This window comes from Carassius gibelio, chromosome B7 (assembly GCF_023724105.1).
Source record: "Carassius gibelio isolate Cgi1373 ecotype wild population from Czech Republic chromosome B7, carGib1.2-hapl.c, whole genome shotgun sequence".
NCBI lineage: Eukaryota > Metazoa > Chordata > Actinopteri > Cypriniformes > Cyprinidae > Carassius > Carassius gibelio.
The window spans coordinates 12,915,903-12,987,991 of NC_068402.1; the positions used below are offsets into that span (position 1 = coordinate 12,915,903).

The window sequence follows — 72,089 nt, forward strand, 5'->3', positions numbered from 1 at the left end:
TTCATGTTTGTTCTTTTTTAATTACCTTTCTTTTAAGTCTGAAGTTTTCAAAGCACTCTGGGAAACGGAGAGAAGTTTTCTGTATGAATAGCATGAAAGGCTCCATTTAGCAAAACTATACCAGAGAGTCTGCTTTAAGTATTGGACATCTGTAAATGAAATTTCAATAAGACCCCAACTGATACCCTTCCCATTTCTTACACACAATGAATGAAACTAATTGCTTTAAATGGCAGATCCTCCGTGAAGCTCTCCCGTGGTTCAGAGCTCATAGAAACAAGAATTACCACCAACAGATGAAAATCAAAAGTAATGGGACAGAAGATTGTGTCACCTCAGTCGCAATCCTTTAATTGCACTTCTTTTGTTCATGAAAGCCATTCGGAAATGCAACTCTTTTGAGCGAGCAGTTTAACTCTCACAATGCCTGTGCCACAAAAAGACTGAAAACCCCAAGGTGGCACGACAAATTGCTCTGTATGTTTTTTGAACAAATACCATGCTGTTATTTTTCTCCAGACAATGGTTCATTGTGAGGCCTCGTGATATTTTGAGTTGTAGCGTGTCCGACATGATCTCAAGACTTGAATCACCAAAAGTAAGGATAAGAATTCATTAATAAGTGAGCGTTTGAATACACTGGAAAATTGGAGCAGAACTCACAGATCTGTTGTGGTACTCACTATGACAACAACAACTTTGAGTTTTTTAATTCGTGTGCTTTATTCGAAATAAGACCGTACTTAATTCATCTGGAAACAACTCATCTTAGTCCATCAGCAATTAAAATATGCTGTTTCATTATGTCATTCTGTATATAAAATTGTCATCATTTATTATTTCTTTGTAGTTGTCTGATAAATGTTTTTGAAGCTTTATCTATTTTAAGGGAGTTCAAAAATTACATTTATTGGTACACGGGCCAGCCTCTTCAAACTTTTGGCTTTGGGAATCAGAAAACAAACTCAATTATGAACATTTAAGAATTTTTTTAATTCACACTGGTAATAAAATTGCATTACAGTTTCATAAAATAAATGTTCCAGTTTATATATACAGAAAACAGACTGTACATACCCTCAGAGAAGCATTAGAAGAACAAGAGAAAGAGAAAGAGTGTGTGTGTGAGAGAGAAAGAGAAAGAAAGAAAGTGTTAGAGAACAAAACAGAAAAACATCACAAAAACCATACAGGCAATACAGTGCTCAGCTAAGCAGGCACAACTGTACATCAAAACGTGTAACTGCTCAGTGTTGGGGACAGGAAGGGCCAAAAAGTAGTACATTTACAATAGAGTCCTCAGGGACCAATAGGGCTTTTACTGTAAAAAGTATTGCAGGCAAGCAGACAGATGCTCTTCTCTCTTAGTGCAGCAGAACATCCATTGCACAGAAGCGTGTTTGAGTGTGTGAACCGAGAGCTGCCGCTGCCGTCGTTTGTTTGGCTATTGAACTTGTGTCTCAAAACTCCCGTTGAGCTGCCCCTCCTCATAGTCCATCTGACACAGAATCATGTTGTTTTTTAGGAAAAATTTGTCGCCCACACAAAACCTACAGAAAAAACAACAACAAACATAGGTTAACATACACATTTATTTGGCCCATTCACAAAATGGACATTTTGACAATTTGACATCAGATTCAATAGTTTAGATGAATATTTGTATTCCGTCAGGCTTTAACAGACTTTTTTTTAAAAGACAAAATTCAGAATTGAAGAATTGTTTGAATTGATTTTGAATTGGCTGCGCATCAAAATTGCAGGAAGAGTAATTTATGGACTTGTCATTTAATTTTTTTTTTTTTTTTTTTTTTTTTATAAATTGAAGGTGTTTTATAAAAAAAAAATATATATAAAAAAAATATATATATATATACACATATTAAATGTGCTTTTTTATGCTTTAGAATATGGAAATTAAAACTTTTCAGTTCAATGCAGGATGGCCTACAACCCTGATATACACTAAATTAAATGCAAACAAATCAATTCAATTATTTTGGTTTAGGAAACATCATTGCATCAGTGTAAATGAACATGCAGGGTACAGTTTTAGTCATCACAGGCATCAGGAATGCTACTATTTCTATAACAGTCTCAAAGTCTCTTGTGATGTGGCAATAAGGTACAGCTTTAACTAAATGTTTTCAAAACCAACAGCATTTTTCAAAGCAGGACAGGATTGGCACCTAATGAAAGCATGCCACAATTTCTTTTCATTGGCAAAAAAAAAAAAAAAAAACAACAACTCTGCACCAGTTTCCAAGGAAACCCCACCACTGAGTTTTTCCCCCTATGTTGGGGCTCCTTGCCAAAGTATAAATTGTTAGTCTCTAAAAACTTCCCATGAAATTTCATGCCAATTAAAGAGAAAAACATTCCATGTGTGCACTGCTTTTTACATTGACAAGTTTGCATATGAAAACTTGTTTGCATATGACAATAGTGCATCCATGATGAAAGCATTGCCGATGGTGTTTTCTCTTATCAATCACTGCCACGCCAATCCAACACCTGCTGCTGAGACGCAGGACAAGACTCGAAAGGCGAGGGCTGGTGCAGGCGCGTAAACATTTGTGTATGTGTGTGGGATGCGGGAGAATAAAATCATTCACTGGATCCCACAAATTAGAAATATCGTAACATGAAATATCTAAAACAAATACATTGTTATTAATCTATTGCTCAAAAGGAACATGAACTAATATAAAATATAAACGATAAACAGCTGCAAGCAGAGTTTCTATTAAGGCTATAACAAGTGTTTACAGCGTTGAGCAATGCAGTGCTGAAATATGCATGCTCACGAATCCTCTCATTAGAACACGAATTGTGGACATTATGAAAGATTCATTATGCATATATTTATTGCGTTAAGAGATTTGTGAGATTGTGATTAACGGAGATGTCTTTGAGAGATTAGAAATGCAGCGCTTTTTGCTGGCATTCTGCCATCCAAACCATACACAGAGCAGTCGCTTGCTTTAGTTAAAAATAACAGTGTTCTGTGAATATTGATGCTTTAATAACAAATATTAAATGAAGAGCGTGTATGGTGGGATTTCCTAAATTTTATGGAGAAAAAAAAAGTAATGTAACTAGTAATGTAACTAATTACTTTTGAAATAAAGTAATCAGAACAGTAACATGATTACTTTGAAAATATAATCAAATTACTGATTACTCATTTTAAGAGTAACTTGCCCAACACTGGTGCTCACCATATATGCTACTTGATTATTTATTCCCGTTTCCTAACAAATGCTTTTATTTAGTTGTATTTAGATTCTTTAAAAGGAAGCCGTAGTTTTTTTGCAGCATCAGTTATAAATGTGAGTTTGAACTTGTTTGTATTTACTGTAGTAGAGTTTAGCGCGTGTATGCGGCAGCTTTCGAGAATGACACAAAAGTCTTTTTTAAAAGTGGGTTACACACTAAAGCATTTAGGACACTGTCAGACTCCTTTGCTCCCCAGGAATGTTTGGAAGGATGATCCTTGAAAAAAAGTTCATTCGTCCGGCCGCTTAATTCCCTCGGCGAGACATAGAGGTGATGTGCTTGGCTTGGTTGTTTATGGAGTAGGAACTTTCTAGCTGACTGTGTTCAATGAGGCATTCACATTTTGATCAGGCTTGGTATTGGTCTGCCAACGGTATAGTCACTGAAGCACTGGTTAATTTCACTCAACTCAAGTTTATAATCCCACTTCTGGTCAAAAATACAAACAAGGACAAAACTCATAGGTTTGAGATGAAAACGCAGAGTAGAATGTAGGGATGCACTAAACATTCTACAGCTGAAATAAATTGGCCAAAAATTCTGTGTTTGGGAATAAGCGAAATGACTGGTGATGCGATCACACACAAATTGCTTGTATAACAGCATATCATGAGCTCACGGAGCTATATGCTTGTTAGCCATTGTACAAAGTTGAAAGCGGATCAGTCATTTAAAATTTTTTTTTGAAAAATGTCTCTTCTACTCAGCAGGTTTGCATTTATTTGTACAGTGAAAATACAAAAATGGTAATACTGTGGAATATTATTACAATTTTAATTAACCGTTTTGTATGTGAATATATAGTAAAATTGTATTTGTTCTTGTGATCAAAGCTGTATTTTCAGCAGCATTACTCCAGTCTTCAGTGTCACAGACCTTTCAGAAATCATTCTAATATGCTCATTTGCTGTTCGGTTTTACTTCTTTTTTGTCTTCAGCCGATCACATGACTGATTTAAAGAAGGGGGGGTCTCAAAAATGGCCAAAATATTGTTATTTTACTAACTTATTAATTTCAAGTTAAATTGTGTTTTGTTGGTATAATGTCTGCTAGAATGTTAGAAAATGGTGTAATTATTTTTTTTCTTTGAAAATATGTAAGTATATATAAATGTATGTCATGGTGAAACAAATTAGCAAAATACATGGGGGGGGGGGGTACATAAAAAAACTTTGTTATTCAACCTTCGGCAAAGTGTGCCATTTTGTTTCACTTCGGCCAAGAATTTTTATTTCGGTGCATCCCTAGGAGAAAAGGCTATGGGCTAATGGAGTGTGTAAAGTCACAATGCTAGAAGTCATTGAGTGATTTGTGTCTGAGCTAATAGGTTCTTCTCCATTTCTATATAGAAAGACAATTTTGCTGGCTTGTTGTGATCTCTTTCTCTCCCTTACCTCTGGTTACAAAGCTGACAGGCAAAACAGTCCAAATGGTAAACATTATCTCTGGCCCTCATCACCATTTCAAAGGCTGGGATCAGTTTACTGCAGGCTGCACAGTTCCCCGTTGTACCAAAGAGCCTGTGAGAGAAAACACAAAAAGCAGATTTACTCACTTATACCTTTCTTAGCCTTTATGAAATCACTGAAAAACTGAAAAATGGAAAGAAAACAACCAAAGAAGTGGGAAGGGGAAAAAAACACATTGGACAACTAATGCGATACGTGAATCCAGCTTGGCACACATTAGGTATTTTTTGTAATGAGGGTACAAACCTAGATGTTAATTCTTAGCTAATGATCTAATTAAAATGATCACATGGTTCTAATCCCCTTCTTCAAAGAGTTTTTGCCTAGCACATTGCAAAAGCAATGAAAACAGGTCTGAGGCGAGCAATTGAACAGCTCAAAGTTTTTTTTTTTTTTTCCTCTCTCTTTTAAATCCGGAGTAACTAATGAGACTTTGCACAGACCAAAGCCAGCTGGATTTTACACAAGAGGCTAAATACTATAATGTAGTCAAAAGTTCAAAAGATTCCCCTTGCAAGGATACTGCCTCTATCCTCCGTACCTCTCCTCTCATTCTGCTTATCTCTCGGTGACCTGCTAAAAGCAGAGTGAGATGTAGAGGGAGCGTTGTGAGGTACGTAACCTTGGAGTGGAAAGTAGATGTTCGCTGGAGCATGGAAACGGATACACAACTCGCATTGCTGCACTGTTTGTTTAAGCTTATTAGATGGGACGCAAACCATCAAGGTCACAAACAGAACAAGGCATCGAGGCAGATCGCTTTCCTCCACTACATCCGCCGTCGGATTTACATTTTCATTTTCAAAGCCCTTGCTCCAATGTTTAATTTGGAGATTCAGAGTTGGAGATAGATATATACGTTTGGCAGAACAGGAATGCTATGCACACAGGAAGAGCAAATGGAGAAGAACAGGGGGAGGGAAAAGGGAGAAATAAGGCAGGATCAGGATGCGGCGGTATGCTAAACAACCCTCTAAAGTTGAGGACTTGGTTGGAGAGAGAGAGAGAGAAACGGAACAAAGTTTGGGCGAGTCCATATTAGTCTCTCTCGACTGCTCGCCCTGCGTCACCACCAGCATCTATCCAGCAGACCCTGCTGTTAATTAGAGCAACAGACCCGAGCGGAGAGGAGTCTTATGGTGGGAGAGGGCATGTTGTTATATCAGATAGGCGAGGTGTTAAAAAGAGCCATTGTTAGATCGGGTTACTGCTCCAGTAAAATGTGTTTATGTGGAACTCTGACACTCTGAGGAGGCCGTGCAACCCCAGCGAGGTGTTGCCTCACAAAAGAGTTCAGCTTATTAAAATAATGGTTCAAGTGCAGCTTTGTTCCAAGGTCAGCACAGAATCTGTGAGAAACCAACTCATAATTGCACATACAATTTATACTTCACATTTTGCAGTTAAATTTTAAATTAGCGGTGGAGAAATTCTCACATGGCTAATGTTGCAAATTATTCAGGTGTGTTATAAATTGAGCATTATTCCAACAAAATTATTCAAACAGCTAACTTGACTTTTTGAACGGTTCATTTAAAGAACCAACTTTTAAGAGATTTGATCCAGTAAAATGAACTGAATCAAGAGTCATTTGTTCATGATTCAGACTACACTAATCATGCTGTATTTTTAGTAATCAGTAAAAGAACTGGCTCATAAGAGTCATTTGTTTGTGAGTCAGACTAGACTAATTATGCTGTATGCTTTTTATTCAGTTAAAGAACTGGCTAATAGGAGTCATTTGTTTCAGAAACCAGGTTAGACTGGTTGGTGTGCTGTATGGTTTTGATTCACTAAAAAGAACAGACCCGAAATCATGAATAATACTACAATGATTGAATAGAATTCAATAGAAAGACTTTCTTTTTGCTTGATTTATTGCATCACATTCAATTCAGACTGTGAATAATTTTTATTTTACTGTGGTGCAGAAGAATCATTAAAATGTATCGGATTTATCTTGATTTGATTAATTAAAAACTATATTTTATGCCCTATCTATTGGTATTTCATGCTTAGTAAAATCACCATTTTAACAAAGATAGATCAGTGCAAAAAAATGGTTTTTTTTTCAAGAGGGACTTTGGCAGCATATTGAAGAGACAACGCCAAATCATCTGCCACAGCATTTGACAGGACAACCATTAACAGCAACAATGCCAGTTTACAGTAGTTGGCTGAGATGCATCTACCAGTCATTCTTCGATCTTGGAAAGTTCTCAGATGGCGGGCCACATAATCCTAACGTTCGCAGACACACATACACGGTCAGAGGCAGAAGGAAGGATTAAGGTGTCTGTCTGAAGGAGCATGTTTTCTAAAAGGGAATCGCACACAGATTGTGGTTGAACACATTTCAAATGTCATGCCTTAATGCTGGAGCAAGCAACTGGAGTTGGGAGTTCAATGTTGTGTTATCCTGGCTCGCTCCTGAAAAGGTGGTCGCAGTCCCTGGGGATCCTGAACAATTTCTTATGGCTCATGTCCATCATATTGCACAGTAGAGGGTGTTACAGATCACATCACAAGACCCATTTTCCCTTCTTTTCTAAATCAGGTCACAGAAAGCACAGGGATGTCATTTTGAGAGGAATGTTACTGACTTGTGAAAATTCAGGGACCTCTTGATGGTTTAAGAGCAGAGGAGTCTTCTTAAAAGAGAAGGGACTCCTCATTCTCACACACACATACACTCAGAGTGACCGATAACTGGGCTTCTGCAAAGAAATCTGCGGTGGTTTAATTCTAGGTTTTTGCAGCACTATGATGGCCCGGCTCAAATTGGAGACTTTACTGGTGGTTAATTTAAGTGGATTAGGAGGTTACAGAAACTCATTTGGAAGGTCACCAGCAAACTTTGAAATACAATGGCTTGGATTTTCAGGCAATATAATTCAAGATAAAGTGAAACCAACCATTTTATCAGCAAGCCCATTTAAATGTGTTATTCCATGCAAAATGTGCTCAGGAACATCCAGCCCCTAAAACGTCTATTGTGCATCATATTTGCTATACGAGTTGTCATTACAAGCTTAACTTTTTAATTGTTTTCTTGAAAACTAAAAATCTCAAAGTCCCCAGCACGCCGATTCCACCGAACAGGAGGGGAAAAATTTACAAGACAATAAAGGAAAAGAGAACAGAGCTTTTGCCTTCATAATCTTGTTTGTGTTTAACTAAACTTTAGTATTAAAGCAGAAATCCTTTGCTCATTGTTCTCTATGATTCCCTGTGGCTCGGTGTAGACAGGTGTTTCTCTTCTGGTGTTTCTTCATAACTCCTCTGAAGCCGGCATCAACTTCCTTCCCTTTAATGTCTCTCTATGATTAGACTTCATCTGTTCTAGTTTTTTTTACTTGTGTTCAAAGAGACTGTGGTTCAATACTGTACGTGTGAATTTGCAAAGTTGTAAATACAGTGGGGTTCAAAAGTGTGAGACCACAATGAAGAGCTGGGATACCCCCAATAATTTAAACAAATATGTATATAGTAAAAATAAACAGGATACATACAGTAAATATATCAGACTTTCTTGGTTTTACAGACATGGGTCACTGTATTGTGTGTTCAGGCATAGTCGTTAATTTTGAGTGAGATAGGGCTGACATTGGGATTGTGTTTCCACTTAAATTATATGATTGATGTCTTTTTTTCCTCATAGGGATAGCCGAGCTTGCTCAGTAGACTATTTTAACATCAAACTGCACCAAATGATTGCGGAGACTTATCTATGCCCTTTAATCATACTCGCATGTTAGTAATGGATGTGCCATTATTAGGAGGAGGTGTAATCTACTTTATATTTCATTTAAAAGCACCCTTCTTTGATTAGTAAATGACTGATGTGTCCCCCTGTAATATAATGCAATGGTTCTGATATAAAAACCATTTCAGGTCAGGGGTGAATGCAGTCAAAAACAGAGGCACTCTCACTCTCTGGTCAAGAGGTCAAAGGATTCTTGACCCCCGCAAAACAGATTAATATATTTTTGTGTGCAGTAATAGAGTATGACCTGAAAGCTTATAAATCCTGCTATACTTCTCTATTAAGGAAACTGTAATAGATCAAGCTAGTTTGTGCAGTGGTGGGCTACGTGTGTTTTCATGGGGTGGGGGTTCATTATGGCTCTACGGTACTCCTGAAGGACAAACCGCAGAAGGAGCGCAGCTCATAATTAATGTTCGCATGGCAGGGCTCCAAAAACCCAGCCGAAAATAAAAGAAATGTGTTTGATCCGCCCGCCTGTCTTTAATGAAATGCCTCCCTGTATGGGAGGCTAATTCTGGGTGAGATTTCAGCTTCATTACTGAAGGAAAGTGGACGGATTCTCCAGCTGTGTGCTGGAGGTGAAGTTTAGGTGGGACGCCCTGCGTGAAGTCTCAATCACTCGCATTTAAAGCAAACGCACCAATGCTTCCTCGCTCCGTCTGAACGGAGAGGGATACTTCTTAATTTGTTCCTTAATAGAATTCATATCCAGCATCTCCAGGCAAGTAGCACATATTTGTCACAGGCTGAAGAGCAGATGAGTGGGCTAGATTTCATTAGGACATCAGAGCCAGTACAGCAGCAGCAGGAAGCTCGTTTTTAAGCAGTTTCTCCCTCCACCATTCTCTGCTTTCTTTCTCTAGTTCAAAAAAAAAGGTAATTGTCATGCATTTGTGGCTTATTTAGATTTTTATTTTTTTTTCCCAATCATTTTATCATTACCACAAATGCCTCTGTGTACCTATAAGGGACCTTATACTCTTGTGGTTACTCTTACAGTAATGTAACCATGGATGTGCATATAGTTTATAGTATATAGTTTTTGTCTTGACTAAAATATCAGATAAATTTAATCAGTATTTTGTCTTGTTCAATACATGACAAAAAAAAAAAAAAAAAAACAATACATATTTCTATTTATATTGTAGTTGACTACAGTGCAATATGAATCCAATTATTCAAACATTTTATAGTTTATATCAACATTTAAAACAAACTCTAAAATCTGTAATTTATGTGAAAATCTGAGTTCCTGAAATAACATTATATTGTCTACAATGTTCCTCATGCTTTAGAATCACAATACGAGTTGTGCAAGCCAGAGTTTCTTAGTTCAAGTACATTTTTGTATTTGTGCCATTTTGTGCATATATAGTTAATCTCATATGTATATTATGTAATAGTTAATTAACTTAAAACAAAGTGCGTCGGTTTGCTTTAGCAAAGTGCATTCACTGTTCAGCTTCAGCTCACGCTGCTCAAGTGGGTCAATCCCCAACATCATATCTAAATATTTGTTTAAGAAAATATATTGTGAGTGAATTTTTTTTGTGTAAATATTTAGGGTAAAAAGAAAAAACCTTAACTCATTGTCAAGTCGTTCCAAACCTATATGACTTCCATATATACATTGTCGATACAGTGAAAGTCAATGTGGTCAAATGTTGTTTTGATCCTGTTGACCTTCTTCAAATGGCTTTTTTTGGTCTTCCACAAAAGGAAAGTCTATTTGGAACAACAAAAGGCGAGTAATGATGCCAGAGTTTTACTTTTGGTTGAACTGTCCCTTTAACACTGTAAATGACGACAGTTCTGAACTGCATGTCTTACTGGGAAGGGCCCTACCAGCGGGGGCTCTTTGGGGAGAGCAGCTTGGGGATAAATAACTGGATCTGGTTGGGAGACCCCAGGGACTAGGATTTAACGCCCAGGAAATAATCAGGTTTAATTTAGCAAGCAGATGGCTCAGAGATAGGAGGCAAAATGGATCCTTAGACCCGCAGTTCTGCCACTCAGCTGCCTGGGGTGAGCTGAAAGTCCATTGATGCTCTCTTACGCAGCGGTTTCTCTCTCCACTTAGAAAATGGGCGACACGTCACATTCATGCAAACATGCAAAACCTTACCCGGCTAAACATAAACAATCACTACAAGATGCCACTCCAAGCTGTTTGCTCACAACTGGGACTTAATTGGAATGCACAGAGTCTGGGTCGCTACACTGCGATGAGGAAAGAACAAGCACTTAATCTTCTGTAACAACCTCAAAGAAAACATTTACAAGCTAAAAAAAATAAAATACTTATAACCCCACAAGTTAGCAGATAAATGCAACAGGAGAGAGAGGACAGGGCCAGAAATGAGACAGGCAGGGTGGCAATCATCAGCTGTTAGATGAGGGTGTACTTTTCTGAATGTCATGCAGCCTGAGGTGTAACAAGCCCTTTCTGCTTTGGCAGCACTTTGACTGCAGTGTGTTCCTACCTCAGGTAGTCCCTGCGACAGAGGATGAGATTGGCTTTGGTGTAGAGGGTGGAGCCCACCTCCCCCAGGCGGCAGTCGCAGCATGCACATTTCAGGCAGTCTTCGTGCCAGTATTTGTCCAGGGCCTTGAGCAGGTAGCGGTCTTTAATCTTACGGTTGCAGCCGGCACATCCCTTCTGTTTTCCTTTGGGCTGGACGGAGAGCATCGGCACACCTGAGGTAACAGGGAGACAAACACAGAGCGTTGGGATTCACTGCCTGGCTAAACCGGTGACTTTTCATGTTTCGTGGCCTTTGATAAGGATGGCGACGCCGCTGTTTCATATGCATTAGCCACAGATATGCGTGCGGGTCATTTTGGACTCTGCTTGCTGGCTCATTCGTAGCTGCCCCCGCTCAAAAGAACAGATGTTATTTTTGGCGACTGACACACCCGCTTAATGGGGGCTTGAATGCATCTCTATGTTGGGATGCCCCAGGACCATCTCTATTTAGATAGCTGACAGAGGTATTTATGTTGTTTGAAAGATTAGCCATGGCCCAATTTCATCAGTATGAGAACTGTTGGCCATGCTAAAAGCCTCCCGTGGGCTTTGTTTTGTATAGATCAACATTAACCTTTTAGAACACTGTTGACCGCAAGAAGGCTGCTCTCAGCTTCCAGTGAGATACGGTATGGCCTAAGTGCCTTCCAAACACACGCACACAAACACACACACTAAAGCCCGATCTCCTTTTACACTCGCTGCATCATGACCAGAGAAGAGTAACCAAACTGGCTAAATCGCTGCGTTGTCATGTAGCCTCCCCCCTTTAAGCATGCCTTTTAGTCTTCTAAAGGACAAATAAAGTCCATTTAATAACTGCACTAAACACTAATAGTCTATCTGCGGGCTGACATTTGTGTGTGGACTAAAAGCCGCCCCCAGGCCAGAGCTGGTAACTCTGGCACTCGGCACCCCTCTGCCAGCACTAACGGGTCTGCCACAGCTGAAAGTGCAGGACAACAGCTCTTAAGACACTCTCTCCCACACTGAGCTATTGATCCGTCTAATAGAACGCACAGCTAAACCGGCACTCTCCCTCTCTCCATACCTCTCTTTTGCTCTCTGCTTTCAAAACACATTTCTCTCAGAAAGCCTTGTGTGATGCCTCCTTTGACACCTCCCCCCCCATCCACACCACTTCCCCCGCCAATCGGCAGCGTTTCGGGCCATGGACGGTCAAACCATTAAAAGCCCCCCAGTCCTGGATGAAGACAGACCCATCTGGACAGAGGGCTTTTTATTTAAGCATTAGCCTTTTTACAGTTTTACAGTATGGAAAAAGTGTGAAAACATTCTCTGTAGATTGCAAAGAATTGGTGTCATTCAAAACAAGTCGCTGATTTTTTTTTTTTAAGTATTTGTGAGGAATTAAAATGTTAGTCAGCACATTTACTGGCTTTCATGTCATTCCAAGCCTTTATGATTTTGTTATTGATTTGATTACTGATCTTTGTTCTGAATAAACAAGAACAGTGATTTGGTTTCTTCCGCACTTAAAAAAATAAAAAGAATAGCACTAAATAAATAAATCCATTTACTTCAATTGGGCCCATTGCTGTTTGGACCCTATTGATTTTCATTGTATGGACAGTACAAGAAAAAAGAAAATCATGCAGGTTTGGAAGGACATGAGCGTAAATGAGAACTATAGGTGCACTATACCTTAAAATTGTCATGTTTATGTAATGCTTATGCTTAGCTGATTGTTAGTGCATTTGTGTATGAGACGAGATGTCCGTTAAGAGTCTCCTGAATCCTGATGGCAGAGGTCACAGGCAGCAGCTCTTGTTCAGCTCCGGCCTTAATGTTCGGTAATGGTAGTACTGTACATGATCAACAAATGTACGCCAGTGGGCATGAACTCCATTATCCGGTACCCCGCATGCAACTATCAGCATATTAATGTTTTTTTTGTGTGTGTGTGTGTGTCCTCCTCGAACTGGACTAACCTCACATTGTATTTTCCAAGAGAGGTTTAGTACATGCTAGGGTTTGAAAAAATTCTGAATTAAAACTTTCAAACATTTAAATTGTATTTTGTATTTTATAACTCTACTACCTTCCATTACAATTTGAATTGCAATTCTGCATCTTGTTTACTACCTTGATTCAAATCTGGCAACTTCAATTCTGAAAGGTGCGCAAACCTGGTGGTATGTGCTCACTCTCATGCTTTCCCTCTGTGACGCACATATTCATTTATTGGATTCAGATTTGTTCAGTGATCCTGGAATGTCCACACATCAGCTGTGCTATGAATATAACATAATTAACATTACCTCGGTTATAAAATGAGGTACAATGTGAAAGCACTCAGGAAAGACTGAAAGAGAGAGAGAGGGGGCAAGAGAGCAAGGGCTTGTTAGTTAAATTTATGACTTGGATGTGAATAAGAGCTCTGGTGGTATTCAACCATCTTATTTCTTTATCAGAACTGGAAAAAGAGGGAAGCTAATTGGTCTAGCACCACTGATGGGAGCCATCAATTAGCGGTGTGCTTTCCTCTCCAGCTTCCTCCCCCCTCCAGCCCCAATATGGGCCCCTTGAAGCCGCCGCATTAGGATCACAAAACTTGCTATAAATACCAATGTTCAGTATAAATGAAGGTAAAAAGCCTTTAAATTGAAGCCACACTAGCTGAGGGCGGTCGTTTTCTACCTGCATTTCATGGCTTGTTAGAGGTGCACTCTGCAGGTATGCCAACAGTGCTCTCCTGTCAGCCTTCTACAGAACTAGAAACAGTCTTAATGAGGAGAGAGAGCACTCGTCTGCGAGGAAAAAGTGTGTCTGTGTTTGTACGAGAGTGTGCGTACGAGACTGAAACGAGCTTGGGAATCAGGCTCCTTCAGTTCCCCAAGGGATGGCACAAAAATCTTTAATTTGCCTTTTATGACAGCTAATTAGTTATTCTATTCAAAATCTTTGCTTTAAATAAGAGAACTAATTATACACAAAGGTCGTTTCCCCCACCTCAGGAGAACCACACATAATTGGTTTAGGCCACCCTCCACACTTTCCTCCCACCTTTTAACAACAAGCATGTTGGCTGAAGAAAAAAAAAAAAAAGTTAACCATGGAGAGCTTAACCCTTTCTGTTGTAAACCACTCCAGGCTCATAAACAAGAAACCTTTGAGCGGTCTCATTTTGTAATTACCTGGATGAATTCAGGTTTGTAGGTAACTGAATGACACCATCACACCGTGACCGGTTTCCTAGCCCAGATTTAAGGTGGCGCTTCCTGTCTCACCAGGCTAGAGCAACCTCTAGGATGAGTTAGCTGATGTGAGGAGCGCTGTATTCTGTCTGAGCTAATCATCTTGTTTCTGCCATCTCTGAGAAACCTCTTGTTGTTTTCTAAAAAAGAGCCAGCTGAGATATGCTTTTAGAAGCCCTATATAGCCTCAGCACATTTTAAACCTGAAACGACAGAGTAAATGACTGAATAAAAGTGCATAATGTTGACTCTGACATCAGCAAACTGCTATTTTGGGGTTTATACAGAAGAGTGCACCTGTCATCATTTTTTGCACAGCCTGGACTCTCTATAGTAGACCCTTCCCCCATTTCTGTCCTGCAGAACAAAAAAGGGGGAAATTGTAAACGGAGACCCAAACTGAGGCAGCTCCCACTTAATCCAATCCATTTAACAGATACAAGTGCTGCTGACCTTCCTATGTCATTCCATGTCACAAAAAAAGAATATCCTGCTATCCGCCACTTGATTCATTTACGAACAGTAGATGCGTTTTTTTCCCTTCAAGAGGCAGCCTTGTCAAAAATTTCTCCCAAACAAATAAAAGGGTGGGAAGAAAATCATTCGCGAATAGTAATTGGTGTGCACCCTGTCATCCGCCTCTTTTCCACCCATCTACCCTTTAAAGACCTTATCTCAGTTGAATATGTACAGATGCGTTTTTGAATTTGAAACTGTCAGACCATGTACTTTCAATTATAAAGATAGGATCCGGTTTTTATGTAGGCCTTCGTTTCAAGTTCCATTTTTGTGGATATCAAAAAAAATCAAATCAATGTGGTACCCTTTTGATGTATTTAAGGTTTAGAGCAAGGGGGGGGGGGGGGGGGGAAGTAAGGAATCGTTTAAGCATTACAGCACAATTCATATCATATCTTTGGGGGGGAAATGTGAGAAAAAAGGATTTGTTTGTCTTTGTAGTCTGATTCTTTTTCCTTGGTTCCATTCTCTAGTAGGCACACAATGGAAGCTAATGATGATGCAGATTTTACTGTATACAGGGTTACTGTTATTAGATCTATCAATTAGCTGGACACCTCAGTGTGAGGCCTCTCCATGGGGCCAGGTGAAGGGGACCGCTGGGGTATTAGGCTTAAATGTGAGATCAGGAAGAGAGCAGCTGATTTTCTCCATTCTAAAAAGGCTTGCTCTAATATGCTCTTAAAAAGACAGTTGACCCAAAAATGAATTGTCATCATTTAAATCAACCTAACCTGGATGATGTTTTTCTTTTGCAGAATACGATAGACACTGTTTTTACATGCAATTACAGTAGATGGCGACTGAAGCTTTGGCGCTCCAAAAAGGACACACATAGCCATACAGTCAGTATCAAAAGTGGTCCATGATTTATGAAGCCATGCTTTATATTTTAATCTGTTCCTGGGATTAAGTTTTAAAATGTTAACATTTAAGTCACTTTTTAAATCAGATTTTAGAGATTCTGATTCTGCCTGTCTGGTATGTGAATGAATCGTTCTTTTGTGTCAGGTATTTTCAATGAATTTCCAGTTGATTCGGATCACAAAATAGGTTTGAATGATTTGTTCAGAACCAGATTTGAAACTGACGGATCCTCAGGCTCACTCAATAATCTGGTGAAGGCAGATAACAGCCCACTGGAGGATATCATTGAATATTACACTGAATTATTTCAAATTAAAAAAAAAGAAGAAGAAAAAAAATTACAAAAAAAGATTTGAATTTAATCACCTAAAATTTCTTACTTATAATTGCATGTGTACAATGGAAAAAAAAAACTATTCATACATATTTGGAATAACATTAGTAAATCATTTCTTCCATTTATTTTTGGGGAGTTGTTCTTGGTCAAATCATCAAAATATATATGAATTTTAGACAATTAACTAACTAAAGTATAAATGTGGCTTTGTGTTTTTATGAGGGTATGCATATGAATCCCACAATGCCCTTAAATGAACCTCAAGGGCATAAACCATATGCATTACCTCAAAACATCTAAGAAAGAGACCAATTTAAAAGGGACAAAGTGCTGGAGACTTGAACTACAGATGTATGAGGGATTACAGGCAGTCATCTGTCGCAAAGCTGTTGGCATGATTTTTCATGTATGACAGCCTTTGGTTATGACAGCAGCAATGCATGCATGGAGCAGAAGCGTTCTCCAAAATCTTAAACTCCAGCAGTGAATGAAAAGTGTCTGAACTGTTTTCAATGGCAGGCAAGTTTACGTGCATAGTACAAAAAACTGTAGTTAAAAGATGCAACAAATCCTTTAGTTTAAATATAAGTCTGATTCCAAAAGCAATGTAAGATTAGAGACACTCATCGGTTTAAGGTAGCACTCTGAAAAGAGGCAGGAGTGTGTGTTGGAGATGAGTGTATGGTGGTTGAGACAGATTGGACCAGAAGGCCACAGTGTGACAAATGAAAGCTGATCAAGCCATGGGAGGTTGTAGTCTTTGATTGAGCTGAACCATTTGCCAGAAGGGAGTCTTGGTGGTAACAGGGATGGCAGAGGTCTGTGATGATATTAACTGCATGTCTCCAGGGCTTGTGATGAAAATGATCACTGTGGACTCGATAAGCGCTTGCAGCTTACCCCGACCATGGCAGATGCAGTCCTTGAATCACACATTTACCTGTTGAATGGAAGGAGTTGTAATCTAAGTGTTAAGAATTAAAGGCAGAGAGAATGTAGATTTAAATAGTCTTTAAGCCCAATATAATTAAGATTTACAGTTTACCTGACCCTGGCTCAGAAGTTTTTTGCATTCTAATGCATTCTTTAGTGCATTCACATATGAAACTCTTGTGTTCAAATTCAGCTATAGTAAAAGTACAACATGCATCCAATTCGGTATGCATTTGTTTTCCAATGGAACACAGAAGTTTTGTTTTTGTTAATACAATAAAAGTCAATTGGGGGGTTGGGGAGGGGGGGTTATCCCATTAATGTTTTTTTTAAAAGCTGGTTAATTATATTGTAAATATTAACTATTTATTTTAAGTGGGAATCATTTTAAAGTGCCACTTTTCTGAGAAGGTTATGTCAAAAGCTAAAGCACACAGCATGATAAGGATGTAAATAAATCAAGAGCCAGATAATTATACCAAATACGTATGACAACTACTTCAAATTAAGACTACCAGGTTGAACTTCATCTTAAACTAAAGCTTTATGTTAGCTCCAGCTGTGCATAGGAGCCCGTTATGAGCGTACAAGCTGCGACCATGGCAATCTGGACTAGAATTTGTCAGCCAGCCACCGTGGAGGTTAATGGGGAACTAAGGCAGATGTCCTGCTATTGTCTATGTGAATCAGTTCCTTTCAATCAGTCCACATCATTACTGTAATTGAGCCTGTAGACACTCATTCTGCTTTACTGCCAAGACAAAACACATCTGGTAATAATGTCAAGTAGAATATGCCAGCTGAAACACAGACAAATGAATAAAGAGCTTGATCCTAGTTGATAAGCCCAAAGCAGAACAGTCTGAAACATATTGATTCATGTGTTTGGTGGACATCATGCAGCACATAATGGGAGAATAGAATACGTTCAGCTGGAGGCTTGTGGGTAAATCAAAAGGTAAAACAGTTGTGGATGCAATTACATATTTTTAAGACTGCTTTGCATATGAAATCAGGCCTGACATTGCTTGCTGTGATATAATTAATACCCCAGAAATGTTTGCACAAGGACTTGACTGGAAAAGAGATGAAGAATGAATAAGAAATAAAAATGGTGCGAGATCAGCGCTGGCATGGCATGCCCAGTGCGGATGGAACGAGGGTGCGGTTCATTAATATGATGCACTTTCGCAAACTTTAGCAGCCTGCTGCTGCTAATAAGGCCCGGTGAAATGGAGCAGTGCTGCTCCCTTGCAGTGACCCGGGCACTGCCCGGGATATGGGAGGGTTTTGTCTCCGGGAATAATTGCTCTTTTCACATGTTACAAGTGTCCTGACCCCAGCGGTCGACAACCACTTTCCCAGAGCATAATTACTACTGATCCGGCCCAAATGAGGCAGCAGCATTAGGCCTGCAATAACACTGGCCCGTTCTCAAGCACAGCAGCTTGGGGAGTCTGGGTAGAGCAGGGCCTGGAAACAGGGGGTTTCTTTTCTCCAAGGCGGTCATTTCCATCACGTCAGAGGTGCATTTCTTACACTCCCAGTCACTTCTAGAACCCAAGGCCTTTTCTCTCGCTCTTTTTCCAGGATGAGGAGATTGAGAGGCATACTAAACACATTGTTAGCTCCCGGTGCCCTGCTAAAGCTTTGGCTAACAGATACGATTCCAATTAACGGATAACTTCATTAGCTTGTGTGTGCGCGCATGAGTGTTATTTTTTGCTCTACACTTTTTTTTTTTTTCTCCTATTAATTTTAATTTATTCACATGGGGTTAATTAAAAGAAATGTATCAGAGAGATATGCAACAGCCATCTAATTAAATTCATTACTGCTTATTTTGGAGACGTGCGAAGACTGGCAGCATTATTGCAAGAGGCAAGTTGTTCCAACACTTTGGCACTCGCTTGCGAGCATGGTGAGAAAACAGCTCTGCAAGGGGAGCTGTCGACAGACCAGAATCAGAAAAGCTTGTGCGAACAGAGAGGGAGAACACACCCGACTCAGGGGTTAGAAGAGTTTCAGAAGAACAATCAGTCCCTCAATAGAGAAAGAATAGGGAGGTGTGTGACCTTACATCAAGCCAGTCAAGCGTCACCCATCTGGAAGTTGTTCTATACAGTAGGCCTGGAGTGGGCGTTTGTTTTAGGTCTTCATTTAGACGGAGTTCGGAGACTGCAGCCTCCCATTTACTTCACCAGAAGGCATAAACTGTCAATATCCCCCGCTGATGAATGACTCTTCATATATATATGAACTCAATTCATTTTTTCCCACAGATTACATTTGCATCTAAATAAAGGAATAAATCCATCTATTCTCCCTCCAGATCTTTTCAGACTTTGGAGGGAAAAAAAATAAAAAAGGAGGACGACAATCTTATCTGCCACTTCGTGACTCCTGGCAAGAATGTAACCATTAGCACCGTCAGAGCCTCTTTCCGCCATGCGTCGCACAATGATGCCCCAACACCTTTTAGCCAACATTAAAAATGCATTTGGCTAGTCATAAATGTAGACTATCTAAAGTTTGTGTCACTCCCAAGGTTAGGGAGTGATGTATGAAATTCCCCTCTCCCCAGCAATTACTACACATTTAGCGTTTCAAAAGATATGCCAGGAGACAGGTGTGCCATTCAGAACCATGCTTCAAGATTGAAAAATGGAGGAAACGCCATGCAGCTAAACTCCATTTGGACTCAGTTTAGAGCTGAATAATGCAAATCCACCACGGGGGGTATTTGTTTGGCGTGTGGGGCCTCTGTAACACTCAACCACTTTCTCAGATGCCCATCTCCTTATGAGGTAAATAATGAAGCAGGGGTTGGGTTGCAACGGACAGTTACCTTTCATTTTGGTTTACGGAATTAGGCTTAATCAGGTTAACATTCTGTACAGTCACCATTAAGGGAAGTACGTTAGCAGTCATTTGACAACCTTTGATTGTTACAGCTTCCCAGACATTGGAGAATTAAGAGAACTTCAGAGCTCGTTTCAAGCATCAATCTATCTTCAGATGGCACAAATTTTTTATTCTTAGGCACAGTTTACACCAGTGTATTTGCATTTTAAAACTTTCATGCAAGTACAACCATATATGTATAGGTAGATGCCCTGATGAGTTTACGTGCTTTGAGTGGCCGAATGGGGAATCTACCTATACATATCTATGGTTATAAAAATGAGCATGAGGTTTTTGTTTACACGGTCAAAGATATACAGACTGAATGAGACAGCCATGCCATCAAGTACTATTTTTTTTGTTATTAAGAATATTAATAAATTTTCTTCTATACATTATAAATTAATAGTGTTACATTCCCGTGTTTTTGTTTTAATTCCCTTTTTTTTTTCCTCAAATGTATATTAGCCATTTATAAGTTATTGGCCATAAGATGAACATAATTATTAGATGGCGGTTATGGACCAGAATATTCCTCTCTGAATAAGGTTAGTTTCTTGTCATTGTAATTAGCTATAAACAATATCAATGTCCTCATTTAAAATGACAAATAAACTGGAGTCTATTCTAGCCTTCTCCGTAGCAGCATTGAGAGCGCGATGACTGAATGACCACACCATCCAAGGTTATTGACGTTACTGGAGAATTCAGGAGTTAAATCGAATGGCCGCTCCATTATAAGTTTAGCTCCAACCATACAAGGGAGACGGTCACATTTAAACGTGTCAAGAAAGAGTAAAATCATCGGCAGGCAGATAGGGGGCCGGACAGCATTATTCACCCTGTGCTCAGTTTCCAATTTCAATTAAAGCAGAGCAGAGTGGCCAAGCACTTGGACCACAGCTGCCACTCTAATGGATCAGAAACCTCACGTTGAGCATTGATTAAATCAGCCTCACCAATACAGTGTCCTTCCCCTTTAAGGAACAATACAAACTAACCGGCAATCACTGCCTTTAATTAGGTATTCAAGATTTGATTTATCGAAGGCCGACCAATGAGTTGTGGAAGTTGGTATCTCATTAAGTGGACTGAGTTTCCATTTGCCTGTCCCCCCTCCAGTGCTTTCTCTAACTGCATCCTCTCTTATATGTTGTGGCTTTATTAAAAAAAAAGGAATAGATTTTAATATCCATGTGATATTTGGATGGAATGTGTTTACACAGGCTATATTGGATTTCTCTCTTCCAACTATTTTCTTAAGTACTTTACATGAGGTTTGTTATTATCGGATTGTGGTGTATATATATATATGGAAAGTTTATTGAGCTGGTGGGAGTTTTCATTATGTTGTCCCAACAGAAAAGAAAAAACCTCTGCCCTACATATTTCCTATATTTATAACCATTACCTAGTCAGCATTACAGATTGATGAATAGAATCTCTAGATAAAAAAAAAAGGTATTATAATAATAATAATAATAATAATAATAATAATAATAATAATAAAAATAGAAATTAACAATTTACTTGGCTACCTAAACTGCATATTGTACACTACCTTCCTAAAGTTTCGGGGCAGTATGATTTAAAAAATAAAATAATTCAGATTGTTTACAACCTTGATTAAAATAAAAATTAAACACTACATCGGTGTAATAGAATGATTTAATGTGACACTGAAAACTGGAGTGATAGCTTCTTTATATTCAACTTTGCCATAACAGGAATAGCACTATAGTATATACGCAGTAGTTTTCAAAATATTATTATATTAGCCTGAAAGTACAATACTATAATGTCATATCCATACGTGTGTGTTGTGAGGCGAGTCAAGAGGCTACAACCTCCAAAAACATTAAAGCACTAGTTTGAGTATCTTCCTCACTCCAGGAATGACACATTGAATAATATATTGAACAGTGCATCATTACTCATTTCAGAATTCATCTCGCTTCACTCCGCTACTCAGTAATCTTCAACGGTTCCATTACAAAACCCAGATGCACACTATTATGAGGACTACAACTTTAATACCTTTGTGACATGCTGCGTGCATGCATTCAAACATGATATAAATACACAGTAAATATTTTCTGCACATGCAAAACTAATTGCACAGAATGCACACAGACGTATACATGTACGCTCATGCACGCAGTAAACATGTACCTGCACGGGTGTGCACACATGCCCACATACCTACAAAACAAACCATCCAAACCACAACACAGCAGTTATCAGTGTGCCTGCAGTTCTCCGGTAAACACACTCTTGTGAATATGTATCTAGGGAGCATTTCAGGAGGGATATAAAAAAAAAAAAAAAAAAAAAAAAAAAAAAAAAGGCCTTCCAACTAATAGGCATAATGGAAGATCAATGTATAACAAGATGGAAACTCGCATGCATAAACAGACCGCGTTACAATAATGCCACAAGATTCTATTTCTACATTAATCATTCATAACTGCATAATGCTGCCTCAAACATTCACAATGCAACAAGGCTTTTCCTTTGTCTCTAAATACCTTTCACCACCCATGTCTGGAATTTTTCTCATCGTTTCATTCTATTTGAGTCGGGTGATATTTACAATATAAAAGACATCATCAAGGCAAGGTGTGTGATATTAGTTTTATTTTTTTTATAAAGACAACACTAATGAATGGCTATGATACCTCGAGCTGCACTTTCTAACTTCATTAGAGCCAAATGAGGATATCAGTGTAGGTATCATTAGGAAAGCTTTTATCAAGTTACAGAATGTGATAAGGTTAATGAGGAGTTTATAAAAGTGTCTCCGGTGGATGGAAAGAGCTGGCAGGGAGGACGAGACCTTAAGCAAAAGTATGCTAGTCATTTATTTCATTAGCATGACCACCTGTACTTTTTTTTTTTTGGAAAGGCTGAACCTTTTAAAACAAGAAGGTCATGCCAAAAAGGAACATTCCAAAGTGCAGCAGCAGAACTTGATCGTGAAATTGCATGCATGTGTAGAGCTGTAGGTCATCGCTCCATTCTTTACCTAGCGCTATAGGTCGCAGTCAGTTGTAAAGTAAAATTCCTCGAGCTTCACAGGACAACCGGCACAGAGGACGAGAGATGAAGGGATGCAGCAGGGGGGAATAAACAAATAAATACAGGAATGGAAGAAGGACTGATGAAATTGAGCCAAGTGTGACGACCTGCTGCAAGAGAAGCAGAGTGTGTGTGTGTGCGCGCGCTTGCAGAAAAGAGAAAGTGATCGCACACAAATGCAATAGACGAAGCAACTCACCCTTGCAGCGAGACGTGCTAGCGAGAGGTGCTGCGACAAGGTGACGCGAGGGAATAACGTGGTCTAAAGACCAACAGAAAGTAAATTAAAAACCACCTAGTGTAAAATCATCAATATGTAGCTGTAAATCCTTCTTTCAGCAGAGCATATGTACTATTACTTGGAGCATGTCCACTGAGAAGCTACCATTGCAGAAAATTCCGGAGCAGAAACATATTTGAAATGAAAAAGACAGACATTTTTACAGACATTGTAGCAAAAATGGACATTATAGCCTATACATTTTTCCTTTTTCAAGATGAAGCTAAATTTGGCTGGACCTGATTTTTGAGTAAACCTCCTAAAAACCATGCACACCACACTTGAATATTGTTTTCTGCACCTCTCTCGTTCATGTTCCCTTTTTTACTGAACGCTGCACCTGTCTGCATTCATCTCAGGACTCAAGGTGAAAGATAAGGTTGCTCCGAGACATTTTAAAAGGTAGCCTAAAAATGACGATTCATCTCGCTGGCAGCATGTCTGAGGATGTTATAAAAGGTTTTCTATGTTCCCAATGCTTCAGTGATGGACTGTATGTCCTTGGAGCTTTTCAAAAAAAAAAAAATCCTGTGTTTAATGGAATTATTTAAAAACTTGCAGATAACTACATCTTTACACACAAAAATGCGGTCATGACAGACCATATGGATGAAACATGAGCCTTAGCCGGCTCCCTTGATGTTTGAAAGGGTTTAGAAATCTGATGCAGATATAATACTTCACACGTAACACAGGAAGTGAATATAATTAAGCTTGTGAGCATCTTATACAGGTTCATTGTACCTTTAACTCTTGCTCTCCCTAGAACCTTCGTCTTTATTTGCGTTCCCTTTGAGTTGCGGTAAAATGATGGGAAGTGATACACATCAGCATTCACTGATGTGCACCAGTTTGATAGTGATCAAGTGCTTTGGGATGGAGACAGAAATGGGTTTGGTAAACTGTACGTTAGGTCGATCACATAAGATCTACCGGAATGCGACTCTGCTCAGTTTGATTCCCCTCATCATCCTCGTCCTGTGTCCTCAGGATTTAAGCGACGACCCCACATGCAACTACGGTAAAATTGTATGGCCAGTTCTCCAATTTTGTACAGTTGAAAAGGGATGAATCACCTTGTAATGTTTAACATTTCAACCTCATCAGAATGTGTCGGACCATTGTGCATTCCAAGACATCATCCAAAAAAAAAAAAAAAAAGCATGCCAATTTAAGACCACAAAGCAATGACGGATCCCTATGTTGAGGACACATCAGTTGCAGATATATTAAACTGTAATTGCATCAGGAGGAAATGTTTATAAAGTAGGAATTTCTTCAGGCTGAAGCAATATAAGTGGCAGGAACACAAGGCATTAGGCCCCGAATCCAGGCGCAATATTGCAAGAGACCCAGGGCGAGAGAAACATTGATGCAATTTCAATATTTGAAATTGGCAAGTTTAATTTAGAGTAAGAACAAGCCAATAAGCTGAGAAAATAGCAAATACAAGAGAGAAAATTACCTTGCAGGATGAAAAAAAGTGAAAGGACTTAAGGAATGTATAAAAGTAATCTCCAAGTGGAAATTAGAAATCAACCCACAGAAAGGGGAATAACGGGAAAGAAATATTACTGTCCACTCTCTAAATCAATATAAAAGTGCTACAAGACTGAATTACCATGGTAACTCAAGTAAAGTATGAAGCAATTTTTATTATTTCAAAATAAAAACTTAGTGCCTGAAGCCCTGGGTTTTATTACAGCAACAGACAGATCAGGGGTCTAGTATTCATTTGAAACATTGCATTTCGAATGCACGCAGACATAGGAACGAAGACATTTCATTGGCCAGTCAGCACAAAGTTCTCGTAAATTAAAAGAGGAATGGTAACTAAGAATTTATCTTCAGGATGAAGAATAGAAGGGTGTTCTTTTCTCTACTCCATGTTCTTAGGGAGCCCAGCGATGCGAATGATCAATCCTGAACAAGTCCACAATGAGGACCCAATTATTCCTCCCAATCCAGATAGTTTTAAATACCTTGAAGGGAAAGAAAATGGCTGAATAATGTATTTCTCCAGAGAATTAAAAGTCAACCGAGAGCTTCTTTTATTTAAAGTTAGTCATGAAAAGGAGTTGTGCTTATTCTGTACCTTAACACGTTTCTACGCGCTCTCAAAATCTTGGTAAGAAAGTACAAGAGCAAGGCATTGTGTCATTGCCTGAAAGCAGTACAGCAAGGATCAAATACAGTGCAAGGACCACTGATGACAAAGCCGCAAAGCTGAAGTGTGAAAGGGCTGATCATTTGGGATGGCTGTGTAAAGGTAGTACAAAAGCGAGGGTGTGCAAAACTATGACGCAGGCCCCACATCGCTCTTCCAACTTCTAGCGCTTAGTACGTCGCATAGTACAAAGAGCAGAGATATGAATGACCCACTATTTCACATAGAAAAACGTACATATTTTAAAGACTTCCTAATAGAGCTTCCAAACAACTTGGGATGAATTTTAGGTCAGAAAACTGAAGCAAGATTAGGGTGTAGTTAAAAATTGTGAAAACTACTTTCCTTTCGGGGAAAAGGTAAAATAATTATTTTATTGCAGAATGCAGTTATTTTGGAGTTACACAGACCATTTGAAAGTTCAGTTATGGAAACGAACATGAGAAAGAAAAAAAAAAGCAGACACTAGGGTATATAATTTTCAGAATCGCTACAAAACCGCATTATAAAATGATTTGCTTAAAGGCCATTTTTTTTAAACCGCAATGTATCAGCAAGTTTCGAAGTACCGACAATCCATTAATGGTTGCTTTCGTATGGATGATGCGAGCGACATGTAGGTTGTGCATATGGTTATGTTTTTACAGAAGGCTCGGATCAATTCATCTTATTCACTAGCTTCCCTCATTTTGAATTCAGCACAAGATGTACCCAACTATGAGGACACTTTACCTCAACTGATATATTTAGAGTCAGACTATAGCCTTTTATTAGAATCAGACTTATCTGAACATACTGTAGCCTGGGCTTGTGTTAGTAAAAGTGTGTGAGAGACTGTTAGAGAGAGAGCAGATCCATGCTGCCTTCCAATCTCTTCCAAAATGCCAGCGCAGTTGGTCAGCACCAGCAAGCAAAGGGTGAAGCTTTTAGGCAATAAGCAGCAGGTGATCTAAGCTTTTCTGTAAGTCCTAATGCTCCTAAAAGCCACTCTCCCTGCTTCTGTAATTGGGCATCAGTAGTTAATGCAGTATTGACTGCATTACATGCTCCTGTGCATCCTCTCCTACTAATGCCATTTGCATCACCTTGTACATTTACCATATTGCTAAGCCAATAGCTGTTAAAAGCAATCTAAATCATATGGGGAACTTTAATGCAAAACAGACATCCAAAGGAGACAATTTACAGTTGAGTTAATCTGGGTACATTAGCGCAACATGGATTGAGCAAGACAGACCAATTTATGTTTCTACGGCAATCCCTTTATTGGTTTTTAAGACGGGTTAGTGAAAGGATGGTTGGCTCAAAGAGAGATGAAATATACATTTGTCAAACATAAAAATGGGTCTTAATGCAATCTACTGCTTTACAGGGGAAAGGGCCCCTGGCTAAAACTAAACTTGTGTGTGATTACAATATTTCCTGAAAGATGACAAGAAAAGCATTTTTAGGTCAAAGACACTTTGTGTGGATATTCTTCTCTCAACGACGTTAAAGAAACAGCAAAATACAAAAACGCGATCGAGCTTAAAAAAAGGCACCTTTGCAAGCTCCGAAATAAGTTTATAAACCGTTTCCATAGGAACCAGCGTGCAGCGTAAATACGGAGACGTGCAACGCACATAAGCCAATAAAAACGGAAACATTTACAAACTAAACGGGCTGATATCAAACTGGTGAACTAGATTTCTTCGCTTGGACCTACAAGTATATAGGTTAAGGTTCAAATGTTCTCACCTGTGAGCGAGGGCAGCCGCTGCTGATAAAACATCTCCCCGTAACTTCACAGATTTGACCGAGCGCTATCTGATACTGCGGTGAACAGCGACTCTGGTTCAGCTCTGTCTGCGTCTTTTAAACGGATAATATTAGATTTCATACGCGGGGACAGTCAGAGAAGCATGTCCGAAGTGTTTAAGAGTAACGTTAACGTATGCGCTTTCCTCCTCATGTAAACCTGACGAACGATCCCGTCTGTCTGATATGACAAACGAACTGGATCACGAAAGTGCCGTCCGCGGGGAAAATGGACGCTAAATGCTGCATTTCCTCACTGTCCCGCGTTCTTCATAGACGTAAGGAGCAAATGAATGCACTTATAATAATCCGTACATCCGTACACTTACCCTCTTCCTTGTCTAACACCATCGTCCTGAGGAGCGAGGAGTCCGGCTCCAGGCGATCCACTCTCGGCTCCAGCACACTTCTGCGCGCGCCACTCGCGTCTCTGAGAAGAAATTGCTTTGCAACAACAAAAAATAATCGTCCGCGTTGCTGCCGCGAGCTTTAATTACACAGGCAGACTCGTCTGTGTGGTTTTCCGCTGTTCAGAGACGGAAAGCCATGTAGAGAAACGTGTGAGTCTGTTATTCTATTGTTTAATGTATTTCGGAGATAATATACAGCGATGTCCCCTCAGCTGTATTCGCGTTCGCAGCGCGTCAGTAATATCCACGCTTGTAATTAACGATGTCTAAAACTAAAGTGAGACGCCACAGTGCATTCCATGCGAAAATGAAACGACTACACTAACTCAAATCTAATTTAAACACCCGTTTAAATTGAGCTGCCGCGAAGACGCTATTCTCGGAGTAGAAACGTGTTCCTCCCAGTTCTCATTTGCTCCGAGACTGTAACTATATTCAAGCAATCCAATTCTGAGGCTGACAACTCCTAACAGCATGCTCACGCTGCCTTTCTCACCCAATTTATGCGCTCCGCGCGCTCCTGCTGCTGAATAAATGCGCGCGCTTCCCAGAGAGCCACGGATTCCCCTGTTAATTAAATCAATTCATTATGCTCAGATCTGATTAGCAGCCCTTCCCCCCTCTTTGAATCAATTATTCAATACACAAACATAATTGCTTGTGCCAGAGGTGTCTAAGTATTAGCTTATTTAACTCCAAGGACACTAATTACCCCTAGGGCAAGGGAACTTTTCTCATTAATTCTGACAAAACACAAAAGCACAGCTAAGGGAAAGTGTGTGTGTGTGTGTGTGTGTGTGTGTGTGTGTCTCACCCCCCCCCCCCCCCCCCCCCCCAGAGTGTGTGTGAGAATGTTTATGTGAAGTACTTCATAGGGGGATGTGTGTGATTGTGATGTGTGTTATAAATAGAGAAGTTTGAGCTTTTGAAAGCATTATGAACTGTTTTCATGATCTAATTGCTTCACATTCTTCGTTTTGGCTATTTATAATATTTCCACTGGATATGTGTGATCAGCTAGAAGACTCACTTTCCATATTCAGATAAACAGTCATTTTGAGAGCGACAACACAACAGATGGGCTGTGTTTTGATTAGCAGTGAGATAGAGTCTGCGTTTGGCTCTGGTAATATAATTGTTGTCTGCTACTTTGCTGATAAAAGTGTTACTGTTTCATGATGGGCAATTGGTGAGGTTTCACCTGCCCTGCGGAGACTCTTAACCAATCAAGTCAGAGATCCACCCGAGATTAACCATTAGGGGAGATTCAGAGGTTACAAGTGCCCTGTTTAGCTAGCAAGTGGTCTGGTGTACTTTTTTGTCTTTACTTTTATTGAACGTCCCTGTCGAGGGAGAGATGAAAATGTGCCTCACCTAATGTCTATTAGATCTGGATCTCCTTGAAGGTGATGAATAGACATAAATAATGAAATTGTAATTCATATCTGCTCATAAGACATTAGGGTGCAAATCTTCTATGCCCCCTAGACATTCATTCATAGTGTAATTCAAACTATAGGCTGTAGCAACCTTAGCAGATTGGGACATTTCCCTGCCCCTAAAATCCATTGTTTGAGCCTTTGCTCTCTGCCTTTCTTGCCTGACATGTCTGACTTTTCATTTCTGCAGTGTGATAGATGGATGACTTTTGACCACAAATGTATGTCTGCTGACCTCTTGCAGAAGTGAGTGACACCCAATTAATCCAATCACAACAAACTGAGGGAACAAGGAAAGTGTGGCCCTTGTTGTTGAATGCTGAGCTACAAAAGGCCTCTTGACAGTTAAATGATGAAATCTTAACATTGCCAATCTCAATGTGTTTGTAAAAGAGACACAATATGCTGTTAAGACACCTCTTACAAAAAACCCCGGGAAGGATTAAACTGAAGTATTAACACAAATTACGATTATATATTTTGTGTAATTTTTGACCAACAGGTAAGCCCACAGAGTTGTTTGGTAGTAGAAAACATCAGGATGTGATATTCCGGGTTGTTAAGAAGCCTGCTAGAAATTACTTTCACCAGTGCGGTGACACTTATTGAATTGAATTGAACACCTTTATTGTCATTGTATTTTTCTGCATACAAAACGAAATTAGGAGCACTGCTCCTGACTGGTGTTAGAAAAACAAACATATAACTACATGTTTCATGCTTCCATTGTATCATGCTTCTCTTCTGCACTGATGGTCAGTGATGGAGCGATCCATTGATTCTTTATTATTAGGAGGCCTAGAGTGCCTCCCCTGTTCTGTGGCATGCTTCCTACGGGGTCGGTTGCAGCTGGAAACCATCCTGGAGTGTGGGCCTTGTGTTGCAGAGTTAATTAAAATTCATTTCTGATTGGGAATTAAGCAGGCCCATCTATTTACTGCAAGGGCTCACATACAGCCAGTTCAAAAACACAGCACAGTAATTAACCCTACCTAATCAGATAGCATAGAGCCAAGTTGGGTTCCCATTTATCCTGGGGCAAACAATCAGTGGATGGTGGAGTCAGGGAGAGGTTGAACACGAGCCTCTCCTATATTTCATAATGGTTAAGCTGATTATAAACCAATATCAGACATGGTACTTTTCTCTAACTACTGTACGTTTAATGGAAAGTCCTGCTAGGAGGAAAGGCTCTGAGATGATATCTGTACAAATGAGATAAATGATGCACATGATAGATGGTGCTTGCTTACATTATCTTAAATTCATTCAAATACCAGTTGAAAGTTGTCCTCCATATGATGGGCAGTATTCAAGAAATTTTCTTTCACGTGTGCTTCATTGCAGATAATTCTCTTAGAATTTTAATTGGTTTCCCATGTATATTTTTTTTTTGTTTGTTTGTTTTTGCTTTCATAGCACATCCTTCAGTTCAGATCTTAATTTTGTGCCATATAATGGATGCAGTAACTTTTTTTAATATCAGAATGCAGTATTTTAATGTTCCACAGGACCATATTAGGTTTAAGAAGTGGACAATAGTTGTTTGTTTACTGTTCTGACATCAGTTTATGTAGCCCCTCCTAGTGGCTGCATAATGCATGTTCACTTTTAAGTGAACCAGAAAGAGCCTTTTTCAGCTCTTCTTCCTGTTACAAGAGCATAGTCCATATAAAGTAACTGCCTATGACCTTAGAGAGCCTTACCACTTGAATATGCTCGTCTACGTCTGAATGCACGAAACAGCAATTTGCAGTCCACCTACTCATTCCAAATGAGACTAGTCAAAAATAGCTTAGGTGTCATTTGGGGGCAAAGAATCCTCTTCCCAAACATTTAATCCAACTTTAATCCCAGTCATTAAGAATTAGACATGCAGAGCTGTCCGGCCGTGCCTCTAAATTACAATCAAACGGTTACCAATTACACAAATTATTGATGGTAGATTCTCTTTTCAACTGCAAATTAAGGCTATTAAGAAAGGCTCCTTTTTAATGCAAAAGTGACTAATTAACCAACGGATGGGAAATCTGCAGCCCAGATATCAAAAAAAGTGCTCGGCGCACATTGCAGAAACACAAGGGAACCAATTAGTTTAATTATCAAAACAGCTAATTAAAATTGCACAGTTCCTAATTAGTTCTTTGCTTTTGCCTCTAATTGACAGTATGGAGATAAATGGGCTGCCGATGAAAAAAAGAGAGAGAGGGAGAGAGAATAGGGGAGAGAGGAGAAAAACAGGAGAAACTTCTGCAGAATATTTATGCTGACTTTATCTCCGTCTGTGTGGCAGCCCTTGAAAGTGGAAAATTAATGACCTTAATTCCCAAACTGTTTTCCCTCTAACGGCGCTCCCCTCTATGCTCCCGGTACACTCGCCTTTGTATGGGGTTTGCCACCCTGCCTACTACTGGAATGGGGGAAAAGGAGGACTTGGGGGTGGGAAAGAGCCACCAATTCTCCTCCTAATGTGACAGCTCGCACCTAACAATAGAGGGAGATGAAAGAGTGGAGCAGATGTTACCACTGGGAGCGTTGCATCATGGGACTGCAACTTTGTCATACTTTTTTTTAAAAGCGCTTCTGCCATCTTTTCCGAGTGCTAATTTGTCCCATAAAAAGAGAAGTCTGCTGGGACGCAGATAAAAGACATTTGATGGAGGAAAATGTGCTTTTATTGAACATCCAAATGCTAGATGAATAATTGCTCCCCAAACTTGATTTATTTTCAGTTTCATTTTCCCATGGAGTGACCCATGTGAGCGCTGCGCCTGAGTTGCTGTGTTTTACAGGAAAGGCTTCCTGTCATTGCTAGCATCTCTTCAAAGGTAGTTGAAGCTAAAAAGAAACAATGGTTCCAGCCGCTACACAAAATTGTTTTCTAGGTAATCTTGAATGACAGCCATTTGATTTTGAAGAGAGTGTTTTGAGTGTGCCAGACACACCGGCCCCATGCTCGAGTAAGGCCCAGACCTGGCTGCCTGTAAACCTGCCCATACCCCCTCACATGTCACTGTCGCAACAACCCCCTTCACATTAGGAGATAAGCATCTACTAATCAGTTTACTCAGGGGCCTGTGTTAAAATGTAAATTACATTAATGCTCAAATCATGCATTATGGTAGTCAGTGATGCCTGGCTTATAGCCTGCATAATGTTCCCATCATTTGGATACAATCTTTTTAGGTTTGTTGTTAATGCACACTGATCTGCACTGGTCTGGTCAGCATCAAGTGTGATACATCAGTCGGCTAGCTTGTGGGACATCATAAGAGAGTCACCATTTCTGAATTAGCAAGAGAGGAGCTTTTTAGCGGAGCTACTCTAAAAGGTTACGATAATAACATGTTGGTTTCTTTTGCCTAGCACTCGCCCATGGAGAAAGACATTTCTGCTCTTCGCATTAATATTTCGGTACTGGCGGTTGGAAAATTGCATAGGTATTAATTTACTTGTAATCCCAGTGAGTCAAAGTGGATTGCCTGAAGAGCTTTTAGGAACAACATTCGAAATGTGATTTATCTGTCCTCTTCCTGGCCATTTCGAAATTGCACCCTGAAGAGACCCTCATGTTGCAGAAGCTCTCTCTGCCCAGAGGAACCTGCTGCCCATGACTAACAAAGACGCATGTTCTCAGCTAATTGATTGTCTTCTGTTTTATTTATGGAAGGGCGGTAATTAGTGGCCAACATAATGTACACCCTTCATTAGCACACGGGTACCACTATGGATTTCGCTGCTTTGTTTTAGATGTGCACACCATTAGGAGCAAAGAAAAGACGAGAATTTATTAGCACGGGCTCTTGTAAATATCCCTGAAAAGTCAGTGTGCTTTTAAGGGAGAGTGCAGGGCCTGTAAAACTTATGTCAGCGCTTGCTCAGTTATTCCATTCGCGAGACGGAATACGTTAAGGAGAAAGCGGTATAAATTTAATTTTAATTGTTTTGTACACACGCCAGTGAAAAGGAACTGATTGGACACAGTTCACAGACAGTATATTAATATGTTATTTTCATATGTTAATTGGTTTGCATAATCTTTTCCCGTGCCTGGTTTCAGAGTACCTGGCACTGAGAAGGGGCCTAGAGAGAGAAAAAGGATGACTCCAATTTACATAAAATCAGACTCTCCGAACATTAAATAATAATGCGTCTGCAAGCCGAAGGTGTGTTCATTTAGCAGAAAGCACATTTCTATAATTTATACGCCAACTGTTTCGATGCTTTTGAGTCCATTTGCCTCCCTGCCTGCATTTAATGAAATCTTGTTACTGGAGAATTGACTGGAGCTGAATTGAGATTTTAATCCCACTGACGTTGCGGCATGGAAATGCACACTGGTGGGAACTTTTAATGGTGGATCTTGTAATCAGAAGACACTTGTATTCAGCTCCCTTACAATAATGAATCTCATCAAATGCTCCGGGCCGGGCTGTGCTCGAGGGGCTCAAATTTCAAGGTTTTTGACCATCCCCATTTGATACATTCCTCGGGGAGAGTGTGATTACTCAAGTTTAGCAGTTTATTGCCTCATCTTTCAATAGCCACTGAAGCACAAAATTCTCATCTAAGTTACTCCTTTTTTTTCTTCCTTTACTTGAAGAGCAGGCCAATATAGACTGTAGAACAGCTGGTGACATCTATGAGAAGCACCATGTGGATGCTTTTGTTGTCCAAATTAAATTCGCATCATCATCACTCTCTGTGGATATATTCTACATATTTATTACGTGGTTCTATTACGTGGTCCTCCGAATTACTTAATTCTGATTAGTCAGTTGCAGCCATTTGGTGATCAGATGTTCTTAATGCAACACGTTATATCAGATAAGTGGAATGATATACAGCTCTGTCAGTGATGACAACGAATATTAGAATATTGACCAATGAGACTTTGGAGAGCGATGTAATATGTATTGTGTCACCGCACAATCGCTCTGTAATATTGTTTCATTGTTTATCTTGGTGCTAGATCAGGCTATTAAAGCTATTGCTATTAATGCTAATGTATACAGCATAAACAGAAGGCAATCTAAATTTTGTGTTTGTTTCTATAAGTTTGTAAATGAGCCCTTATATAATGGACTAATGAACTATTTTTAAAGATATTTGATGAGTAGCCATGTACGTAATATGCTGGATAATGAACAATCATTATTGTAAAATAAACCCATTCTGGGTGATACAATACTAATTTGTTTAGCAATAACGACCACATTCTCCCTTACACAGTGGTTTGCCTCAAATGATGACAAACACTGCGTCTTTCAGCAGTGCATTGCCTGTTCCAGCGTGGATATCATGGGAAGTTCTCACAAGACATTTTGAGAGCGGTCCAACTGCCTTGCGTTGCTTTTTGAAGATCACGCAGGGACACCGGGGTTGTAGTAGGGGCCGGATTTGTCTATGTTCCTCCTGGAGGTCTACTGCAGATCAATCACTGCAGAGCTGCTCCCACTGGGACTCTCAGTAACATCCACTGATTGCTTTCTGTGGTGGAGGCTGTTAAGTGGGAGCCGCATGATGGGCTCATGGACAACACTTAACGATCAATCAGCAAGGTCCAGACCTATTTCCAACTGCATACAGAGGCCGTCCTACACACCACACGCATTCAGCTGGAGAACCATTCAGGTGGTCAGAAGTGTTCAAGAATCACCAGGGAGAGAGGCCCTATCAGCTGTGGAGTGGAGAGAGAGGGAGGGCTGTAGTGGACAAGGACATGGAGAATCCACGCTATTCGCATTCAGTTTGGTGAATGTTTGGTCATTATTTATAATAGGGGAGATTTGAAAGTTGATATTTTGTTTTGAATGGTGTTTGAGAGCATGACCTTCAAAGAGTCAGTGTGCATTTCAGCTGGCACTTGATGAGAAGAGCTTGTCTTTGGGATTGGCAGGCATTCTGTTGTTTCCCTACCAATTTAAATACACCAGACAAACAAAAGCTCGGCAAAACAACAAAATATATTTACCCGAGCAGAAATACTTCATACGCAGCTTGTGCAAGAGACCACCAAATGTACAGAACCATAGCCATAATTCCAAGTCTTTAAGAACTTTGTTGCATTCAGAGCAGTCAAATGCAATACGGTCCAATCTGTACCACAGGCCTTACTTTAAATGTAAGTGCCTCCATAGAGCAGATGAAGCTCTAATGGTGAGAGAGCTACTTGAAGTTTTCCCATTGATTAAGGATTCCATTGACTTAATGAACCTTGTGCCTTCTATCAGACAAGCAGCCAATAAATTCTAATCTCCCAAACAGATGTCAGGCACAGACTGGCTATAAATGAATTGATCTGCTCATCTTCCACAAATGGGAAAATGGCTAGGTATTGATATGACTCCCAGCATGGTGATGGATCGGGGATGGTGTTAAAACATGATCCATTGACAGGAAGTGATCGCAGGAATCAGTCGCCAGTGCTAATCTCAGTTTGCTTGAAGCCTTTGAAATGGATGTGAGATAAAGAGAAGGCAAGATTTGTTCAATTATAAAGAAATATTTTTTTTCTTTTACTGCAAATATAGTTTTATTCCTTAGGGAATGTTACTCAGTTTGGGGAAGCGAGACATGTTTTGTATTCCCCTGATTGTAATCTGTTTCGGGAAAGAGTCTCTGTTATATGATTAGACCTAATAAGCAGTATCAGCAAAAAGATGTCAAACAGTTGCCAGAGAAGTAAAGAGTGAATCTTTTTAAACTTGACTTCTGTGTTGCTGAAGAAAAATCTATTAGTCTGTCATTTCAGGTATTTCTGTGCCCCGACAAGCAGCTGCATTTTCCAGTTATAAAGGCTTTAGTTATTAGACTTGGCTTGCTTGGATTCCTATGAAATCTTGAGAAAATTTATACAACCTCCTTCTGTATTTTCTCTCAGTCATTGCAAGAAGATCAAGTTTTGAATAAGAACAACTGCTTATTTAATAGAAACTGAAACAATCTCTTCCCCTGCTAATCTTTCACGATTTGGTTGTCAGAAATGTTAATCTTTCCTGTCGCATGCAATAATGAGCCTGCTTTATTGGTCAAAGGCCATAATCATTTGAGCTCTTTCTTTATAAACTCATTTCTGCAGACTGACATTGTGATAGAGGCACGAATAATAAATCATAAACGGGTACTTCTAGAAGATTGCATTGTAAATGTCAAACCACACAGGAAATTGTAATTAAAGAAAGGAAATTGCCTCAAAGAACCACCTGATTTTGAAACGAGCTAAGCATGGAATTTTGTAAGCATTTAATTATGGTTCAATTTGCCAAGACTGTTTTTACTCTTTGTTCATCTTTCTCTCTTGGACTTATTATTCTTTCCTCTTCTTCACAGTCACTCAGCGTGAGTTGCTGAAAAGAGGATCAGGAAAAAAGCTTAATTCTCTATGCTTTCGTTCACAACTAGAGTGATTATTTCGTAAAATATTTTGTTCTGTCATTATCCAGTGTTTGAGAACTAACAGGAGCACATTTAGATGCACACCTTCAGTGTTTTTAACAGCTCCTGCACAACTTTAAAGGCTCTAATTGCAAAAAGTTATCTGAAATATAAACAAATCATCTATTGTTGATTGAAAAACAGAATGAGAAGCAATACAACTAAACATATCTTTTTTTTTTTCCCAGAGTACCTTATTGTTGATTATAATAAAGACAGCAGCAACATAGGTTAAACATTTAGCAATTATTAATAATCTCACTAGTATTACATTTTTACATCTATTATTAATAAATATCGCTGGAATACTTGATTCTGACTGCTCAGTCAAGCCATCTAGTGGATTAGATATTTCTTGATATTCACTTTTACACTTAAAATACTTCACCCAGGGTCATTCTAAACCCCAGGTTATCTTTTTTTCACATTTCACAAAGCTAATACTTTACCCGAAGTTAACAATTAGTCCTGGGTATTCATAGGTTGACATTTCACATTGTGCATTCCCAGACCCCAAGTTAATTCTCTTATTTGCTTATTTACAGATTTAGTGTCACTGATTGGATGAACGCAGTACGTGGTTGTTCTAGCATATATGCTATAGCACTTCCTCTTATAGCTATAATGCAGAGTGCATCAAGTTTTTCCTCAGTGAACTTTTCAGACTATCGGTGCGTATCAAACAGGATATATCACCCTGAAAACAATCACGAAAGGTCGATCCATACCAAAGTGCTCAGAACTGGCCACTTCAAAGGGCCCTTCGGAATGAAGGATTTCGAAGGTTTCAACCAATGGGCCCCCATGATCTTTTGCGATGATTCTTTCTGTGATGACGTTGCAGTACAGTACATACAGTACATCGTACCATGTTTCTGTGAGTGACGAGTCACGTGACTTTCACTGGCACAGTTTTCCGCAAATTTGAAATAAACTTTCATGTCTCTCGTATTCATGTCTTGTTTCGTAATCCTGAAGTATTACTATTACTATAATATTTTTGTTGGTTTGTTTCTAGACTATTTTGTACTTGGTAATGGACAGGTAAAATAATATATAGTATCACAAAAATGACATTTATGTAAATATCCACATATTAATCCATTTGGTGAGAGTTGTCATGGAATAAAAAGGAGAATGTACAGGCAACATTGTGATAACATTGTTTGGTTTCCGCAGCATAGCACCATAACAGGTGGGACTTTCAGTTTGGCTGACCAAGGAGACAAAAAGAAAAGTTATTTGAAACCTGTCATTACTTTTGCAATTCGATTTAGCGCCTCTAGTGGCTCAGACACTGAACGCTTCACCAGCTACAGACGTCAGTCGTCTCTGACATATCAGAAGACCTCATTGGCACATGTTGTGGTGGAGGGGTGTGACAGATAGCAGTGAGTGTGTCTGAGAGAGAAAGATCTGGTCTTGAAGGGGGTATCTACCCACACCCCTTAGCCCTGTGCAGCAATGTCAACCAGCCCCTCTGCGAGTCAAGCTGAGTGAGAGGAACAACAGAAATTTCAACTGAGAAGATCAATTATAGATAGAAGGAAATGAACGGGAAAAGTAATTTAATAAATTATTGAGTTGATGTTCTATATCATCTACAAAAGCAAATGAAAAATTAGATTGTGTATTTGGATGAAACTGGATTTTTAAAAGGGCTCAGAAAACATATTTAATTAGAAAAAGAAAAAAAGATGGTGATTGGTATGGCCGGTTACACAAGGAGGAAAATGAATAGGTGGAAGAGAGATAGTGAGACGTGTGCCCAAGAGAGAAAGAGAGAGACATCTCATGGACAGGAACACCAGAAAGTGAGACTGCAGTTTAGACAAAACTTTCTCATTTCTAAGAGCTATGCGGGGTAAAATATCTTGTTAGAGTCCCGAGGCAGGACGTTGCAGATGAATTAACATTTGCAGTAAATTCTTAGATCACCATGTATCCAGTTTCAAATCTTACAGATCCAGAACACGCAGTGGCTGTAAACTTATAAAAACCAGCCGTAGCAGAAATAGCCCCGGATAATGTCAACGTGACTTCATTTTTTGTTTTCAACATACTGTCCCCAACCCAAACACGTGTATTTAAGCATAAAAGAGGACACTCTGATTTACCCATCAGCCTCAGGAAAAGGTAAACCGCAAAAGTAATTAGTAGGGGTAACTTGAAAGTTGAATGTGGATTTCTCCTCTATTTGAACCGGAGCATGAGTTATAGTGCAGATGAGGGAGGAGAGGGGACGTAAGGAAGACTAAATATGCGTTCCTCTGAGTGGCTTCATTGGGATGAGACGTGTGGTCCTGAGAAGCAAGGAATGCAAATTGTGAAGGTTTCTACTGTAGGTGAGGTGTGCCACAGTCACAGTTCATGTTGGGACCCACAGTATGCTCAACAAGGCCTTTGTGTTGTCATTGCCAAGAGACCAGCTCAACGAACTGTATTATCAGCATTGCCATGTTGTTTAAGCAGAAAAAAATGCCACTATTTATAAGATGAAAGGCTATCTTCAGGGAATTTTTTATTTTATTTTATTTTATTTTTCAGTTAATTGGTGTTGTGAGATACTGTTCTCATTGCCAGCTCCCCTGAGGTTTGATATTTATGTATTTACTCGATTGCACTCCATTTCTGTATTACTACGACTCAAGGTGATGCATTTGTTGATATTTTGACGTCACGGTTAATGGAGTAACTACACATACAAACTTCAAGTTTCCTATTCAGGCAGAGTTTCAACTACGGAGCATATACTGTATATTTCATATTTAAGTTCCTTTTCTTGCTGTGCTTGCTATAGTGAAAATGACTGATGCTGCAGGACATTTTAGTTATTTCAACCCTTTGATCCAGGCAATCAGGTTATTTCCTTTGAGTTCCGAGAATACAATAATCAGAGGGTCCGTTGAAATGCAAGACCAGACCGCTTCTTGGACATGAAAACAATCTTGTAATTGTGAAATGCTTCTCAAGCATCAATCAATGATTTAAGAAAAAAAAAATCCTGATGAATAAAAGCAACTCAAAGACCCTAATCAAACAAAGAAGTCGAGTTGAAATCCAAACAGCACTTCAAAGTGAAGCGGCATTTAGATATAGATTTGCACAAGAACAATCTATAGTGCTGCTTTGTTGCTTTTCTTTTCGCCAGACTCGAAAGAGGAAGAAAATCTATTAACTTCTGATTAAAATGTACTCAGTTGTGTCAAGAATACTTGTGATTCAAGTGTGAATAGATTGTTGCTGCCATTAGATATGAGTTCATGCAGGTGTTGGCCACAGTCGGTGCTTGTGTGGGTGTCTTCAGGCGGGCCCAGAGCTGAAATGGTGATAATATAAAAATGCGTGAATCCGCTAATGAGACCCTCTTAATATTCTGCAAATCTAAGCATCATATTATCATAAACGTGCTCACAATTTAGTCAACGCTGGCTGTGCTAGGAAATAAATTGTCCCGTTCTTTAACGCTAAGTATTTGAGAGCACATGGATCCCTGCCACTGCCGTCAACCTTTTAAAAGCTCGGTGATTGGCATATGAATAGAAAGTGCCTCTTTTGAGCGTACATACAAGTTCCTGCCAGTGCGGTGAATGGAGCTCTATATTTTACCGTATACCAACAAGATCTCTAATTGCGTTCCCGATCAGGCTAATTGAGTTGGATTCCAGTGCAAAGTCACAGTTATAAAGGCCAACTGAAAAAAAAAAAAAAAAACAGATGCCTGTACGGATGCACTTCAGATGGGTGAGTGAGCGGATTGATGCCAACGGCCTTTGTTCTGACATCTGTCAGTGACATCTGATGATTGGTTGGAATGTAGCGTTATTGGATATATTTTTCCACAGCCTGAGCTAAAATTGAGCTGTGTTTCAGGGTCAGCAACACCATTGTGTCCGTCCATTAGAGGTCACATCTTTTGTCATCTGATTGTGTGTGCGAGTGAATAAGAATCATTACATTAGATCGTAAGTTGCTGAAATACAGCCGCCCTAACCTTAGAGTAGCTCTCGCTTCTTGCACCACTGTAATTGAATAACTTACCCACACACACACTGCAGCAACATGGAAAGAAAAAAAAAGTCTGCTCTGTAACTACCTGGGAAAGCAACCCATCAACAGCTGTTAGAGCTGACTTGAAGGTTAAATATTAGGAAGGAATCCAATTTCTCTTGTCTATTCAGCTCAGCGGTGTGTTAGATTGCAGCTGGAGTGTGCTTAGTGAGTATGGGGATATGAAGTGGGCTAATCAATCCCCTCTGCCTCATTCTCAAATTCCTCTCATATCAGGTCCTTGCCCCACAGGCAGGCCTTCTGCTTTCCGAAAGCCAATTCCACACGAAATAAGAACTGTGACCTGCAGCTAGAGGGTGAAGTTGAGTTTTCCCTTCATGATTAATCTCTTCTTGGGTGGCTTTCAGAAAAAAAAAACAGGGGAGAGAGAGAGTGTAAGTTGTGGGTTATAGTTTAAGAATAAGACAACATGCAAGTTGCTGCTTTGCAGCAAGATGTTTTTCTCCAAAGATCTTCATATGGCTAAGCAGGCTTAGCTGCTGAAGTTGTGGGCTACTTGTTTTGATGGGGCTTCATACTGACATTGAGAAAATGAAGTAACAGATGCCATGATTATTCCTGCCACTAATGTAATTGTCGCCTGAACGAGGTAACACTAATGTGCTTTTAACACCTATTTTTTTCTTCACATGGCTTAGTATGATATATGTGTTATCAGCTAACAAGACTGTGGCAATCGTGTACAGACGTTACTTAGCAATTCTTTATTTTATTCTCTTGGATTGGGTCAATGAATCCTGTTTCAAACTTCATATTTTAGATATATATATATTTCTTTAAAATGGATTATGATGGCTCACAATTAGATAAAAGCTGTTATAAAATCACAAAAAGACATCAAGACAAGCAGAGTGCAGAGTCTTCAGCATAAGGCAGTGTAACCTTAAAGTGCCAATGTAGCATTTTATAGCATATAATGACATCTTTCACTGAAATTGGACCTGTCAAGCACTCATCCATCCAGTTGGATTCTACCTAATGGCTATTGGTTATTGTTCAGATATATGGTCAAAGTGCCACACACCAGCCCAGAGTGTCTAGAAAGGCATCAGATATGATGGCTTTAGTTTAGCGATGAAATTCAGCAGGATGTGCACCATTCAGTTGAATTCCAAAATAGTGCAAGCCGAAATGCAGCTACAAATTCAAACCAGGCTTGGGATTATGTTCTGGAAACATCTTGTTGTGCATAAACATTTTTTAAGCATCTCTAAATCTACAGCTTTGTACTTCCCGCCCGTGATCTCATCCTCTCATCCTGAATGATCTCACATACCCCAGGGCCCTCAGATAGACCCCAAAAATGTGCTCACCGGGATGCTAAATGGCCTCTGGAATGGTGTGCATTTTTAATGTCTTAATGATGATCCCATGCTCAATGTACAAGTGTTACACATACATCTAGTAAATTTTTTAGCGTCTAAAATGCTCACTTTGAAAAACAGCCCATTTGCTCGCTACCCCCCACTAAACAAATTGGTGGAGAACAACAAAGTTCAATCTATGCTTAAATATTTCTGTGTTCCACATCTGCGGCAGGCACTTACAGGAGTGTGTTTTTGCATCCTGGAAAAGGTAGAGGTCCGCAAGGGACGAGAGGAAAGTGGATTTCAACCAAATGGTAAAATCAGCTGCATACAGCTCTGAGCACCTCTGAGTCAGGCTAAACAGTGGGCACAGTCATCCTCACATTGGGCCAAATGGAAGAGAGAAGCAGCAAACAGCATGGAGCTACTTAGAGGAGGACTGCAGTGCTGTAAACATGTCCCTCTCATTGGTGTGTGGTCTTAGAAACTCATTAAAGATAGAGTGGGTGGACTTGTTGGGGAGCCATTTGTACATCTGCTCTCATGTAAGAGATTTGTTTATAATATACCACATTATGGAGTTATCGTGTTAGGTGGCCTGGGCCGACTTTATGTTGTTTGTGGTCTCTGGAATTTATACAGTTATTACCATAATAAATGCAAGATGTACTGAATCCCTGAAGGGTAAAGTGCCTTCCTTTAGTCTATTATCTACATTACTTATTATTTTTCTGATGTTAATAACTATTATTATATGTATGATTCTCAGTTGCATTTTTTTTTTCAGTGCCTTTTTAAAATAGTAGAGGAGCCCAACTTAAGAAACAAAATGTATTTCAGTTTCAACTTGAACCACTAGGGGCACAATGATTATTGTCTTAAAATCTGTATTATAAATATATGTTATTGATCTCATTGTGAATGATTCATCCTTACACATTTTTAGATTTAATTTTCGACCATATCAATTTATTTTTTATTAAATTGTCACTCTAGCAACAAACTCTAATGTCAAATGTCTCATTTAGTCCACTGAAATCACTATGCACATTATTGAACACTATTATTGTAAGAAAGAAATACTTTCCTATTGTCTTTTTTATATTATTTCTTTAATATAGATTATATAAATATTTCGTAAAAAAAGACCAGGGTCATCTAACATCTAGAGACCTCCACGGACGTCCATGTATGTGCAAGTTTACAGGAAGTGTCTGGCCTGCAACCACACTGCAGCACTCACAGAGACCTTATCTCTGACAGCTAGGCCCCTGGAGCTCCACCATATTGATGAATAAAATAGTACCTTTTTCCAATTAGATTTCCCAGTGTTGGCACGAAAATGTACTGGCTAGAGAGGGGGAGTTAAAAGTGGCCTGGATGTTTGACGGTCTGCAAAGACAGCATAAAAGTTCTTCTGGCTCTTAATGACGGGGCTGGGGATGATGATGATGTTGAAGACTGACACTTTGTCAGAGGCTTTTATGGCACAGGTTGAAAGTGCACAGAGACGGTTCCACCATCACTTCTCACCTCATTGTCCTCCGTGAGTAATGTACAGAGGAAGAGGAGGAGGAGTGGAAAGAAGAGGAAGGGTGGAGAGGGGGGAGCGCAGATGCTCCAGAGCACTGTGGCGGTCGTCTCAGTGCGAGAGCTGAACTGCACTTAGGCCCCATTTGCTTTTAAGGATGTCTGACAGGACGGCAGCCACATATGATCAAACTCCCCCACCCCCAACATTCAGTTGTGACAGTTCGCTGGGAGAAGACCTTAATGCACTGTCACCAGTGCTCTCCACTCAGCTGCCTTGATTTACCTTCCCCATCTGTCCCAGTCAGGCAAGTCAGGACAGAGACCAAGACTAACGCTCGGTCCGGTTCAGTTGGGTCTCTCTTTAGTTTCGTATGCATCAAACACATTAGCATTCCACATTCACACTGATCAGACTTTTTACATCTCTGCCATTTTCATTAAAGGGGGGGTGAAATGCTATTTCATGCATACTGAGTTTTGAAGTACAACTTCTATTTTTTTTAGCCATACTCGAAAAAGTATGGCTTCTATTGCTGTAGAAGTACAACTTCTATTTTTTTAGCCATACTCGAAAAAAACTTTCCGAAACTTGTGACAAACCGGAAGGAAATACTCCTTCCGGTTTGTCACAAGTTTCAGAAAGTTTTTTTCGAGTATGGCTCTGTGTGACGTTAGATGGAGCTCCCGTATAGCAGAGCACTGAGAGCAGAGACATTCACTGATCAGAGCGAGAGCGTTGCGAAAAGTCACAAAAGAAGGGTGTTTTTGGTTGCCAGGGCAAGACAACCCTGCACAGATTACCAAAAAAAAAACAGCATTAAGGGATCAGTGGATGGAGTTTATTTTTAAAGAGCAGCAACAGAGTTGTGCAAGTGTTTTTGTTTGTTCCCTGCATTTCGAGGATGCTTGTTTTACAAACAAGGCCCAGTTTGACACCCGTATTTGCACATCGTTTATTTCTTAAGGATAATGCAGTCCCAACGAAAAAGGGTCACGATCGTGTGTTGGAACCGCAGGCGGTGAGTAAAACTGCTTCAAATATCTCTGTGTTGTTAACTTAGCTATCGGTGCACATCAAGTAAACAACATGCGATGTTGTCATCAAACTGCACTTTCCACATGTACAGCAAAAAAAAAAAAAAAAGACGACATAAAGTGGAACTTAGTCATTTTCCAAAACCGCTAAGCAAATATATACAGTTTCAGTACATACCACATAGAGACGTCTTTGCTGATGCTGCTCTTGTTAAATTTCAGCCTCTGGATCTGATTCTGGATCATAGATATACGCTGAATCTGACTGTTAGCCATGGTTTGTTTGGGATGATGGTTTTTTCCTCACGGTAATGTCACAGCTTCCAAACGCTCTCAACGCAAAAGCCTACTGGCGCTCGTGATTCTTTGGCTCCGCCCACACGTCACGCCTCCAGCCGGTTGTGTTTTTCCGGGAAAAAACAGTACAGACTATCTTTCTCTTATAAATATAATAAAACTAAAGACTTTTTGGAGTTATGAAGGATGCAGTACTACTCTATAGGTACTCAAGATTAACAGGATATTGAGTGAAAACGAGCATTTCACCCCCCTTAAAGGGATAGTGTCATTATTTACTAAACCTCATGTTGCTCTAAAACTGTATGACTTTCTTCTGTGGAGCAATATTTTTTATTATTATTATTTTTTATTTATTTTATAATTAGTCATTTTTTTTCTCCAAAAAGTAAGTATAAACCCACAAGATTTACTAAAGGTCTTTAGTTGTAATGCATCATAAATATAGTTTCAGTGAATTAATTATGCCTTATAATTAGCCTTATAATGCATTGAATAATTGTAACCACAGTTATAATACATTATACTAATCGGTTAATTGTTACATCTTTAGAAAACTTAATGCGTTAAAATACATTGCAAATTATTCAAACATTAAATGCATTTTATCTTTGGTTATAATCACTTCTGAAAACATATAATGCATTACAACATTATGAGTACCTTTATAATGCATTATACATAATGGTTTTAAATGTTACCAGAGACAATTATAATATTATAAAAGATTTTAATTTGAAATAATTTTTGTTCTTGTAAACTTCTTTCATCAGAAAATCTCAACTGTTTTCAACCTTGATAATTATATAAAATATTTCTTGAGCACCAAATCAGTATATTAGAATAATTTCCAAAAGATCATATGACACTGAAAACTGGAGCAATGGCTACTGAAAATGTAGCTTTGACATAAGAGGAATAAATAACATTTTAATATATATATATATATTAAAGTTGAAAGCATGTTATTTTGAATTATAATACAATTTTGCAATATTTTTGTATTGACTGTATTTTTGTATTGACTGTACTTGTTGAGCATAAGAGACTGAAAAAAAATGTTAACAGCTTTTGAATGGTAGTGTAGAGCTGTAAAGGCCTTTTAATTAGTTATTGCACTGGATTTATTAGTTATTGCAATTTGAAGATGCTTTACTGTCATTAAGAATGTTTTAGCTTTTTAAATAATAATAGCATGTGGCGAGATTACGTTCATGCTTTTACATTTTGAATCACAATGAAAGCCTGCTTTGGCTTCTCACCGTTTAAAACACATCCTTTCAAAGCAGCAGGCCTGTGACACAACCTTGGGATTTAATAATCATTTTATGAATCAGAAGCTGCTCTAACATGAGATGGACAGGAAGTGTGTGGGGAGGGGGTAGTTGAGAGGTTTGGTAGAAGTGGCATCATGGGTAATTTGAAGACTTGAAGGCTCTCTCTCAGCCATTATCTTAGGAAAGCGCACATGTCCGCTTTGCCACGTTATTCCAAGGTCTCAATTACGCTGTGTTCTCAGTGATTTAAACAGCACTGTTTTCATACTGGCTACACGGCACACAACAAGCCTCTTAAAGTCCCCAATAAATGTGAAATTGCATGTGATGTGTTTTCCCCCTCTCTCTTCACTCTGTGTGCTTTGATCATGCGGTCCCACGACAGATCCATCAGCCCTCTCTTCATCTCCTGTAGGAATTGGCTGAGCTTAATTGGGGCTACCAGGAATATATCAAAGCAGGAAACCGGATGCTCTCCGAACAGCATCCACAAAGCAACCTTAAATCTGTATGGCCCAATGGCCACTTAGCAGCATTCTGCTTTTTGATGCACACAAACATTTTCAAAATGTTATAATGACAGGTGCACAAGGAGACTATGACTTTACTACATTGTGACAGAAATCCCCCTCTCTAGTACTGGGGGTTGCTCAGACGGCCCATTGTTCTAATCTTATTTAACAGTCTATGCCTTACACTCAATGCAGGGCCTCTCAGATTGGAGAGTTTCCAAACAATGCTGGGCTCACCCAAGCTTGGAATTGGTTTTCCGTGGAACGTCTCCCTCCTCCCTTTGGGCACTTTACCAATTTGACCAAATTTGTTCCATCACTGGCTCTAAGTAGCAGGAGTGTTTTTCGGCTTCATACTGCAGACTGGCACTTGCAATTTGCACATTCTTTGCAGAACATTAACAGCTTTGTTGAGGGCTGAAGCCAGCCTTGCTACAGACCTGTACTAGGACTAGGTTTATTTCTTTGGCAATTCCTCAAGTTAAACTGAAATTAAGTTCCTCAAGTTAAGCACAAAATCCCTCTTGTCTCAATCAGTGGATACGGTTTTGAAGGAACTGAATCATTCAAGGTTATGCATATGATATTTTTTGTCCTGCATGTATTTATATATTCATATACACACAACCTAATCATGTTTAAACTGAAGAAACCTTTGGTGTTATTAAAAAATAATGGAATGTCTTTGTCCTGCCTTACTGTATTACAGCAGACATGCTCTATTGCTCCTTATGCCACTCTATTAAAATCACAATGTGCCTTCCTTATTATCACCCACGGGTAGGACATTACATCTCTGTGAACTTTTTTCTTTTTTTTCTCGTCTAACACAAGACAAATACTCCGTAGCTGAGGCACCTGTCTACATGATGTATTACAGGCATACAATAGGCTACTAAAAGTTGATATACTGAAATTGTGCATGATAATTAGACTTATAAACCCACCTGTAAATGCTCCATTGGGATCTGGGATATTAGCTTGTTCACTGAAACGCACGCCCACTGCTTTTTTTTAATTTTAGGGATGAGTGTTAGTGGAAATATCATTTAAGGGCCATTATTGCATTGGAGGTGTGCATATAGATAAAGGCCAGAATGCTTCATAAACCATTACTTTACAATTGGAAGATAAGTGCATGAATTAGGCTAACGCTAATGGAAGAGTGTGTAAACTCAGCAGTAAGTTTAACAGCAGTGAGACTCAAGCTGCAGCCCAGAACAGCTTCAGGCAGCAAAAGCAATTAAGAAAACTTAAAATAATTTGAACTAATTCTTTTCTCGTTATCTGTGGAAAATAATGCATTATGTGTTGATTATGAGCGGGAGGAAGTCCTTTATCTGGAGTGGGAATACCTTATGCTGAGACTGCTTCTTTCAGGAGGCTGCTTAAGGGGATTGCAGCTCCGGTTTTCTATTTGGTCTGACTCTCTTGCTTCCATATGCAGGCTTTGCTCTTTTTCCTCTCTGTAGTTTGTCCTCTCTCTTCTCCCTCCGCCACCTCACATTCAAAGAGTTCAAATTCATTAAACACGGTGTCATCACGCGTTAGTCTTCACCTATCCGCAGAATCCATTTCCTCCCTCACATTGCTTTTAGAAACAATTTGCTTGTGAATAGCAAGGGCATAACAAAGTGGAATGAATCAGAGTGAAAGCGGAGTGTTTCCTGGAGATGTGTGTTGGCACATGGAGTTCTGTCCCTGCGTGTGACATCTAAACTCGCTGTAGCCCTCAATCGCTTGTGCGTGGGGGTGTCTGGTTGCTGGGATTGCCAGTAATCTTTGGTGGCTTGCTTATACACATACCGCCCCGTCTGCTTGTGGAGTCGTGAATGCTGGTGTCGATCCAGAAAATCCAGTTGCCTTTGGATGCTCAAACCACATCAAGACCTTTTGATGTGGGCCAGAAATCCTTTTCAAATGTCATACTTTGGTGATGTTTACCTTTAATAACCCAGATCTAAATATTTCTTTTTAATTTGGAGTGAATCATTTGTTCGTGCTTCGAGACGCTTTGTTGATATTTCATTCAGGCGGGCGTACACAATGAAACAGGCCTCTTTGGTAGCAGTTTATTTATTTGATTCTCCCATGAAGCTGCTGCCTTCAGCTTGGCTTTGTCTGAACCCGGCACGGTAATCTCGCCTCAGTCACGTCACTGCGAGGGCTCTGCTCAATTTCAGAGACACTAGTGAGCAGTCATGAGAGGATCCAAACCCCATTTAATGTCTTCTGATGGCTTTTGCCTGTTCGCTATCTCTCTGTGTATCAGAGTGAACTTAATAGGATAATGGAGTAATCCGGTTAGTTTACCTTCACTCTTAGACCATTTATTCAGCCTCTTTGATGCATTTGTTTCAGAGAACACCAGTGGAGATGTTTAACCCGCAGATGCTAGACTGTGGAATGGTTGCGTAACGCATTCAATTTCGGCAGAGCAGCAGGCATGAGCACGGTGTCATGAGTACCAGAGTTCGTGTAACCTAATGGAGTGCAAATAGAGTCATTATGCACTGTAATAGGAAGCACTCTCTGCAATATAAGCCGAGCATGTTTTCACCACTTTTCTCAGTTTTTGCTTGCCCTTCCCTTCACTTCCCCCATTATGCAAAATGGAGCTGTAAAAACAGGCCAACTAATATTTTGGTCCCTGTGTCTTTTATTCTCTTAAAGCATATTCCATGTGTTTTCTTGATGTGTTGTTTGTCCAAGAGTGCAAATCCTGAATTTACAGTGGCTGTGTGCCCCCTTGCTTCATGTGTTTGGGTTTAATTACTTAGAAATAATCAATGGACTAATGATGGTATAATTTAGAGTTCACATTAATCTAGTGTCTGGAGGTGTTAATCAGAGCAGAGCCAAGACTGGATGTGGGGAATGTAACCAGGGAGAAAGTTATTCATGGAAGACCAGGTCACAGACCATGATGGAGGAGCAAGGCCAGTGATTGATTCTGAACGTTATGGTTCTGCACATTGGCAGATTTTTCAGGTTTTTTGGCAGGTTTTATTGCAGGACGGGAGTCATTCAATTCAAGTTAAATCTGTTGCATGTCCACAAATGTTTCTGTTACACCACAGAAATATACCAAGTCCATTCATATGTAGTGTTTTGGATAATCTGTGTTGGGGAAATGCAGAAGTTAATTAAAAATTTGTTTGTTTGTTTGCTTGTCTGAACCAATTCAGTCAATGTATTGGACTTCCCAACACTACACTACCATTCTGACGTTTGGCTTTGGTTTTGTTTTTTAATGTTTTTTAAATTAAGTCTTTTGTCCTAACCAAATAGGGCTGCATTTTTCATACAAAAACTCTAAAACAGTAATATTGTGAAATATCGTTACATTTTAAGTAACCATTTTCTTATTTTTACGTATCTTAAAATGTAATTTGTTCCAGTGATGGCAAAGCTGAATTCAGTCTTCAGTGTTATCTAATATTATTTCTGAATGATCATTCGGAAATCATTATAATATGCTGATGTGGTGATCAAGAAACATTTATATGTCTTTCCTGTCAGTTTACTGCATTCTTGCTGAATAAAAGTATTAATTTCCTTCAAAAAAATGACAGGGAGAATGGTTTAAGATAAACCAATTTACTAAAATGAACCAGACTTCCCATTGCTACAACCAAGATTATTATTTTCTCAACTCAGATGTACAGTATTCATTGATTTACATAATTCAGTATATTTTAATTAATTGACCAATGTATTATTTCCAAACTTTCTCTCTGTTTTACTGTATTTGTAAGATGCTGAGTGAGGTAAACAGACCAAAACTCAACCTTAGTTCCTTTAAATTATGGGCAGGTTCCCTGTAGGATGAAATTTAATATCGGAAGGTCTTGTCCGTACAGGATTATTGTTAGAGCCAAGCCTATGAGCTTTGCGCTTTCAGTGGGACAAATGGGGAAATTGCGGTACACAGATTTTCAATAAACTGTGCAACGTCCCACAGTGGCTCATGGGAAGGAACACATTGCTCTTCCTTCCTTTTCAGCAGGAAGCCCATGGGGGACCTAGCATCCACCATGCACGTGTTTACAGGTACAAGTACCAAGCACGGAAACAAGTGCCCTCGATCCCCCCTAAATCCCAAACATACACACACACAAACAGCAAATGAATTCTGCCCCAGTAGTCCTTTACTGGAAATATCAAGAGGAAAAAGACGCTTAACATGGCCAAACGTTACTTAAAAAAATGTCACATATTCAGGACAGCGGAAGATAACTGCATTGCACAAGAGACCTGCATTAATGTCAGCTGAAGGGCATTGGAATAAACAGCCGCTTGTTTTTTCTTGGTTGGGGAACTTGGGATTGGATGGGGTAACTGGGGACAGAGATAGCCAGCCTCTTCCAGCTGTCTCAGAGCTTCAGAGAACTTTTTCAATCCTTCTATCACTCTCTCTCTCTCTCTCTGTCTCTTTCTCTCTCTCTCTCTCTCTCTCTCTCGCTCTCTCTCTCTCTCACTTTTTGTGCTCTCTTTTTTCTTTCTTTTTTGGACTCTCTTCATTGTGAGCCTGGCCCTAAACACCCTTCTTCACACTTTGTATGAAGGCCAGCACATTTTTACTTATTAATTTTCCATTTTAGTTCTGTTACGAGACTCAGTGGTAAGTTTGCCATGGCTTTCATTAAGGCTGAGGTAGGATGAAATATGGATGTGTAGGGAGTGGATTAGTGTGATGGAATGGCTTGAATATTGCTTTCCTGGCGCCTGGGCAATATTGTCTTAGGGGTGTTAGACACTTAGGCTCATAGAAACCTGAGCCATTTTCAAAACACCATCGCACTCATCGGCAGGGCAGAAAAGAAGTTTGAGTCATCCGCAACTGATAAATACCATCTTGAGACTGAGCAGACTTCAATGCGTAAGAGAGGCTCCATCATCATGATGCATGTAGTGCTGGGTTGAGAGAGGGGCCGACCTGAAGAAAACGTTTTGGAGAGCTTTCAAACAACTTGAACAAATCCATTCTGACCATAACGCTCGGCCGGTAGGCGGTGATGCACCTTTAATGACATTTTGCTAATGAACAATGCAGCTAAGACAGCAGTGTCATCAAATTGTTTGACATTTCTGTTATGTATCATTACCAAAACCAATATTGGCAACTAAGCAAAGTCCTTGTGTCATATATCAAGGGCTTGATACATAACCGAATGAAAAATGCCCCATAAAAGTTATGAAAATAAAAATATTAATAGAGAATGTTTTACACAAAAATACTATTTCAGTCTTTCTACTTCAAAATGTTATGTTTATTTCAAGGTGTTGAATCTTAATAATCATTTGCTAAATTTACTAGCAGTTCTGAGAGAAAATAGTTTCAAGTTAAATCATACAACAGATTTTTTTTTTCTGAAATACAAATAAATATCAGATGAAAAACAAAAATTCTGCCATGGCAAACAACTAAAATAAATACATTTTTGTTGAAGCAGTATAAATAACTAAAATATATTACATTTGAATATTAATATTAATATTAAAAAAAATGACAAAGCGCAACAATTTTGTTAAAACTGTTAAAAAGTATATTGTAATAGTAAACAATAACCAAACAAAATAATTCAAGAAAATAGTGGTTAAGAAACTGAAACAATGCCCTTTTCTGTGGCAGTATGTGCAAACTTCTCCAGTATAATATGCTCTGTCTTTGTGTTTCAGAGAGAGGATTCTACTGTCTAGCAATTAAAAATACAACTTCATCATGTGAAAATGTATAGCCAGCAAAGACATTCAAAAATTCCAGAGCATTTATGGAATCCTCCACAATGAGGGTGAAAAGGCAGTTTTGGTGATGCTCAGGAAGTGCCCTTATGGAGGGAGTCAGTGTTTATCTATGCTATGTTATTTTTTTAAAATAAACGAATTAATGCCTCAGTCTGAAGAAGAGAGGTGGCAGAATGCAGAGTGGGGAATAACTACTAACTTGCGATAACTAATTTTTCAGTAGTATGATAGTAGCTCAGTTTTTCCTCCAGTGAGTTACATTATATGATGTTACTTCACTGTTTTTGTGTCGCAATGTATTCTGCATGCTTTTTTATAGTCGAATAAACTGATATGATAATCTGAAATGTTTAACTAAAACATGCCACCTCTATCGTATTGAGCATCATTCAATTCCTCACAGAGGACTTAAAGTATTTGGGCATAAAGTTGGGCATTTATGTCTTCTTTGTACCAAAATATTTAGTTAAATTGTGTTGTTTTGAATGCTATATCATATTTTAACATGTCAAAAAATTACAAAAATATTATATATTAATATTTTTCCTGGTTTCTCTGACATATAAATATTTACCAACATCAGTCCTGCAATCATAACCATTCAAATGTCAGTCTGTTTGCATAAAAAACATATACTACTGTAAATTGACTCAGATTGAGTCATTGATTAGCAACAACATTAATTTTGATGCGTTGTTATTTTTTGTGCATTGTCATATTTATTTCTACCATTCACACAAACACAAACACATCAACTTCCCCATATACACTTACAAACCACACTCTGATATCCATACCAATACACACACAATTATAACTACATAATTTCAATTCAACTGGCCTGCAGAAGATAATGGTGTAAAAAAAGTACAAATAAATAAATACTTACATACATAAATAAAAACACATATTGTTCACATTTTAAAGCATTCACCTCTGAATGAAAGCCTGTTAACATTTGCTTGTGTATGTGAGTGTGAGTGTGTGTGTCTGTACCACTGGGAAAAATATTTCAGTTTTAATGTTTTTTTTTTAAATATATATGTATATGCACACACACACACACACACAGACAGATAGGTAATTAAATTACCTCAGTTTATATGGAAAATAAATTGTATTATCTGATATTATTATCATGTATATTTTAAACAGACATTACAAAGCTTTAAATGGCATTTGTGTAATTTGCCACATTCTGTTAGTAGCATTTTGCTTGGCATGCACCGGTTTTAAAGCAGTTGTCCTGCACTGCTAGGGTGACAGCACTGGACAAAATTCCCAAACTCAACCTTAACTTTAACCCCACCACAGCCAGCAATCTAGCCAGAAATTCAGCAGACTGTGTGAAATGGGCGGCTGACATGGAATGCAGAAATTTTCAGGTGAAATCTGAGGCAAAGCGAGACATGTTAAGACACATATGTTTATGGTTTATGTGGAGGACAAATGCATTTTTGACAGAAAGCCATAATGGTGGAAATGCTGCTGCAATTTTACCCTGCAAACATCAAATAATCACACAATCACATTTGTTTCCTCACCTAGCTGTATTATAACCATAGTCTACTCCCATCCAACGAACAGAGAGAAGACAAACAGCCTACCTGGAGTCTCTCTCTTCATGCCATATGTCACCAGCTCTCTCCAGTGATGCATGGGCAAATACCTGTCACTAACTGCCTGCTGTGGCAATAGGCTGTTCAACAACTCAGTCGTAATTCATTAAAACATGTAAAGTAGACATTTGGAAAAGAGAACCAGCTTGCCCATCACAGCTCGTAGCACGGGAAGATGTATTGCACGGAGTGTCACGATAAGGGCCTATCTGGCAGTGGGACAGTGTGGGAGAGTCAGAGGTTGGCTCTATCTCGGTCCTGTAGAGGCATAGCCCTTGTTGGCTCCATATGCCATCCGCCTGATGGTCTCGCGATCTATAAATGAAGTCATCACTCAAGTTCGTCGCCCATAACTGTGCCAAGCCAGTGAAAGTCGACGCAAGTCTGAGCACCCTGCCCCTAACATTAATTACACAGAAAATTAAACAAAATCTATTGCAGTGATTGAGGTGTTTACCGAGAGCAAGCAGCCACGAGGATGACTCTCTATCTATCATTCCACAGATAAGAGGACATAAACCACGAGGTGCTGTGTTGACATATTGAATTACCTCTGAAAATGTGTAGTTTCGGTGCAACACATGAACTAGCATTGTGCATTTGTACGGTGTGTGTGTATGTAATGCAGTAAGGAAGCAGAATCCACATGTGGCACAAAGCCAGCAGTTACTTGAAAGGATTGTCAATTTGCGGTGTTTTGCATCTCTGAATACAGAGGAATCCAATAATTGTGCTTGTAATAATGACGGATGTGACATCTGTCACTTTAAAACGTCTCGAGAAAAATGAGGAGAAATGAATAGTGAGCGCTCCCTCTCGTATAAAGTAGTGTAATCCTCTTTAAAGGAAGACTTTGCCTCGCAAACCCTTTCTTCTTTAATTGTAACAATGATAATTGCAGTTTTGTGTTGGACTACTTTCAAGGACTTATCTCCTCTATTTTGTATTATTAACTTTCCCGCTTCCACTAAATCCGAAAGTTTTATGCTTTGTTACTTCTATTGTCACTGTTCATTTTCAATTGCCCATATTTCCTTTTTGAAATATAAAGTCATTATGTTCTTCCCTTTTTTGTGCTTCCCTTGAAGCCCACCCTTTTCTATTATGGCTGAGTTGAAAAGTTTTCCACAAATTTTCCCTTTTCAGTGCAACTCTCAAATCACCATGAAACACCACCGCTCTATTTACAGATGGCCCATTTGGGTCTAAGAGTGCGAAAGGGGCTTTTTTCCCAACATACTACTCATTCAATTATAATGCCTGCCCAGCAAAACGTCAGCAGCGAGCCCCCGTGTCTCAAACCTGAAAGGTCATATGTGAATTTTGCCCCTTGGCCTTGTTATCAAAGTCAAATGGCTAGTTTAACAGATTCCTATGGGCCTGTTTTTAGAGAGCGCTCGTTCACATCCCCGCTTCCTTGTTCATCTACACAGACAATGAGTGATTAGCACACAGTGGTAAGTGCTTTTTCCTGGCTTCAAAGGCCTAGCCGTGTGGCCGGCTTCAGAGGCAGGGGTGGCTTTTAATCTGGCGCACCACCTGTGAGAAGCGTCAGAAGTTGCGGTTGGCGTGGCAGCAGTAGGACTTCATTATGTCTGTGCCAGGGTTGGCCTGAGTTATCCTGCCTGGCTGTACCTCTCAGGCAACATGCACACACACACACACACACACACACTCTCTGCTCGGGCCTTTCACGCGGCACCCGCAATTTGTCACTTTTCACATGAGATGAAGCCTTTTATGAAGCGAAATGAGTTTCCCGAGAAAGAAGTGCCACAAAAGCCCCATGATTAATTTGCTTGTTAGGCTATTGCAGCTGTCACCTGTGTAAGACATCTGGACAGCAGATTGACTAATGCCATAAGTGGGACCGAAACATGGCTCTCGCTCACACTCTCTCGCAGTTAGCGTTCCCTGCAGTCAGTCTTTTAGTGGGCTTTTAAAGGGGGACTACTTGCTGTCTTAAATGGGCCTTTTTCTAAGGGGTAATTAATAAGCATTACTTGTGATTGACATGGTAATTAGTTGTATTAATGTGCCGCTAAGAGGGTCTGTACAGGAAGGGAGGCCTATGGGCGTAAGGTGGGATGGTCTGACTCAGAGTGACCTCACTTATGTTTAATTGTCTTTTCTAATAATAATCTGCCTTTTACAGACATAACAAAACAAGGAGAGAGTACAGTCTGTGTGTGGTTAAGATGATGTCAAATGACTTTGAGGGGCTTTTATGAGGTCTGTGATATTAGACTCATCTTCAATCTACTGCATTGGAGCATCGCTTGCAGATGTGTTTAACATTTTAAAATTCTCCCTGATGCTACCCTGTAGTAACTCTATTGTCCACTTTAAGGTACAATGAAATGAAAAGCAGGACTGTACTGGACACAAGACAAGTCACCTTTATTTATATAGTGCTTATAACAATACAGATTGTATTAAACCAACTGAACAGCATTAAATATTAAAAGTGTCAGTAAAGCAAAAAGGCAGTTCATCATTGAATTTTAATGATGTCATCATCCAGCTATTTAAATAGTATCTGTGCAATCAAGTCAACAAAATCCCTGGAAATTTAGTGTCCCCAACTAAACAAGCCAGAGGCAACAGTGGCAAGGAACCAAAACTCCATCGGTGACAGAATGGAGAAAAAACCTTGGGAGAAACCAGACTCAGTCGGGGTGCCAGTTCTCCTCTGACCAGACCAAACCAGCAATTCAGCTCCAGACTGCAGCAAAGTCAGATTGTGCAGAAGAATCATCTGTTTCCTTTGGTCTTGTCCCAGTGGCTGTCTAGGAGACAAGGTCTTGACTGTGGATCTGTCTCTGTAGCTCATCTAGTTGTCCTGGTCTCAACTGACATTCAGGGCTGTAGAGGTCCTCTCTAGGTGCTGATCCACCATCTTGGCTGGATACATACTGGATCTGGTGACTGCAGTGACCATCTTATCTGGATACAGACCTGGTGGCTGTGGGGACCTCGGAATAAGAGAGAAACAGACTAATATTAGTGTAGATGCCATTATTGTAATGATGTAGCAAGTACATCCTGTGTTATGGTAAGTGTTCCCAGTTTTCCTAATTAATGCATCCTAAAAATCCTGGATTTGAATATTAGAAATGTGTTAGTGTGTTATGTGTAAGCCAGGTTAAAGAGGTGGGTCTTTAATCTAGATTTAAACTGGCAGAGTGTGTCTGACTCCCGAACAATGTTAGATAGATTATTCCAGAGTTTGGCCACTAAATAGGGAAAGGATCTGCCTCCCACAGTTGATTTTGATATCCTAGGTATTATCAAATTGACAGAGTTTTGAGAATGCAGTGACTGTATAAAACCCTGGCAACAAATCTGTATGTATATCCTTTTTTAAAATCTTTTTTTTTTTTTTTTGTCTTTATGATTTTTAGCGTACTGCCTTAATGTTTTAATGTTTGAATTGTTTAATAAAAAAAAATTATCTTTCCGGCTCAAGACTGCATTGGTTACGCTTATGGGTCTGTCAAGTGATGAACGAATAACTCAAAATACCCAGACTCATGAGATGAACTAATCAATTCTCTTTCCATCTCAAGACTGCATTGACTGAAACAGGTGAACTACAAGACTAATTTCAGTACAGAACCTATAAAATTGTGCGCATACTCGACTGAATGAATCACTCCAAGAGACGACTCATTCATCCCGAGTCACATTAAAGATTCGTTCAAAATGAACGAAACGTTCATGAACGACCCAGCACTTTAGGAGAAAGTGCTCAGGAGAGCTCTAAAATCTTGTACACTGCATGAATCAGAGGCAAAAAATTATATAAATACTGTTCAGTTTCTTGCACAGACAGTTTTGTGTCTTTACACATCAATGTATCTTCAAAAAACTGCACGGTTTAATTTGGTTTTATTTGTGTATGTTTTTTTATTGTTGTTTTTTTATTGTATATTTTAACCGTGATTCCCATCCACTTACATTATAAGACTGAGAGACTACAACGGTTTGAGCTAAAAATCTCGGTTTGTGTTCTACTGAAGAAACAAAGTCACCTACATCTTGGATGCCCTGGGGGTAAGCAGATAAACATCAAATTTTAATTTGTGTGTGAACTATAAAGAATATTTATAATCAGAATTCAAATTCTCCTTGTGGGGTTGTGGCCAATTCAACTCAAGTCCAACTCATGAATTAAAAGGAAACCAGTTCGTAAATATTGAATTTTGCAAGTTTTCACTCGCATATTTCATAAATATCAGCAGCAATTGTATTCTTAGTGCATGGAAACTTTTATGTGATTTGTTCATTAACAAATGTATTTTATAAAATGTATAGAAAAGTACAGCCATGGCCATCCAGTACTGTTGACCCATAATTTTGCAGCAGGAGCGTTTTCCAGATATATCCCATCAGCAACGAGATGCGATTTTGAATGTATCCCCTCCCTTCATTTTTAATTATGGTGGAATTAGCTGGTAGCATCCATTTATTTATGTTTTCTCTGTAATCAGGAAATTCATTTGAGAAAACAGAGGCCCAGGGGCCAGTGACATCAAAAATGCAACACAATACTCTCCCATTCACATACCTCCCATTTGATTAAAACCGTTCTGAAATATAGATAAACAAATCTGGCAGGTCCCATCATGTGCCTAGAGCCTACCATGACCAATTCCTGTTTCTACTAAATATAAACAAAAACAGAAAATTCCAGCCAGAGAGCAAAAAAGAGGGGATTTACAAAATGGAGGTCTCAATCCAACCTGCAAACAATTCGTTCGGCAGAAGCTACAATAACAACATCAGTGGATGGGGCTTTAGTAAATGTTTAAAAACATACACCGTAGCGCCTGTATTTCTTTCCCAGAATCAATTTACGGTTGAAACACACATTTTGCACTGATGGAGCAATCTGAGAAATGGAAATAACACCTGAGAACTTGTAAATCACCCTGTGCATTGATCAGAAGGACCAAGGCTTTTTGTGGATGTGCTGATGGGGTAAGCAGGTCACTAAATCAGTTTCATGAACCGCTGCTAGATGAAGAGTGTTGGCATTGGAGGGGGTGTTGATAACCTAATATAAGGCACGTGGAAAATAACCCTGAAAAAAAAGATTGTGTACGACCGACTTCCTCTGCGTGCACCCAATATCATTACTATGAAAGATCTATGAATCACACATATTGAAATAAAATAATACAATATCATATAGCTACTTTATTAATGATCTGCGTGGTGCTTTACTTTTTTTTTTTTTTAATTTCCTCTTGTAGATCCATTGCTCAATTTCAAGTCAGATTACTTTTATTACATTGCACTTCATGTGATCAATTCCCCATAGCAGCATGTTATATCAGAGATATTCGATGGTAATAATCAGATACATCTCGCTTTGTCATGATATGAGATGTTGATCTCTGCAGCTGATTTGTTTTGTTTAGTAAAGTATCTGCTGACCCACCGGTATCAACTTCAAACGTGTTCTACATACAGTACCGCCTTTGCCAATCTGCTCTCTCTGTGGTACCTTTTTTGGGCCTATTTCAATAATTCTCCACATGTATGTTTAATGGCAAGGGTCCCGACAGGAAATGATCAGCAAATGAAATGAAGCAGCGGGTTATTACGCAGCACTGCGGTGTCAGCCCGGGCTTCGCCACCATTAATTTTATTGTAACTCATTTCAGAGGCCGAAGTACGCTGGGATTTAATGTTTCCATTCCCCTAGTCCTGTTCTGCATGACAAATTGTTTTAATAAACATATACTGGGTCATAATATAGTAATAATAAGCCTACCAGTCACCTTATATCACTGCAGTTAAATTCTCCCTCCCCATGAGCCAACATTGGTTACAATGACAATTACATGGGGAGCCAATCCTTAGCAGCGGCAAGCACAATGGACAGATTTAATATAGTTTGTAAATATGATTAGTGTGCTGTCGTGTTATTGGAGTAGGGTATTTACATTTCTCTCAGGGTTATTCACTATATGGGATCAACGTTGAACTGAGGGGCCCTTTTTTTTCCTCTTTCCTTTTCCTTATTCTTCGTAGGGCTTCCTCCGCTCCCCTTCACAACTTAATGAAAAACACAGTTGACCGTTAATATTCCATGGATCAATCACCATTTTTAATTTTGAGGATAAATGTGCAATTGAGCAACCCTCCAAACCTTTCTACCACCTACCCTGTGTGTGTGTGTGCATGTGTGTGTGTGTGTGTGTGTGTGTGAGAGAGAGAGAGAGAGAGGGCGTGCAGTCATGTGCATACTTGTTTGCAGGCGGATGCTGGCTGGTGTTAATGGAAAAGAGAAAGAATGTGTTCTTGTAATGGCTGCTGGTTATTTACAGGGGTAATTTCATGCTACATTTCAATTATTGCCTAGGTTTGTTTTTAGCTCCTCAAGCTGTTGCTCCTACCTGCAATTGAGCACAGAGAGGAAATTTATAATCAGTGCACAGTTCTTTCTGTGCATAGTGAAGACTGCAGATTGTTTGTTACTAGCCGTCTCCAACATTTGGATAATGAAATACTCAAGTGGGGATTGCTGAGGTCAATTAATGCTGAAGCAATGCATTTAACCCATTCTCTTATTACTGAGTCAGCAAAGGGACCAATTTGGCTGCACACAGGAAAGCACATTTGTAGACCTGCACAGCTAAGTGCAGCGCATACGCTCCGAGTTCAATACTTTGTAGAGGAGCAGACTCTTTGTCTAATTATTCACAGCTTTTCAAACAGAGAATTTCAATGTTTCCCAGAGTCATTCGAGATATGAATCTGTTTGCAGAAAATATTAACCCATCTCCACTCTTTCAAATATGTGAAGTAATAAACTAGGCCATATTATGAAGTCTAGTCCACAATGCAGCCAAATAACTAACACAAATATTGATATGATAATCCGGAGATGTCAATAGAGGACAAAACACACTCATCTAGACCAGAGTAAAAGCCTGTCTGTTGATCTATTAGTTCTTCATCTGGAAGATGAGAAAATTAGATTCCGTTCTGTTTTCGTCTTGACCTGTTTGTTCCGTGTGGGATGCAGAGACTGTTGTGGGAATGTACACAGGTAATTAGAACATGGGCCTCAGAATCTCATCAGATTTCTATTGTTCTCACAGTATGATTTTAACAACCCATGGGAACTCAATAGTGTGTCAGTGTTGTAGCAGATTAATGGGATTATAATTGCAAGTGATGTTTTCTTTGTAAAACTCAACCATCTTTCATTAGCTAATTTTGACCTGCCAGTTAGAAAGAGGCTGAAGTGTTAAACTCAGTTTTCTTGCAAATAAATACTGCCATAACCATTGTTTCTGTAAATGTCAACTACAAGAGGTACTACAGATTTGTATTGTTTGTCTAAAAAAATACCCAACCTCATGTCTTTCCAAACCTTCCAAACCCTTTTTAATAATGTTTTATGTACATTGCGGTGAAATTTAAGTTATCATTCACTGATCGTTTTCCGTTCCTGAGGACTGTTATCTAATGTGACTGAATCACTGCGTTGAAGTAAAAAATTGTATTAGTCTGATTCAAGCTTTCTTCACTGTACAAACTGATTAATTTAAAAGATCAAACGGATATATATCATGTATATCAATGCCTCTCATGTATTCTTTCAGGAAAGCTAGGACAGATATTAAGATATTTTATGATAAATGGCTTAATTTAAATCTGTTCATTACACAAATCTATTATAAAGCATCTGAAGGCTTGGAATATAGTGAGTCATCACTTTTAATATACTTTTACAAGGTTTTCTTGACTTTCATAATTTCAAAATTGTGGCTAGTGCATTCTTCAAAGAAATCCATAAATGTACCTTTGGACTTCCACAAAATAAATAAAAGTCATACTTTTTAGTAATTGATGACAGAATTTTATATTAAAATATGATACAGTATTTTGGCAGAATCAGTTACTTTTGCAGTTACTTGGTCTCTATTCTATATGTGAATATATGAATATATATTATATATTATATTCTATTCTACTCCTCTATATGTGTTCCTGTGGCTCAAGTGGTAGAGCGTTGCATTAGCAGCACAAGGTTGTGGGTTCTATTCCCAGGGAACACATGTTAGGTCAAAAATGTTAGCTCGAATGCACTGTGAGTCACTTTGGATAAAAGTGTCTGCTAAATGCATAAATGTATTTATTTATTAATCATTCTCTCATGGTGCCTTTTCCAGCCCATAGATTCAAGCTCAAATTGTAAAACATCATATCTGAGGGCATGCAATCGTTAGTGGCGTGATGAGTTCAGAATCTGTGTAGACGCCACACTTGCTCTGACAGGGGTTTGTCCGAAGACTCCTCTGTGAACTGCCTATCACGACTGAAACTTACTGCGCTAACTGTTGTCAAGCAAGGGCTGATCCCGCCTGGCCCACTGCGCCCGGCCCCTCTGATGAAAGGAGCCCTCGCTTCCCTCTTGCTTTGGAAAGAGAAGGATGCCTTCAGCTCACTAGCAGTGGCTCTCCACACATCGACAGGCCCCCCTCTAAACTGCCATCACATGAAAGACGCAGGCGCTCACCCCATAGAACTGACAGTTAAATGAAATATTTATTTTCAATATCTAAAAACATACACTCTGTCCTCAGCAGTAGTTGTGGAGAACAGAGACTTCTGAAACACCTCGCTGCCACTGGAGTCTTGGCCCTCCAGTGAGTCAATTAGGGAAGCTTCGAAATGTTGGCAGGTCTCCTTTCCTTTTAGCTTCAGTCTAGGTCTAATTTTTCATCTTCCAATTTTTTTCATCTAGTGTGCACTTATGATTCATTTCTTGTGGCTAATCAATCGTAGGTGAAATACTTGTAGAATAGGCCGGTTTCGAAGCTGCTCATGGGAGACAGATAACTGGGGTGGAAAGGTCGAGACTGACATTTGGTGATTTTCAGCCTTCATATCTCTGCAGTGCTCGCTTGTTTTTTATAATATTACGTGTGTGTGTCATGCGTGCCAAAGTTGCCAAAAAACTTTTGAGACCTCAAAAGACCATCACGTTACATAAATAACCTTCACTCTCATAAGTCATAAACCTGCTTCCTTACTCTGTTCTGCAAGCCTGGTCCAATTCTTCACTGACTGAAATAATATTTGAGTTGGCATTAACATTAATACACTTTCCAGCGAGTGTTGGCTCACATCAGAAGGGCTATCTAAAGGATGCGTGACCTTTTAAATGAATTCATATTTCTGTAATTGTGTTTCATGCCTGTTGCCCAGCATTGAGTTGGTTGTTATTTTATTGCATTTTTACACTAAATTCTAAGCAATTGAGATATCATTTATGAAACAAATGCACATAGTGATCTCTTTATTAAGTTTCTTTTACAAACACAGAAATTCTTATAATTATTTTTGGATCCTCAGAGCTGGACATGGGAATGATTTTATGTATTATAAAAAAATAAAAATAAAACATTATTTTGACTCATTTTTAAAGCTACAACACACTATGTACAATTTTGTAATGTTTAATTTTGCCTAAATTTTGGCTTAAGATCTTGCCTTATTCCAAGTCACGTGCCTCTGCAAAACTCTCAAAAATATAATTGTTCATACAATTCAATGCCGTTACCTCTAAAATTGCCACAAGATGAAGTAATGTCAACACTTCTTATAGGGGTCATATGACATTTCTATAAAGAACATTATTTTGTGTATTTGGTGTAATGCAATGTTTTATGTGGTTTAAGGTTAAAAAAAAACACATTATTTTCCACATAATGTTGATTGGCCTTCACCATACTGTGATGCCTTGTGTCCCGGCACAACAAGACAAAAACAATAAAACCCATTATAAACGAGGCATTTGTTGCAGATAGTGGGGACATAATAACTGATTATAATTACTTATACTGTGTTTTTACACGTTGTGTTGTCTATTGCGCTGCAAAAACATAAAACCATGTCTGTATTTGTGATCAGAGAAATGACAAACATCAAGCGCCACTCTACACTGCATAAAACTTGCGTTTGAATCATGGGAAATCCTTTACATATGTAAACGTACTTAGAAACTGTGAGTCAGAAGCGCCAGACTATCCTTGCAAAGTTGGAACTGCCCACTTGAAACAGACACCGCATTATAGGCTACTCTCACAGGAAGCAGTCTTCATCCTCTGTAAAATGCTCTGCACACATTTGTATATTTTGGTTTAACTGTTCCGGAACAGTATTGTAAACACAACTTAACCACTGATTTCTAGCTGTGTCCACTTTGGAAGGCCAAACAAAGTAGTTTCGCTTTCACAACCAAACACACAGCTTTTCCACAACGTGGCGGCAGCGGCAACAGTGAGAATAAAAGTTACCCCTTCTTTCTTTGCATGAACATTTGGGCAGTGTTATGCAAATCTTCCCACGTGTTAGAATGGGTGCATGTTAGAATGAGTGGTAGGCATGGTTGACTCTTAACTTTTAAAAGAATATCTCTTTGGATTTGAGACTTTAGTCTTTGCAACTTTACAAACCTTCTTTATGCACCAATCGCTTTTGACACTCCAAAGAGAAAGGAAATGTTAAAATCGCATCAAATGGTCCCTTTAATCTTTTAACACAAATATAGCAGTTTTTTATTAATAAAGACTGTTTTGCACATACTGTATTACTTTGACTTCAACACACTTTTACCATAATTCATGATTTGTAAACTAATAATCTTGACATTTGCATCACATAACCAGCTCTATATGTATGGCTTTGTTCTTACATAAACTTCCTCAGTGACAGCATTTCACTTATAATGCTGAGCACTCAGGTACATTTTAATCTGTTTCATATAAAACTGCAGCACTCAAAGTTTCATGAAATGTCCAAGAAGCAACATAACATAAGCACAATTTTCAAGCTTTTTCCTCAGCAAGTATCCTGCCTTTTTGGATTCCCAAAATTATGTATTCCAGCAAAATCGTATTACATACATTATATAAAAATCCAAGACAGTAGTCAAAGCAAATGGCAGGTGTGGTTGCAATATAATAATTCCACTGATGAAGTATGTAGTTTTAATGTAGAATCATTGGGCTACACTGAGTGGTAATTGGCTGGATTAAGTTGGCTCTGTTCTCGTCTCATTTAATCTATAAAGAATTCCACTCAGCATCTTGACATTCGTGTAAAGAGCAGGCGGATGAAAGTATGGAGGCTCAGAGGCACTGGCTGTGCAGACAGAAAAGAAATATTATGCGTCAAGTAGGAAAAGTCTTACAAACCACCTTTTGTGTTGCTCATTCTCTTCAGACCCCCCAGCCTTCATTTCTCTATATTTCTCTTTTCTCACCCCAAACCTCCCACAATCTGTCCTGCTCCTCCTTATCTTACTAGCCCCTGTTCTCAATTCTCTACATTTCCTTCTAACTCTTGTCTGCTCTTCCAACTTGCTTTGTCTTTTCACCTCTCTTTCCACTTCCAGTGTCTTAGTATCACCAATAGAATCTCACTCCATCCTTCTTTGCTCTCCACTGACTTCCTAGGTTTTAAAGAGTTGTGCCCCCACCTCTTCACCCCACCCTCGTGCTCTTCAGCCTTGGCAGAGTGTTTTCCTGTTAGTTTAATTCTCATTTCAACTAATTAATATTTTTGCGTATAGCATCTGCAGCTCCCCTGAGACATTCCTTAATTAATCATTTATAAATCTACATTGCCTGCTAGTTTATTGGGTTCTGCCTTTGGCACAGACCTGCTGCATTGGGAAACCATGAATGATTAGTTAAAAGAAGGTTTTCAGAACCCCCCCCCCACCACCACCACCATTACATAAGTGATTAGGGTCTTGCATAAAGGCACATAAAAATCCCTGCGTTGTAGCTTAAATGTTTGAGTGACATGATAGATAATTTATTTTTCAAAACCCCTCTCCAACTGCAAAACTGTAAGTTTAACTGCTTCAAGAACAGCGAAATTACAAGAAGTGTCAGTGGCCATATATGTTTCGACTGTGTGTCTGTACTGTGTATGTGTGCATTTGTGTGAGAGAAAGAGTGGAAGAAAGAAAGCTAAAATATAATTTCATTGGAAAAATGTGGAAATAGTTTGACATTTCTATCCTACCGTTTATACTGTTATATTTATTGGCTTGGTCAGTGTCTTTATGGGTTTTTGTATGTTTGCTGTTGTACTGTAGGATGAGAGGACCTTTGAAATAAATAATTTCTCAAAGTCATATGGAACTGTAGTGTGTAGTGTAGTCAATGCCTGCCTGGAATTACATCCGCTGTGAGCTGCAATTCCTGAAAAATATTTGCACACCTTAGAACTTAGAACTTAGAACTTAGAACGCCAACCATAAGTGTGTGTGTGTGTGTGTGTGTGTGTGTGTGTGTGTGTGTGTGTGTGTATTTATATGGATGGATGGATGGATGGATGGATGGATGAATGTTTTCATACATGCCGAAGGTAATGATCGAAAAGTATTTTGACCTATAACATGAAGGCATTGTACACAATAACACAATATTGTAGCGCATGAGAATGTGGGAGCTACAGAGAGCAGTCAAAGTACCACAAGAGCAATTCAAAAGCATAAGGAGCTGTCTGCTCTCTATTTCTCACAGTACTTTGAAGTCATACAGTCAGACTGCGTAGCACCGCTTCAAGTCGAACACACCTAATATGTTGCTACAAATTTAGCCAAAAATGTTATTCTTTAGGATAAACTCTTCTAGATGCATCATCTTGTTTTCATTGTTCACGTATGTGCATTTCTTTGACAGTATAGATCCCACCTACTCACACTCTATGATTGTTTGAAGACTGTATGTACAATGCCTCCAAGTTATTTGTCAAACTACTTTTCAGTCATTATCTTCAGCAAAGCAGGAAAACCTGGATATTTTAGTCAATATAGAAATCCTGGCAAAGACATGTCCAGGAAAAAGACAATATATGGTCACCCTGACTTAGTGACTACCAACCATAATCAAGAACCCAGTTTTTATGCAAGATTACATTCAGGTCATAACTGCTAAACACAAATACTTGACCCCAGTTCATAGGGGTCACAAACCCCTCCCCCCCAACCCCTCCTGGAGAGCAGTGATTTTCATGCTTGACGCAGCCGCATGTGCGCACATGTCCAGAGATGTTGGGTGAAAATCATACACTATTAATTCTGCTAAACTCTGACAGGGCAAGTGGTGACAGGGTGTTGAAACTGTCTAGGCTTTTATTGGAAAAGAGGCAGTATTTCCATCACTTAGAAGTGAAATAAATTAATTGAATCAACTGGAGGCGTTGTGGGAGCATTTCATAATGTCTCTCCACTCTGACAGGAAAGTGTGCCTTCTTCAACAGGGTTCCACCAAGCAATTAAACCTCCACTGGCTCCAGCAGGCTGGACTCACACAGGCCGCTGTTGCCTGTTATCAGTGCTTTCTCTCCCCCTCTTATCATCAAAGAGGCTGCACTTTAGTACAGAGAGGAGGTATGTCTAGTAATAAGGTAACAGCGTAAAAGCCATCCACACTATATAATGCACTTACCAAGCTCTTGACCACACTAAACCGACCTGAATCCGACTCCATAAAACTGTGCACTATAAATCATGCCCACTGGTCTCTTTTCCACTAACAGCCTGATACTACATTAACCAGAATTCCTCTCATTTAAGCTATGCCATGGCCCAGATTTCTCTGCACTCACTGTAGGCATATGGGCCTCTGTTTGGCTCATTAGCGCCTCAGTTGTCAGCCAGACCTTGTGCTGCAGCACACGCAAGCCTCCCAGATAACACTGACAGAAAAGAATAATCATAACAGAGGAGGGGGAGAAACAGAGTGGGTCTCGCAGCCATGGTAATTACACTGCATTCATCTGAGGGGCTGAAAAAGAGTGTGTCTGTGTCTGTGTGTGTGTGTGTGTGCAAGCTAGACACCATATGCAGGCCAGCACAACTACACAACAAGAACCAATCACTTTTATTGAAATGCATCTCAATTTCCCTTTTTTAATACTGAGGGGTCCATTAAGGATTCATAGGAAGACACAATAAATGGGAGGGAGGGATGGTGGCACACAGCTGTCTCCGCTCTGTCTTCATTACCCAGCATCCCTCTGTGCTTCTCACCATTGCCAGCCAACCAAATATCACCATAATGTCTCTTTTATAATGGAGTCTGCATAGATTCTGTGCATCGCACCCTTTGTTTTGTACTCACGCAACGAATCCAGTCATCAAGCCGAGACCAGGAAATATAGAGAAAACCTATAAATGCACTTAGATCTGATTCCACTGCGTAAGCTGTATGTTTTTATGCGTAAGTGTTAACAGCACACCGTGCCATTTTTCAAGGGTGCAGAAAGCTCTAAGACCACATAATTCTTCTGCTTTGCTTATATGCATTGGATTCAAGACCGACTTCATGCTGGCTGGTGTGATGAACAGGCAGTAACCTGATCCTTGCTGGAAACTTTTCAAACACCAGGATTTTTCTCGCTGTTTTCTCTGGCAACCCCCTCACAATATAATACCCACATCTACATCATAAATCTCCCCCAGCCTCTCAGGCTTTAAACACTGCTGAGTGGTAGGATTAGATATGAATTTGGCAATTGCCAGGCTTGGCGATTTCTTGACAAAGTGACTTATAACAATTCTTTAAAATGAAATACCATGCTGACGGCATGGTGGAGTTGTAAGTTATTGATTTAATTTCGATTTTCATTTCTCATAATTGCATCATATTCTGCGTCCACACTGGGCCATGGTAGTGATGGAGGTGTTGATCCTCAGCTGGAGAGCTTTGAGAGATCTGGTGGTATAAGAAGGTATTACATGTTTCTTAAAAACAGGAAGTCACTTCCAGCACATACAGTTCTGACAACAGGATAAAAACAAACAGATTCTGTAATATATTACTAGATTTTTTTATTATTATTTCATTTAATAAAGGAAACACTTTACAAAAAGCCTCAGTTTAATATCACATTTTTAACATTTAAAATTTTTAACATTACGTTAATACATTTTGAATGTACATGAATTCAAGTTTTTCTCATTAGCTTTGGTGCATTTCTCAAATCAGAAATGAAATTCTTAAAACTACTTGTTCAACCTCCACATCATCTAGTCACTCGTGCACATCATAAAAGCAGTTTCTCATTCTTTTGAACAAGTTGTAGTTGCTTTGGTACATTCATGCAAAAGATTATGTATTTGACTGTGGTTTCCTTATCAGTTGCTAATGTCATGTTGCTCAAAATGTATTATACAGTTCTCTTTGCAATAGTCTTACCACTCAAAATTTCTAGTCATTAGTTCATCTTATAAGCAATTAAATGCAAAATGCTTGATCTTGTTGTCATAAACTGTCAAGCATATTTTCTACGCATTTCTATTAGACTTTTTGTAAATTTGTCATGAATTGTGGAGGTGAATCTTGACTTTCACTATAATGAAGAGAATGTAGATAAACCAATTATACATCAGTTCTTGGAAATAGCATAAAGGTGCATCTCATTTTGTCAATAATGGCTTACAATGGCTTACCAAGGTGGGTTTCCTGTGTTTGCCTTTCTAATTCTGCATTCTCACCTTTGTACCCATATTTATTATTCTTTTCTATATTACAACGACAATGTACTGTGAATCCTATCCAGTTCATTTCAATCAATACCCCACATACAGTAGTTTGTAAATTTGTACTTTTGAAATTGATATATGGCATAGAGAAGAAGTGCAGCCTTCTGCATTTCAATACACTAACTGCCACAGTTTACTTTTATACTCACAATATGACTAAGCATTTTGAGTATCTTGTTTGTGAGCAATGACACAAGGACTTTATTCTGATTTCACTGATATGTTCACTGACATAGATACTTACTTTTGAGAGATCAACTAAAGATTTTGAGTAAGTCACACACAGTTTTGCAGGTAATCAATCCATTGTGTGGTGCTGTTTTGTACGAATTGTTTTGAGAAATGCACATACTACTTTGCAAATATTAAGGATGATTTGAGAAATGCACCAATGCGGCTGAGAAAAACTGTTACACTGAACAATACAAAAGTCATAACCTTAAACATCTAACCTAGATTGCGAATTATAAAATAATTGAATAAAAATATATATTTTTAAATGTGATAGATAGATAGATAGATAGATAGATAGATAGGTAGATAGATAGATAGATAGATAGATAGATAGATAGATAGATAGATAGATAGATAGATAGATAGATAGATAGATAGATAGATAGATAGATAGATAGATAGATAGATAGATAGATAGATAGATAGATAGATAGATGTGTTTAGAGAGAGGGGGAGAGATTTCCCTTTACCGCTGTTTAACATCCTGCATAAGTTGGACAGTTGTCCTTTTGTCTTAAATTCTCAGCCGTTACTACAGTATTTGCTCATTATAGCAGTTCAAAACATCAAGTCTCATATTCCCTATGCCTGCATACAGATTCTGTCATCTCTCTCAATGAATGCGTAGGAAACAAAAGATTGTGTTTATGAATGTGGAACTGATGGATTCATCATCTTGGAGTGAACTGATTTCAGTCATGGTGCCTTTTCAGAATCCATTACAGTCATCTGTGATGACTGAGGCTTGTGGGAAGCAGAGTTTGAAAGACAGGTGATTATTCAATGACTAGAGTAAACAAGCAGCAGCAGACTCAGAACAAGCTTGATGGCTGTCAGATACGGTACTCTTACCTGTACAAAGGTATACATCAATGTCTTTTGAGTTTATAAGTTGTTGTGATTTACCTCTGGGTTTGTTTTGCATTTATGTTGTCTTATTGACACTTTACTTAGTTTTAGCATGCAGCTTGTATTCTGCCATTCTACCAGCTGATGTAGCTGATATACCATTGTCTTTACATAGGCGAGTAAAAGGTGCTCTGAGTAGACTCTGTTTCAATCCAAATTCTACATATAGTCCCAATGCAGCATTAAAGACATAATGAAAAATGTCAGCTCAGCCCCTTCCTACAAAGGCAGCTCTGATGCTATTTTGCTTGTAATGAAATTAAATGCAGCAGTAATTATACATACAATGCCCCGCTGTAAGTACTGGAACAGTAAAGACAAAATTGTTCTGTTTTCTGTGGAGTCAAGAAATCTGTAAATATGATTAAAAGATGAATTTGAGACAAAACTACAGAATGTCACAGTTTATTATTGGGTAATTCAACACAAAGATGTTTTACCAGCTAAGAAAAGCAGCACTTTTAGAGTTTCATCTCCTTATCTGATGTGAGCATAAGTATTGGAACAGTTGCCTCATAGGCCTTTCTAAGTGTTCAGCTGTGTTCTGTTGCATTAATTCTTCATATATTAAAAGCAGGGAATGTGTCTTATCAGTTATACCCATTGCTTCTGCATTCTAAGTCTTGCATTCAATGATGACACACACAAACCAGGATGAAGACAAGGAAGCCGACTCTCAAAGAAAAGCAAGCATTTTGGATTCTAAAAGAAAAGAGGAAGTCAATTAGAACTATAGGGAAAACAAAGGGCATGGAGAAATCAGGAGATTGGAAACTACTGGCAACATCAGCAACCAACGACGACCTGATCGGCTGAGAAAAACAACAGTAGCTGATGACAGACAAATCATAAAAGCTGTGAAAATGAATCCTAAAATACATGTCTGTTAAATCAACAACAACCTCCAGAAAGCTGGGGTGATGCTCTGTCAGTCTACAGTCCGCAGGAGAATTTGAGACAGATTTACAGAAGCTACACAGCAAGATGGAAACCTCTGATCAGAGTTTTGGTTGGACCGTTGACGGACCGATGAGACAAAGATGAACCTTTATCTAAGTGATTGGAAAGCAAAAGTGTGGAGAAGGGAATTGCAAATTATCCTAAGCATACAACCTGATCTGTAAGGCTTGGTGAAGGTGGTGTCATGGCATGGACCTGCATGGCTGTCTCTAGAACAGGACCTCTTCATTTTAATGATGACTTAATGTACTGTACGATGGCAGTAGCAGAATGATTTTGGAAGGGTACAAAATCATCTTGGCTAGCAATATTCAAGAAAATGCTACCAAACTCATTAGAAAGCACTTCATATTGGATCAGGACAATGATCCAAAACACCTAGTCAGTTCAATCAGTGACTTTATCAGGGCAAATAAATGTGAAGTCAATTTAAATCCGATTGAACATTAATTTCACCAGCTGAAGAGGAAACTAAAGACAGAAACTCCCCAAACAAGCAACAATTGGAATTGGCTGCATTAAAGGCTTGGGAAAAGCATTTCAAAGCATAAAACCAAGAGTCTGGTG

The 72,089-nt window shown here is 39.1% G+C and overlaps 1 protein-coding gene across 1 annotated transcript; it reads right to left on the reverse strand.

The window, feature by feature from the left end:
- Positions 1-969: 969 nt before the first annotated feature.
- Positions 970-28,099, reverse strand: lmo1 (LIM domain only 1). Its single transcript, XM_052559977.1, has 4 exons — positions 27,475-28,099; positions 11,002-11,215; positions 4,675-4,800; positions 970-1,550 (listed from the first exon to the last, which is right to left on the reverse strand). The coding sequence occupies exons 1-4, from the start codon at positions 27,494-27,496 to the stop codon at positions 1,445-1,447; spliced, it is 468 nt and encodes a 155-aa protein (XP_052415937.1). The 5' UTR covers positions 27,497-28,099; the 3' UTR covers positions 970-1,444.
- Between the last annotated feature and the right edge of the window lie 43,990 nt (positions 28,100-72,089).

Bases quoted from the DNA above. Each gene is read 5' to 3' on its own strand.
- lmo1 (XM_052559977.1), bottom strand. From the start codon at position 27,496: ATGGTGTTAGACAAGGAAGAGG. The intron at 11,216-27,474 runs GTAAGTGTACGG...CTGTTACCTCAG, and splicing joins GGTGTTAGACAAGGAAGAGG to GTGTGCCGATGCTCTCCGTC. The intron at 1,551-4,674 runs GTAAGGGAGAGA...TTTTTTCTGTAG, and splicing joins TGTCAGCTTTGTAACCAGAG to GTTTTGTGTGGGCGACAAAT.